Source organism: Cnephaeus nilssonii (genome assembly GCF_951640355.1).
Source record: "Cnephaeus nilssonii genome assembly, chromosome: 4".
NCBI classification, from domain to species: Eukaryota; Metazoa; Chordata; class Mammalia; order Chiroptera; family Vespertilionidae; genus Cnephaeus; species Cnephaeus nilssonii.
In genome coordinates, this window is record NC_137075.1 from 11,948,428 (window position 1) to 12,020,516 (window position 72,089).

At 41.5% G+C, this 72,089-nt stretch overlaps 1 pseudogene across 1 annotated transcript; it reads right to left on the reverse strand.

Annotated features, from left to right (window-relative positions):
• Positions 1–26,402: 26,402 nt before the first annotated feature.
• On the reverse strand, positions 26,403–27,726 carry LOC307097624 (splicing factor 3A subunit 2-like; annotated as a pseudogene). The gene has a single exon. The product of its transcript is annotated as a splicing factor 3A subunit 2-like (transcript).
• Positions 27,727–72,089: the final 44,363 nt, after the last annotated feature.

Sequence of the window (72,089 nt, forward strand, 5' to 3'; positions counted from 1 at the left end):
AGCCCCCAAATTAACACATGCTTCTATAGTCAATTAACTTAGAGCAAAGGAGGCAGAAATACACAGTCTCCTTAATAAATGAAGTTGAGAAAACTGGAAAGATAACTACAAATAAATTAAACTTGACCTCTTTCTAACAACATATGCAAAATGGATCAAAGATATAAGTGTAAGATATTCAACCATAAAACTCCTAGAAGAAAACATAGTAAAGTCTTTGACATCAGTCTTAGTAATATTTTTTGGATATGTCACCATAGGCAAGGTCAACAAATGCAAAAATAAACCAATGGGACTATATCAAACTAAAAAGCTTTTGCACAGTGAAGAAAACCATCAATAAAACAAAAAGACAATCTACTGAAATAAATTTGCAAGTGATATGTTCAATAAGGGGTTAATATCCAAATATATATAAAGAACTCATACAGCTCAACATAAAAAATCTGGTTGAAAAATGGGAGAGGACCTGAATTGTCATTTCTCCAAAGAAAACATGCACATGGCTAATAGACATTTGAAAAAATGCTCAACATCATCAATTATTAAGGAAATTCAAATCAAACCACAATGTTATATCAGCTCAAACCTATCAGAATGGTTATTATAAAAAATACAACAAAGAACAAGTCTTGGCAAAGATGCCAAAAAAGGGAAACCTTGTGCAGTGTTGATGGATTGTAGACTGGTGCATCCACTATCGAAAACAATATGAAGTCTCCTCAAAAAATTAAAAGTATAACCCAAATTGTAAAGGAAAAAGTAAATGTCATTTCTCCAAAGAAAACATACACATGGCTATTTATTTTTTGCATCAAAAAATAAAATACCTAAAAATACCTAGGATTTCCATTTATGAGTATTTATTTGAAGAAAATAAAAACACTAGTTCAAAAAGTTATATATACCCCTTTGTTCATTGCAGCATTATTTATAATAGTTAAGATATAACAGCCAACCTAGATGTCCAATAGTGAGTGAATGGACAAGGATGGGATATCCTATATAATAAAGAGCTAATATGCTAATTAGATTGAACAGCAGAAGGAACTTCTGGATTAAGCCGGGGTTGCGAGGGCCGAGGCAGCTGGGGCTGCAAAGGCCTACCCTTGCATGAATTTCGTGCATCAAGCCTCTAGTATATATAGTGGAATATTACTCAACCATAAAAAAATAATGAAATCTTTCCATTTGTAACAATATGGATGGACCTAGAGGATATTATGCTAAGTGAAATAAGTAAATCATAGAAAGACAAATACCGAAATACCATAGGATTTCATTTCTACATGGAATCTAAAAAAAAAACAACCACAAAATAAATGAACAAACAGAAAAAAATTCATAGATACAGAAAAAAAGGGAAGAATGGGTGAAAAAGATGAAGAGGAATTAAAGGTACAAGCTTCCAGTTATAAAATAAATAACTCACAGGGATATAATGTAAAGCATAGAGAAAATAGCCAATAATATTGTAATAACTTTGTATGGTGACAGATGGTTACTAGACTTTTTGTGGTGATCACATGTAAGGCACATAAATGTTGAATCACTATGTTGTACACCTGAAACTAATATAATATTGTATGTCAACTATACTTTAATAAAAAATGTTTGAAGTACACAAAATATCAAATGGAAAACAGATGAATGACAGTAAATTATTCTATCTATAGCCCTGAGTCGCCACATTGGAATCTAAATCTGAGACATTACAGGGAAAATTCTGTGCATGACTCATCAAAGGGCTGACTTACACCAAAATGAAATCCAGGTTAGGAATGTGTATAAAGACTGGAGAAATTCCCTAAAGCAGATTTTTCTCAACTAAATTTCCTTTGGCAATAAAGCCATAGAGAGTAATTATCAGTATTGTAGAATGTTAGGACTGGAAGGGATCTAAATATCCTAAGTCTGACTCCATAATTGACACTTAAATTTCCTCTCCAACATGACAACCTCTTCTCTGAGTAAACATAACAGAAGATGGACGAAGTCAGTGGCATGCTGGTAAATACTTACCAACTAGATCTCTAAAGGGAGGGAAGACTGTGACTTGTAGCATTTGCTAATTTCCAAGGTGTAAATACTCCCACCATGGCCTATTTAAGCTACTAACTTGACATCACCATTACATAGCATTTCTACCATATAGATACCATAGAAGTAAATAACCTAGGAGCATAGGTAATAGTAAAACACAGTAAAAGATTAGGAAGTGATAAATTTTGAATATTTTTACCTTTAAAAAAGAAAATCTGCTTAATTATAATGTTATTGCATTTAGTTTATAATAATGGCTATGCATAATAATCAGCTCTTATGAATCAGTACAAGCTAGCTCTGGCATACCATGAGAGCAACAAAAAACCTAGGAAAAAAAAACAAAACAAAAAACCTAGGACCACCATCCCCTCAGCAGCTCCTGATCTATGGTAGCTCTCCCATCTCAACATCCAAGCAGTCAGTACTCTTAAGCCAAGCCTGTCTTCTTTGCTTCACTCCCATTTCTCTGTAGTTTCTTCCAACAATAAACACCATTCACAAAAATAAAGTAGGAGATAAATAGATGAATATTAAAGAACCAGGAGAAATATAGATAGATATTTTTATAACCTTGAGGTAGGACAAAGTTCTTAAGCATATCAGGGAATCTATAAACCATGAAAAAATAGCTTTGATTTAATCATTTAAAGCTCTTATATAAGAAAATATTTCATTATTCAAAAATTCAATGAAAATCATAGAATGGGAGAAAATGTAAGTAACATATCTAGTGGGCATATTCTGTATAAAAGCTCTTTGAAATGAAAAGGAAGATAAGAAACCCAATTGAAAGATGAGTCAAGGATACGAACAGGTAATTTATAAAACCACAAATGTCAGTAAATATATGAACAGTTGCTTAAAGAAAACACAATAAAATAATTAGACACTTTTTTCATTTTAAGAAATTAGGAAATATTAACATGTTTGATAGCACCAGTGTTGTGGAGGGTATGAGAAAACAAGTATTCATACACTGTTGGTAGAAGTGTAAATCAGTGCAACCCGTTTGAAGAGAGAAGCAGCAATACCTAAAAAAAAAGAAAAATAAATGAAAATGCACATACCTCTAACCTGTTATGAATTTATTTATATTTTTTAAAGTGAGCTAAGATACATTTACAAAAATATTTTTCACAGCATAGTTGTAACTGAATAATATTAGAAACAGCAAATCTTCTCTAATAGATGACTAGTAGAAACCTATGTGTAGCCATACAGTGCTCAGGCATTAAACTAAAGATCTGCATGCACAAACATAAAGGCCCTCCAAGATACTTCATTACATGGGAAAAAGTGCCTAGAGTAGCGTTTAGAATTACTCCACTTGTGTAAATTTCAAAGGATATGTGTATATATGTTTGCTTAATTATTTCTTTTAAAGAAATAAAAGAAACTGTTTTAGGCATTACCTTTGGGTAAAGAGACTAGCTGTTAGAAAATAAAAGATGTTCACATTTTGTTTTTGATCTTTTTATACAGCACCTAAAAAATATCTGATTCATGCATCACCTTTATTTAAAGAATAAACTTTCCCACCCCAGAAATAAATGAGTATCTTAGTTTTGGCTCTCCAGGAACAGACCCTGAGACAAAGGTTTGAGTGTGAGGGTTCATTTGGGTGGTGAACCCAAGAAACATGAGTAGAGATGGAGGAAAGGGAAACAGGAAAGGAAAGAACATCAATCAAGAATGTGTTGTCAATCAAGTTATCACTAGGGGCAGCGGGAAACCAATTCAGTGTAAAACACGCACCTCAGAGTTAACCCACCAAGGGCTAAGGGGCTGAGGTGTGCATCCCGTGGGCCTCTGACTGAAGTGCGCTCTAGGGCATTCATTTCTTGAGTCATGCACAAACAGAGCAAGCTCTGCTGGTTGTGGGAAGCCTCAGGCACAGCATAGGGAACAGCCTGCATAGCATGGCAGGTGGAGTAATGTGGGTGGGATGCTAGGCACATCTGCTACAAAGACCAGAGCCATAATACCAGATGATAATAAATAAAGTATGCATATTTTATAGACCTAGAAAGTTCACATCTAGGACACTCTCTCCCTCCCTACTAACATACCTGGGCCCTGATCAACAGTTCAGGAAGACAGATATACTGCAGAATTGTTTATACTATACTAGAGGTCCAGTGCCCAGCTCCCCCGCTTTTGAAGGTCCGTGGCGGACGTGAGCTCACTGCCCCAGAGGCCCCTTCTGTACCGCAGATGCTGAGCTCGTGCCGCCGCTGGCGATGCGAGCTCAGCATCCTGCTGGCCCAATCGGCTACCCTGGCCACCCCGAGTCCCGCCCCCTGTGCCTCCCGCTGGCCCAATCGTGGGTGTAGCGGAGTGATGGTAATTCACATATTACCATTTTATTAGGTAGGATTAGAACCAAGATGGAAAACCAACATAAATGCCAATCAGTAGGGAACTGATTAAACATATCATGATGTACCCTATGTATGAAGCCAAGTAAAAGAATGAGGTAGATTTTATTACCTTTCATGAGAAAAATCTCTGAGATGTGTTATATAATATTAGGAGCTCACTTTGTGAAGAAAAACAAACAAGTAAAAACGCACACAAACTCCCAGTCCAATATATTTGCCTTAACGTATACACACATAAAAAGGTCAGAATAAATAAACAACAATTGCAGGAGTAAATGCATGTAAAGTATATATTATTGTATGTTTTAGTGTGTTATTATATGCTTTAATTTACTGTAATAACTCACATTATATTAAAAAGGGGGCTGGAAATAGTACCTACTTCACAGATTATTTCAGAGAATAACTGAGATAATACATGTAAAGAACCTAGCATAGCACATACATACAATCTTCAATAAATAATTGAATGATTGATGTCAAAGAAGATGGCTTTCCATAGCATGAAGCGTGAAGAAACAAACTATGGGTATAAAGTGAGTTGACATTCTCCTTCTCTTCCCACATCACTTTATTTTTAAATATGTTTTTATTGATTTGAGAGACAGGAAGGGAGAGGGAGGGAGTGGGAGAGAGAGATAGAAACATAAATGATGAGAATCGATCATCTGCCTTCTGCACACCCCCTACTGGGGATCTAGCCTGCAACCCAGGCATGTACCCTGACCATAAATTGAACTGAGACCTCTTGGTTCATGGGTTGATGCTCAACCACTGACCCACATTGGTTGGGCCCATATAATTTTATTCACCCATTTATTAGATGACTATCATTGAGGGTCTCCTACCAGCCAGGCATGGGAGATGAATCTGGAAGAGGACCAAGTCCTGCCTCACAAGCTCCCACTGCACTGGGGCAGACAGTGACCAAATAAACAAGGCAAGTGGTAAGAAGTGCTCTGGAGAAAAATGAAGCAGGTAAGGAAGATACGAATGGTGGGGCTAGGTTACTATTGCTTATAGGTGGTCTCTCATAAAGTGACGTTTGAGCAGAGACTTGAAGAAGTGAAACTAAGGAGCGAAACATGTAAGTATTTGAGAAATAAGCTTTCCAAGAGGGAAGAGAAACGGCAAAGGCCCTGAGGCAGGAGTGTGCTTGGCCAGGTTGAAGGAGAACCCAAAGGCCTGCAAGGCTGGAGCAGATGGGCAAAGGTTGGGAGGGGAGGTCTGACAGACAGCAGGTTCTAGAGCATGTGGGCCTGGGTGGACTATGGCAAGGCAGGAGAGTTTGACTGAGTAATATGTACAATGATGGGGGGGAGGGGTTTAAACTGGGCTTGATGTTTACCATCAACATGGTTGCAGTATAGAAAATGAATTAGGAGAGGGGAAGGTGGAGATGGATGAGGTTCTCCTTTACAATAGTATTAGAAAGAAGATAAGGGTATGGCAGTGAGTGTGGGAAGGAGGGAATTGAATGCTGTTAAAACAAGTTAAGTGGTGAAACCAGCAAACAGAACTGGGTAATTAATTAGATTGAAGTATGACGAAGAAAAGAAGTCAAGATTGAAGCTGTGATGAAATTGAAATTGCTCTATCATTCCACTTTGAGGAAGTCTTGAGGGAAAAGGCTGCCCAGGAAAGAGCATCCAGCCTCTTGCCCAGCCACATCTACCTGTCACATATTTGAATTCCCCATCTGCACCAAATTATTGTGTACCCAGAATGCCCTTGCCCTGCTTGGCTACCTAGAGAACTCCTTTTCATCTTTCAAAACCCATATCAGGCATCACCAAGTCTGGGTAGCTTAATGCTATGGTTCAAATGAATCGTTTACGCTTTTGCACCACTCTGTGCCTTGCACAGCTTTCCAACCGATGTTAAGTAGCACATGGTGTATTGCAAATAGTTTGTCGGTATGTCCTTAGGCCTGGAGGCTTACACATTGGGCCGAGAGCAGCTGGAGCTCTTGACTAATCACCTCCAGCTGTGAACAGCACATTCACTGACCCTAGAGTACCATCAAATATTGTCATTCTGTACATGCTATGCCCTATGTACAGGGGACGCACTATGCTAATTGTACAAGATGCAAAATTAGAACTATTTTAGTCTCAGTTTCACTGATGAAACAATAGATGAAACATTACAATAGAAAAAACATTATAAAGTAAGCTGCAAAATTTTCAAAAAGTGTTTATAATACCAGTTTTATACTCTCACCCAACAACCCACCTTCAGACTATAAAAGATGACAGAGAGACCAAGAAAAAGATTAAAGTTTACACTAGAGAAGATTTTTAGAGAAAGCTAAGGTGTGGGTCTCACCTGGAACTGGAAGAATGGGATGGCTTGCCCGACCTTAAACCAATGTATACAAGTTTTGAGGAAAATTGGGAGGGTTAACCTGTGTCCCCTGAAGCTCAGGGACACAATGAGCTGGCTGAGGAATGTAGAGGGGAGAGCCTGGCCTCAGCTGCTTTGATGGCAAAGAATGAACTGGTAACTGTCACCACCAGTAAATCAACAACCAACAAGTGCTGGTGAGGATGTGGAAAAAAAGGGGAACCCCAGAAGCCACTGTGGAAAACAATATGGAGTTTCCTCAAAAAATAAAAAATGGAACTGGCATTTGATCCAGAGATCCCACTTCTGGGAATACTAGTACTAGTATATCCTAAGAATCCCAAAACACCAATCAGAAAGAATATATGTATCCCTATGTTCATAGCAGCATTATCCTATACTAGAGGCCCGGTGCACGAAATTCGTGCACGGGGCTGGAGGAGGAGGTGTCCCTCAGCCCAGCCTGCACCCTCTCCAATCTGGGACCCCTCGAGGGATGTCCGATCCCAGTGGGAACGGGCCTAAAAAGGCAGTCAGACATCCCTCTCACAATCCAGGACTGCTGGCTCCCAACAGCACCCCTGCCTGCCAGCCAGATCACCCCCTAACCACTCCCCTGCCAGCCCGATTGCCCCTAACTGCCCTCCCCTGCCAGCCTAGTCACCCCTAACTGCCCTCCCCTGCCAGCCTGGTCACCCTTAACTGTCCTCCCCTTCAGGCCTGGTCCCTCCCAACTGCCCTCCCCTGCTGGCCTGATTGCCCACAACTGCCCTCCCCTGCCAGCCATCTTGTGTCCACATGGGGGCAGCTATCTTTGACCACATGGGGGAGGCCATCTTGTATGTTGTAGTGATGGTCAATTTGCATATTACTCTTTTATTGGATAGGATAATAAAGAGGTAATATGCAAATTGACCATCACTCCAACACACAAGATGGCCGTTCCCATGTGGACACAAGATGGCCACCACTAGATGGCCAGCAGGGGAGGACAGTTGGGGGGACCCAGGCCTGCAGGGGAGGGCAGTTGGGGAGGACCAGGCCTGCAGGGGAGGGCAGTTAGGGGCGACCAGGCTGGCAGGGGATGGCAGTTAGGGGTGACCAGGCTGTCAAGGGAGGGCAGTTAGGGACAATTGGGCCAGCAGGGGAGCAGTTAGGCGTTGATTAGGCTGGCAGAGGAGTGGTTAGGGGGTGATCAGGCTGGCAGGCAGAAGCGGTTAGGGGCAATTAGGCAGGCAGGCAGATGAGTGGTTGGGAGCCAGCAGTCCTGGATTGTGAGAGGGATGGCTGACTGTCCATTTAGGCCCAGAATCAGGCCTAAACGGGCAGTTGGACATCCCTCGAGGGGTCCCAGATTGGAGAGGGTGCAGGCTGGGCTGAGTGACCCCTCCTCCCCTGGCACAAATTTCATGCACTGGGCCTCTAGTTTATAATAACTAAGATCTGGAAACAGCTCAAGTGCCCATCAATAGAGGAGTGGACAAAAAAGCTCTGGTACATTTACACAATGGAATATTATGATGCTATAAAAAGGAAGGAACTCTTATCCTTTATAACAGCATGAATGAATCTGGAGATTATTATGCTCCAGACCAACTCTCAGCTCCAAACCCTAGGGACTGCCATGCTCCTGGATGGGCCCAACTTCCAAACTGGGATTCAATGTAGCCATAGAAGGAGACACATCAGAGCAGCAGGCTCAGTGTTATTCTTCATTTACCTATGGGCACTCCAGAGTCCAGACCTTTTTCAGCTTCTTTGCTTATTCCTAGATCTGCATTTTGTGTGTTCAACTCGGCTGCATTTCTCCTTTCTGACTTCTGAACTCCAGGTCTTACTTTCCCAGGCCTGCAGTACCTGCCTGATGCCAACTTTCCTGGGCTCTGCCTCTCCCATACTAGAGCCCTGACCCTGGCCTGCACACAACTCTGGCTCCACTGAGCTATAGAATCTGCTAACCCAATTTATGGTCCTGGATCTTTCTGACCATCCCTGTTGACTTGCAACCCAGTCCTTTCATGGACTTATTGGTCAAGAGATCTTAAAGTAATTGAGTTTTTATTAGAAAAGATGGGGACAAAGTTAGGGGGTGAGAAAAATCATTTAATTCCAATGGTGTTTCTGAGGAACTTGATCAGAAAACTCTGCAAGCAGTCTGTCTCAACCTAGCTAGGATGCACTGGGCATGACTAGCTTCACCATTATTTGGAGAGTCAGTGAAGACTACAGATGAAAAAATTGTCTAATAAAGTATGATTCATCTTGAGAAAACTCTGGAAGAAAACAAGAATAGAATTTTGTTGTTTAGTCTGACAGACAATTTGCTTTAAAATTATTAAAACCATTATAAATGAAAACCATACTCCATGAATCTTTGTGCTCTGTACATGAAATACTCTTAATTTCATAGATTGTTGGTAAGGGGGCAATTATCTCAGTGTGTGAATTAAATGACTTCCTTTTTGCCAGACAATGTGCAGGGAGAAGAGAGATCACCTCCCTAGGGAATAGTTGATGTGTTCTCCCACTGATATTCCTTCACTTTATCATTACTGAATACAAATCCAATCTCATGCCTTGCCAACTGCCAGGATTCCAACCCCCAACAGGACTTCTCTCTCCTCCTCCTCCTCCTCTTCCACCCCCATTCAGCCTCTGCTATTTCACAACTGAAACATATGACAGCACCCTACACAACATGACACAAACCAGCACTAAGAAGGTGCTCATGTCCCTTCAAATACTTTACTGGTGGACAAAGGCTTTCATTCCTCAAATATAGATAAAGCTTCACACCCTCTCTGCCAATTGGATTCACAGGTGTATTGACAAATTGATGCTCCCACCAGGCCCCTCCAGGCTTGAGCTGTGGTCCCAGTGACCATACAGATATTACCATTTCCTGTGATAGTCATGACATTCAAATAGCATAAGTGGCAGCAAATCCTTTTAGTGAGTAAGTTCAGATGAGAGAGAGCACAAGTTCTTCCAGAAACGTCCTCTACCCCTTCCGCATTTCAGCCAGAGCACATGGCTGGGGGCTCCATCACCTGTGCTAAGCAGGCCTAAGCTCTGAGGGCCCACTGAGCATTAGAAGGAGAAAATTTCCCCATAAATCTAACACCCCAAATTCTTCCTGGCCATTTCCTGTTCTTTCCCCATCTGACCTCGTTCAGGAGCAGGTGTGGAACATGTGGCACACCCTCCAGCCCACAGTCACAGGGGAAACGGCCTCACATTGACCCTTAGAAGGAAGACTCCAGAAAAGGCAACCATACTCCGATTTGGAAGGTTTTATAACACAAGCTTTCCACTAAAGAAGCAGGAATATTTAAAACATTAAGTGTTTTATATTTTCTAAGCAAGAATGGCTTTCAAACATTTCAAAGCAAAGGCAGTTTTCAAATATTTCAAAAATGTTAGATGATGAGTCCATCTCTATTCTATTTTCTCTCACTCTGAAAATATATGCACACATTACCCTTGCGGGGTGGGGGGTTGGGGGGGGGATACTTTTTAGGATGTAAATAACAAAGAAAAGAAAGTGTGTGACACCTGAAATTCTGGTTCTTAGAGGAGGTGCATATGTGGAACTCGTTCCTTTCACTTGGTGTTCTGGCTTTGGCCTTGTGATGTATCGTCTCATTCACCTTGCACACAGGCAGTGTCCTTTGCACATGGCAGGGCTGTGCTGGAGAAATAAAGGTAGTGAGGCATTGTAAATTCCATTGTAGAGGCTCTGTTGGCAACATGGTGACACCAAAAACGCAACAATAACAGTTAGTCTTTAACTCTATAAAGCAATGTGACCATTAGTTTCACCAGAAAATTCAAAAAATATTTTGCAAGTGAAAAGGGATTTCAAGCTGAAGTTTTAACATTGGAGTCCCGCAGTTGGTTTCAAATGTGCTATTGTTAAACTGGGCAGGCATGAGCGTTTCACCCTTCAGAGGGGGACAGTGGGTAGGAGAAAACATGAGGCTGGGGCGGTTCTAGTCCTGGCTCCTTCTAGTGAACTACCTATGTATGGTGGGCCAAGTATATTTATTTATTTATTTATTTATTTATATTGATCTTAGGCAGAGGAAAGGGGAGAGAGAGAAAAAAAAAACATTGATGTGAGAGACAAATATCGATTGGTTGCCTCCTGCATGTGCCCTGACTAGTGCCCCAAGGAAGGATCAAACCTGCAACCTGAGTATGTTTCCTGACTAGGAATCAAACCCACCACATTCAACTTTGTTGTTGTTTTTTGTTTTTGTTTTTCTCAAAATTTCTGAGGCCATTCAGGGTCTTTTTTGGTTCTATATAAATTTTTGGAATATTTGTTCTATATGTGTGAAATATATTGATATTTTAATAGTCATTGTATTAAATCTATAGATTGCTTTGAGTAGTATGGACATTTTAATAATATTTATTCTTCCAATCTATGAACACAGTATACGCTTCCACTTTGTATATTCCTCAATTTCTTTCTTCAGTATCTTATAATTTTCTTAGTACAGGTCTTTTACCTCCTTGGTTAAGTTTATTCCTATGTACCTTATTTTTTTTTGTTATAGTAGTAAATGGCATGGGATCTTAATTTGTCTTTCTGATAGTTCATTATTGGTGTATAAGAATTCCACCTATTTTTGAATAACAATTTTGTATCCTGCCACTTTGCCAATGGATCTTTATTTATTAGATCCATTAGCTTTTTGGTGGAGTCTTTAGGGTTTTCTATGTACAATATCAAATTATCTGTGAATAATGAGTTTTACTCCCTCCTTTCCAATTTGGATGCCTTTTATTTCTTTTTTCTTGTCTGATTGCTACTGCTAGGATTTCCAGTAATATGTTAAATAAGAGTAATGAAAGTGGACAATCCTGTCTTATTCCTGATGTTAAGGGAAACACTTTTAGTTTTTGCCCATTGAATATAATGTTGACTGTAGGTTTATTATATATAGCATTTATTATGTTGAGATATGATCCCTCTATTCCAACTTTGCTAGAATGTTTATCATAAATTGCTGCTGGATTTTATGAAATGCTTTTCTGCATCTATTGATATGATAATGTGATTTTTATCTTTCATTTTGTTTATATCATGTATCATGTTTATTGATTTGCAAATTTTGTATCAACCTTGCAGACCTGGAATAGAGTCTACTTGATCATGTGTATGATCTTTTTTAATGTATTGCTAAATCTGGTGCTATTATTTTGTTGAGGATTTTAGTATCTATGTTTACCAGCGATATTGGACTATAATTTTCTTTCATTGTAGTGTCTTAATCTGGTTTTGGAATTGGAAGTCTTCCTTCCTCTTTAATTTTTTGTAATGGTTTGAGAAGGATAAGTATTAGTTCTTCTTTGAGTATTTGGTAAAATTTGCCTGTGAAGCCATCCAGTTCAAGACTTTTGTTTCCTGGGAATTTTTGATACTGTTTCAATTTTATTAGTTATAATTGGTCTATTCAGGTTTTCTGATTCTTCCTGATTGAGTTTTGGAAGATTGCATGATTCTAGGAATTTGTCCATTTCATCCAGGATGTTCAATTTATTGGCATATAGTTGTTCATAGTATTTTCTTACAATCCTTTGTATTTCTTTGATGTCAGTTATTATTTAGAATATAAGTACATTTAAAATATTCAATATTGCCAAAACCAGTTTGGCTCAGTGGATAGAGCGTTGGCCTGCGGACTGAAGGGCCCCAGGTTCAATTCCGGTCAAGGGCATGTACCTTGGTTGCGGGCACATCCCCAGTAGGGGGTGTGCAAGAGGCAGCTGATCAATGTTTCTCTCTCATCGATGTTTCTAGCTCTCTATCCCTCTCTCTTCCTCTCTGTAAAAAATCAATAAAATATATATTTTAAAAAATTCAATATTTAATACCTGTTTATTTATATATTCTATTTTGCTTTAGTATTGACATTTTATACATATTATAAAATACCAAAAATAAATTATTTTAAATGAAAAAATTTAAATAAGATTTAAAAAATTTTATTAGTAAGAATCTTGATTTAACATGTGATTATAGCAAGATCAAAAACAATGTATGATGGTTTTGAGTTCATTATATTTTATTAGTTAGAATAAATGAAAATATGCTTTACAAAGAAATGTTGGTTCAAGTGGAAGTACTGTCTTTTTTTAACTATAATTACTAAATTATGATAGAGATTTCTTAATTCCATACACTAATTATCTCATTATTTCTTATGGGCTAGTATATGTCTGTTTTTCTGAATGTCAAACAGTTGTTGCAAGTTAATTGGGAGGTGTGACTTTTTTTGTATTTTTGACAAATATATTCAAAATATAATAAAATACTTCATTTGGAAAAGTTTAGGGCAGGTTAAAAATGCTTTTTCCAGGATTTTTATTTGTGCAGATATGAGTTTTTACATCTGTTTCTGCCAATAAAAACCACATAAATTAGAACATTTCCAAACATCCATTTTCAAATTACTAGTATTCTTTTTATTGCATGAATTTCATTCCAAAGTTATTACTTTTTTTGCTCATTTTAATGTCATTTCTTCCTCACCTTTATTTCAAATGAACATATTAAATATATGTAATTTTAAAAAAAATCTTTACTAGATTGTATATCACCATTTTTTTTTTACCACAGGGGGGAAAACAGCATATTTGGAACATTTGTATTTTTTAAAGTATAATGAATATTTAAAGTTTAGTAATGCTTTTTAAAAATGCTTTGCCATGAGATAACTTATAAATTCCTAAGGGCACAGATAATTTACATGGCAATTACCCATCTCATTAAGACTCTACTTCTATTTTGCTTTTAAGTAATCACAGTGATGACATCCTGTAACATTTTAACATTTTGTGGATTTTTAGTTCAGCTTTTTTGCTGTAATGACGTCCCTGTGACTGATGCATTAGGTGAATGTCATGGAAGGAACAGGTCTGTGCATTTTCCTTCAAGTCTTTTCTTTTTTAAAATCTGTCAAATTCACCACATCCAGAGCAGTTACACTTACATTTGACCTTGAATAATGTCAGTGTGAGCTGTGTGGGTCCACTTATATGCAAAGTTTTTTCAGAAAATATATACAGTACTCTACATAGTATTTTCTCTTCCTTCTGACTTTCTTAATAACATTTTCTTTTCTCTAGCTTACTGTATTGTAACAATACAGTACAAGATATAGATATAGATAGATATAGATATAGCTATAGCTATAGCTATAGCTATAGATATAGATATAGATATAGATATAGATATAGATAGATATATGACAAAAATATGTGTTAATCAACTGTTTGTCATTGGTAAAGCTTCCCATCAACAGTGGGCTATTGGTAGTTAAGTTTTTTGAGGGGTCAAATGTTATATTTGGATTTTTGACTATGTGGGTGGTTGGCATCCCGAACCCCCACGTTGTTTAAAGGTCAATCTCATTTCTTCTTATTAAAGGAACCATTAACTATTAAGAATGAATTTTTTTTTTTACATCTTTTCTTTGTGGCCCATAGAAAAACATTTCTGCACATAATTTATTGTTAAAACAGAATCAAGCAGCTCGGTTAGAGTCATGTTACAAGTATCTCAACTTTCATTCAACAATCATCCCACAGTTTGTAATTTTTATTAACACTTTGTGCTTTGTGTCTTCCAAAGGATTTTGTAACTTAAGAGAGTGTCTTAATTTTTCATCATTGCTGTATTTAAATTATTTCCTTGCCACAGTTTCTCCAAAAGTATATCTGCTATTAGATAAGAAATCTCAAAAGTGGCCTCTGTGTATAAACATTTGGTAAAATGTTTTAAAATCCTGAATTGAGAATCATACAACATTATACTTCAAACAAAACCAGAGGTTTGTTTTTTTAATAGTCTTAACTCTTCATTTCAAATAGCTTTCTAATCATGATAATTTTGTCCTATCATCTAGTACTATTACAAAAGAACACTATACACTTAGGTCAATGTTTATAGTTAATAATAAATGCAAACATCTATATTTTTAAAATAGGTTTTTATAAAGAAGTTTCTATTTGAGAGAATTTTAGATTTGCAGAGGCTGGTTAAAATAAAACAAATAATTCCCACGCGGTTATATATACAATGGAATATTGCAGCTATAAAAAAGAATGAAATCTTGCCATTTGCCACAACATGGATGGGCCTAAAGGATATTGTGCTAAGAAGAATAAGTCAGGGAAAGACAAGTACCATATGATTTCACTTATATGTGGAATCTAAAAACAAAAACAAAAACAAAAACAAAAAAAATAAATGATCAAAACAAAACAGAAACAAATAGGAGGGGGCTGGAGGATAGGTGAAAAAGAGAAGGGATTAAGAAATACAAATTGGTAGTTATAGAATAGTCATGGGGATGTAAAGTATTGCATAGGGAATATACTCGTAGTTAATAACATTGTAATAACTACATATGGTATCAGATGGGTACTAGACTCATTAGGGTGATCACTTCATAAGTTACATAAGTATTTAATCACTATGTTGTACACATGAAACTAATACAATATTGTATTTTATATACAATAATTACAACAGAAACTTAAAATTTTTAAAAATTATTTTTAAAAAAGAATTCTCATATACCTTTCACCCAGCTTTCCCTAATTTTATCTTTTGTAACCACAGTATATTTCTTAAAACTAAGAAATAAACATTAATAAATTTTTATTAACTACAGACTTTATTTTAATTTCTCCAGTTCCAATATTGTTCTTTTTCTGTTCCAGGATCCAATTCAGGATACCATGTTACAAAAATAGTCAATAGTCAGTACCACATAATAATTTTGTGAAAATTTGTTAAAACTAAATAATATTATTTGGCATTCCAGTTAACCAAGAACAAGTTAACTGCAGAATGTTACATGATGCTAAAAGCAGTGGTATCTTTGTAACTCTCTTTTGTGGAATTAGCACTTGCTTTTCTACTGTACTTGACATGAGGTAGTCTGGCTTATGGACTGAGCATGTTTAGTAAATATTAGGGATTCTTTATTTCTTCCTTATTTTTCCCTTTTTAAAGACAGAAATATGTATACATAGAAATTCTCAAATTTCCTTTCTTTAAGAAATGTCTCTGCCATAAAAAGAGGGTGAGTTGGTGTGTGTTCCTTAGTGTGCACACTTCCCATTTTGTAGAACACTGCTCTGTGTTATATTCATGCTAAGGTGGATGTACAGAAAATCTGCTTTTAACTCTTACTAATATTATTAAGGTCTAAGTCTTGTTCTCTACTGGTCAACTCATGTACTCCTGAATTATTGATAGGTTACTACCCTATATAATAAAAGCCTAATATGCAAATTGACCATCACTCCAACACACAAGATGGCTGCCCCCATGTGGTCAAAGATGGCCACCCCCATGTGGACACAAGATGGCCACCACAAGATGGCCAGCAGGGGAGGGCAGTTGGGGGGGATCAGACTGGAAGGGGAGGGCAGTTAGGGTCAACCAGGCTGGCAAGGGAGGGCAGTTGGGAAGGACCAGGCTGGTAGGGGAGGGCAGTTGGGAGGGACCAGGCCTGCAAGGGAGGGCAGTTGGGGGCAATCAGGCCTGCAGAAGACAGTTAGGGGTGACCAGGCTGGCAGGGGAGGGCAGTTAAGGGGTGACCAGGCCGGAAGGGGAGGGTAGTTAAGGGTGACCAGGCCTGCAGGGGAGGAGAGTTAGGGATGACCAGGACGTCAGGAGAGGGCAGTTAGGGGCAATCAGGCCAGCAGGGGAGGAGAGTTAGGGATGACCAGGACGTCAGGGGAGGGCAGTTAGGGGCAATCAGGCCAGCAGAGGAGCAGTTAGATGTCGATCAGGCTGGCAGAGGAGTGGTTAGGGGGTGATCAGGCTGGCAGGTACAAGTGGTTAGGGGCAATCAAGCAGGCGAGCGGTTGGGAGCCAGCAGTCCTGCATTGTGAGAGGGATGTCAACTGCCCCTAAATAGGCAGTTGGTCATTCCTTGAGGGGTCGCAGATTGGAGAGGGTGCAGGCTGGGCTGAGGGACACCCCCCCCCCCCCCCCGTGCATGAATTTCATGCACCAGGCCTCTAGTTATTGAATAAACCATTAAGGCAGTGAGCATACACAAATAAATTTCTCCAAGAAGCACTGCTTAAACCATCCCTCAACAAACTGGTAAAACTCATGTACCGGGTATTTCTTCCAGGGTGGTGTAAGAAAAACTTGGAGGCCAGAGGGCAGATAGCCCCAGCATCCTGTAAGTCACACCACAAAGTCTGCCTACCTCCCAAGATGGAGCTAACCCGTGTTTTTAACTATTGAAACTGGACATTACATACTTGATAGCTGTGTCATTCATTTATTGCAAGAACAAATAATGTCATGGATACTATCATGGGGCTCCCGGAGTCCCTTCAGGAAGGGGATACTTATTGCCCAGCAGCTGGAAATATGGTGAAAGAAGGCCCTTAGCCATCAACTCTTTTGAGGGATTGCCTCAGCTGAAGAACATGACCTCACCTAAGTCTGTCTCCTTCAGGGCCAGCATCCAGTGCCTGATCAATTGGGGGCATCAGGGCCTGTCCCCTCTTCCCATTTTTGAACAATTGTGAGGGGCCATTCCAGCTTCAGAACTTTCAGGGGGTTTGACTGAAGCCCTTTTGGGGAATCCATCAAAGATCAACTTCTCCCTCTGCCCAGTCCTGCTTCCTTCTCCTCCCCTGTACCAGAGCCCTCCCTAATAAATGTCCTGCACATTAATCTTGACTCAAAATTTGCTTCCCAGAAAACCAACCTGCCACATATGCAAATGGCTAAAAGTCAGTACAAAACAGAATGCACAGGAAAATAAGCATACCAGTTCCTGTGGATGCTTCCAAGGATGGTCTTGTGTGTGTGAATGTGTATATATCAAAATAGGTGTGCACATATCTGCACATTGTGGCCCTTTTCTTATAAATATTATAGCACCTTTTACTTTCAAATTTACATCATAATTAAAATTTTTAAATGTATTCTTACATATTGATACATAACGTTTTTAAATTACTGATTAATATTACTGTATATTGTATGAATATACCATAATAATAGCTACCATCTGGGTGCCAACTACTTGCTGGGCACTCTTGCAATCCTTTTATATTTCTACAACACATATTTATCAAGCACCTATTATGTGCCAGCACTGTTCTAGATGATGGTGATACTAGCAACTAGTATCTCACATTTCACTTCAACTTAAAAATTAGCTACTACTTTTATCCCTATTTTACAGATGAGAAAACTAAGGTTTAAGTAACTAGCCCAAGGTCCCATGACTAGTAAGTGGCAACTGGTCTCCAGTGCTTCTGTTCTAAACCCTCTAATAGTGTGCCTCCCATACTTCAACGTTTTCAGTCTCCTCTTGATGGGCAGTCCGGCTGTGTGTCATTGGTGGACATTATAAAGGGATACTGCAGTGGACATCCTTTTTCATGTATCTTTTGATGCTGCCTCTCCACTTTTAAAAAGGGCTGAGAAAGAGAGACTGGTGAGCTCATTTTTCCACAGGATACCTGGTAGTGGTCTTAGGACATTGCCCAGATCATTTTAAAAGGTCTTTTTCTTCAAAAATAGGGCATTAAGGAATCAAAAGACACTACATTCCATTCTTAATATGAAAATCTTAGGTTAAGCTTTTAAAATACTTCCATGCAGGCTCTGTGTGCTGGATGCATATTTGCAGATAGGGTAATACCTGGATTACCATCACCAGCGTCTCTGGTGGGAAGTGGAATGTTTTTATTGAAATTTCTCTTGTTTGTTTTTCAGGAAAAAAGAAAGAAAGAAAGCAGATCTACAATCTGGGTCTGGTTTTAATCAGAACATAATTTTTATGAGCCAAAGTAAGGCTAAAATTTTTTTAATCTGATATTTTTAAAGAAAAATACATGTTCAAAAATGATACGAACCAATCACCATTAGAGGAATGATGGAAAAAAGAAATCTCTTGCACAAAAGAGAAGCAGGAAATTCCAGAGACGTTTCAGAGGGAGGAGGGGGAAAACCAACATCTATATTGCTATTTATTAGGTTATTTCTTAGTAGAGTGCAATATCTGGTTTTGTTGAACAACCAAAATTCAGTTTAGAGGAATTTGCAGAGTTTGGAGTCCCTGAAGTGAGAACATAGTGATTTACTGAACATATTACAAGTACCCTATGTGTCCCCTGACTCATTGGCCCTTTAAATAAATATTTCATCCTCTTCAGAGAATCTTCCCGTTCTGGTTATTGATCCATCTTATATGAGATGATTTCATGTCGAAGTAATTTGTAATATCTCTGAAGATATTCTTCAAAGTTTCATATTTTCATTTAATGGCACAGTCCACTGATTGGGGTAAAAAGTAATTTGGCATGAATTCAGGGTTAGTTGTTGAGATTTAAAGCCATTTTCATAAAATGCTCTGCTGTAGTGGGAATGATAAAATCTCAGGCTTACAATAAAGCTGCAAAACTCTTAATGGATTCTAGGTAATATTGCTTTGTGTTCATATTCGGTGGAATATATTTTTCTGTGAACATGAAAGTGATCCAAATGTGTTAACTTTATTGTTTCCTGGAGTATCTATAATTTCAAAGTTAAACTAGTCTTCTTTTATATATATTTTTTCATGAATTTTAGCTTTTTTTAAAACAAACATAATGACTCAACCATGGAGACTAGAAACTGTTAAGAAAAAGCTAATAAACACATAAAGAAAGTCAAAGGTTTTATAGAAATGATATTTACCAAACAATATACAGTATAGTTCCCTTTCTACCAAAGCTTTTCATCTGAACTTTTTTTCTAAAGTGGCTTATGCAGTGTTTACTTGTGCCAGTTTCATAGCATGAATCAAATCATGAAGGTTAAATGAGTAAATGAAGCACCATTTTAAAATTCATTCTTGGATTATGCGTGTTTCTTCTCTTACTCCCATTGTGTTCTCATCTCTTTTCAGAGCAAGAAATTTAAATTTTTATGTGTCTAAAATAGTCATATGTCAGAATTCCCTAGGACTTAAAACTTCAACTGCTTTGGCTTACATACTGAAATTTCCTAAATCTACTGCAAAAACAAAACAAAACAAAAACACTAGATAAATTAAATTTCTAATATTGTCCTATAATTATTCTCCATTTACTTCTCAAAGCTATAAGTTATACATGTTTACTAGAATGAATACTAATGCCTTTTCTCCTGTTGCTTAAGTCCCTTTGTCTACAGAAAGTGGTGAGAGCTCATCCATTATCCTATATAATAAAGAGGTAATATACAAATAGACCATCACTCCAACACACAATATGGCCACCCCCATGTGGTCAAATATGGCTGCCACAAAATGGCCAGCAGGGGAGGGCAGTTGGGAGGGACCAGGCCTGCAAGGGAGGGCAGTTGGGGGCGACCAGGCCTGCAGGGGAGGAAAGTTGGGGGGGACCAGGCCTGCAGGGGAGGGAAGTTGGGAGGAACCAGGCTTGCAGGGGAGAGCAGTTGAGGGTGACCAGGCCTGCAGGGGAGAGCAGTTAGGGACGACCAGGCCAGCAGAGGAGGGCAGTTAGGGGTGACCAGGCTGGCATGGGATGGCAGTTAGGGGTAGCCAGGCCAGCAGGGGAGAGCAGTTGGGGACAACCAGGCCTGCAGGGGAGGACAGTTAGGGGTGACCAGGCCAGCAAGGGAGGGCAGTTGGGGGCAACCAGACCATCAGGGGTGAGCAGTTAGGGGCAATGGGGCTGGCAGGGGAGCAGTTAGGCATTGATCAGGCTGGCAGGGGAGTGTTTAGGGGGTGATCAGGCTGGCAGGCAGAATGTTAGGGGCAATAAGGCGGGTAGGCAAGCAGTTGGGAGCCAGCAGTCCCGGATTGTGAGAGGGATGTCCGACTGCCCGTTTAGGCCCAATCCCTGTGGGATCGGGTTTAAACTGGCAGTCAGATATCCCTCAAGGGGTCCCAAATTAGAGAGGGTGCAGGCTGAACTGAGGGACACACACCCTGCCCCCGTGCATGAATTTCATGCACTGGGACTCTAGTGTAAGTTATAGTCCTGTAATGGAATGAATACATACATCTACTTGAGCAAATAGATTGATAGGATAAAGGTCCACACATAATGTGGAAGTCCCATTTCATCTATATAGATGCTTACTATTAAAAACACACTGCCAGGAATACCAGGATTTAATGTTATGGTGATAGGGTACATAATAATATAAGAGGAAAAACTATAATATTTCAGCAGAGAAAGTTCTAGTTTAAATTATTCCTCTTACCTCTTAATTTTCTAGGGCCCAGAGGGGAAAGTCAAGCTATTATATCCTACTTGTCTGAGTAGATAAATATTACCTTGGATTGTTTAGGATAAAAATGGGGGTTTGATTTTTCCATCATTATTAGTCCAACCTCATCCTGCCACTTTATGGGGTTCCCCTACTTCAGTTTTCTGGCTCTGACCCCCAAGTTTTTCACTAGCCCCATTAGCTGCTTCTGTGAGGGAAGTGGAGTGGAAGAAAATTTCAGGGCAGCCCTGTTTAGAAAATAAGTGCAAAAATGTGAAGTTCATGGGAAAATAGTATCTGCCACTTTCCCCATAGGAACTCCACTGTTGAACCTACATACGTGTACTTGTTTAATACATAAATTGCCATACTTTAAGAGAAAATTTATTTCATTTTAAGACTTCCTTATACATTGCAGCTTATGAAAGATAACCTTCTGCAAATGATAGACAGCAATCTCACACACCTAAGTTATTTACAACATTTATATTATTAGTTTTTATGTATCAACTAGAGGCTCAGTGCACAAAATTCATGCACGGGGCGGGTGATCCCCTCAGTCCAGCCTGCACCCTCTCCAATCCAGAACCCCTCAGGGGATGTCCGACTTCCAGTTTAGGCCCGATCCCAGGGATTGGGCCTAAATTGAAAGTCGGACATCCCTCTCACAATCCTGGACTCCTGGCTTATAATTGCTCACCTGCCTGCCTGCCTGGTTGACCCTAACTGCCCCCCGCTGCCAGCCAGGTCACCCCCAACTGCCTCCCTGCTGGCCTAGTGGCCCCTCACTGCCCCCCACTGCCAGCCTAATTGCCCCCAACTGCCCCCCCTGCTGGCCTTGTCACCCCCAACTGCACCCCCTGCTGACCTGGTCACCCTTCACAGCATCTCCACTGGCCTGGTTGCCCCACGCAACCTGCTGTTCAGTCGTTTGGTTGCCGTTCACTAACCCTCCTGCCAGCCTGGTCGCCCCACGCAGCCTGCTTGTTCAGTTGTTTGGTCGTCCCTCACTAACCTTCCTACCAGTCTGGTCATAAGCAGCCATCTTGTGAGGGCATGACAGTCAATTTGCATATTACCTCTTTATTATATAAGATAATTTATTTAAACATTTTAAATACATGATAGGGAAAGTATAGGAAAGAGACTTGGAGAGAACAAAAGAACTGGTCATGATAATTGTTCTACTTAGAGAAATTTATTTTTAAAATTGGCTCATGTGATTGCAGAGACTGGCAAGTCCAAAATTTATAGAGCAAGCCAGAAAGCTGGAAATTCAGGAAAGAGTTGGAGTTGCAGTCTTGAATCCAAAACCCATAGGACAGCCTGACAGGATAGAAACTCAGGCAGGATTTCTATGTTAAAGTCTTGAAGCAGAATTCCTTCTTGTCCCAGACACCTTGGTTTTTTGCTTCAACTAATTGGATGAGGCCCACCCATATTATAAAGGGTACTCTCCCTTTAAAGTCAACTAATTGTAAATTATGGTCATATTTACAAAATGTCTTCACAGCAATATTTAGACTAATGTTTGACCAAACAACTCAGCACCATAATCTAACAATGTTGACACATAAAATTAACCCTCCCAGAACTATTATTTTCCCTGAATTATTAATGAGGAAAATGAGACTGGGTAACTTGCTCAAAGTCAAACCATGAGAATGAAGTCATATCAAATTTTAACCTGTGTAACCTCAATGTCAAAGCAGCCAGAGTATATTGCAAAAGAAAAGATTAGTGAACTTGAAAACATACCAATAGAAATTAAACAAAATGAAACACAGAGAGAAGAAAGACTGAAAATCATGAACCATATCTCTGAGCTGTGGACAACATCAAGTGGCTTAATATACGTGTAATTAGAGTTCGCAGTTAACTAGGAATTGAAGGAAATTCCCTCAAATTGATAAAAGTTATCAATGGAAAATGTATAGCTAACCTCATACTTATAATTAAGGACTTGAATATTTTCTCCTGAAGAAGTAAAACTGATTCTATGTGTTGATGGCATTATCATCTACATAGAAAAATCTTACGGAATCCACAAAAAAGCTATAAGGACTAATAAGTGACTTTAGGAAGATTGTAGAATATAAAATTGATATGCAAAAATTGGTTATCCTATATAATAAAAGCCTAATATGCTAAGTGTCCGACCGTTCATTCGACCATAGGACCAGTTGCAATGATGTGCACTGACCACCAGGGGGCAGATGCTCCGATCGGTAGGTTAGCTTGCTGCTGGGGTCCAGCCCATTGGGACTGGGCGAGATGGGCCGGACACACCTGGAGCCTTCCCATAGTCCCTCCCCAGCCCTGATCATGCACTGGTGGGGTCCGTTGGCCTGGCCTGTGCCCTCTTGCAATCTGGGATCCCTCAGGGGATGTCAGAAAGCCAGTTTTGGCCTGATCCCCACAGGCCAGACTGAGGGACCCCACTGGTGCACAAAGCCATATACAGGCCTCTAGTTTCTATATATTACCAGTGAACAATTAGCTATTGAATTTTTTAATTCCATTTAAAATGGAGTAAAAATGTGATATATATAGGAATAAGTTTAGAGAAATGTATAAAATCTTCACACTTAAAACTACCTAAATAAATGGAGTGATTTGCCAGTGTAATGACACCATATAGTTAATACGTCAGATTACCCCCAAATTAATCTATAGAAAAAAATCATTCCCAATCAAAATCCATTTTGTAATTTTTTTTTACAGAAACTGACAAGCTGATTTTAAAATACATATGGAAATGTAAAGAACTAGGAAAACCAAAACAAGTTCGAAAAATAGCAACAAAGATTTCACATTACCTTATTCAATATTTCTTATAGAACTTTAGCTAACGCCAGTGGTCTTGATCTGGCATCTAGGAGGGTTCAGGAACCTGGAGAAGGCGCTGTGCATAAATTAATCAAGAGTCCAGAGATGAAACATAATTTTGAAAGGCATTTTGGGGAGTCAGAGAAGACTTAACTAAAGGAACTAAGTTCTCCTTGTCTCAGGACCCCTTGCTTTTTATTAACACAATTTGTCCTAAGGCAAGGTGGAGATATACACATCAAAGGGTAGGGTTTGTATACACAATCCATTGTCAGATTGGAAGAATTGCCTATGGCTGTTCAGGTGTTTGGCCAGTAGGAGGCAATAACATGTAGATTGAAATGCCCTGAGCTGTCCACCAGCAAGCAATCATTTTATGCATCCTTTTCAGATATGGGGAAATGCCCTCAGCCATTCCCAGATGATTCAGCCCTGCTGACACACTGGAATTGGCTTCCGGCATTTAGCAATTAAGAGACTGTAATGGCATCATGATAGATAAATTGATCAGTGGAACAGAATAGTGTAATTAAGATAATATGATATTGGTATCAAGATAGACAATATTATCAAAAGAAACATCCAAAAATGGGTGTTGGATATTGTCAAATGCGTTTTCTGCATCTATTAATATGATCATGTGATTTTTGTCTTTCAATTTGTTTGTGTAATGTGTTGGGTTCATTGATTTGTGCATTTTGTACCAGCCTTGCATTCTTGGAATAAATCCTGCCTGGTCATGGTGTATAAACTTTTTAATGTATTGCTGGATCCTATTTGCTAAAATTTTGTTGAGGATTTTTGCATCTAGGTTCATCAGAGATATTGGCCCATAATTCTCTTTCATTATAGTGTCTTTATCTGGTTTTGGAATTAGGATAATGATGGCCTCATAAAAAGAGCTTGGACATGTTCCTTCCTCTTGGATTTTTGGGAGTAGTTTGAGAAATATAGGTGATAGTTCTTCTTTGAATGTTTAGTAAAACTTCCCTGTGGAGTCTTCCAGGCCAGGGCTTTTCTTTGCTGGGAGTTTTTTGATTACTATTTCTATTTCCTCAGTTGTTATTGGCCTATTCAGGTTTTTCTGATTCTTCCTGATTCAGACTTGGAGGAGTGTATTTGTCTAGAAATTTGTCTATTTCCTCCACATTGGCCAGCTTGTTGGTATATAGTATTTTCTTACAATCTTTTGTATTTCTGCAGTATCAGTTGTTACTTCACTGCTTTCTTTTCTGATTTTATTTATTTGGGTCCTCTCTGTTTCTTAATGATTCTTGCTAATGGTTCATCAATTTGTTCATCTTTTCAAAGAATAAGCTCTTGGTTTCATTGATTTTTTAATATTTTTTTACTCTCTATATCATTTATTTATGCTCTAATTTTTATTATTTTCTTTGTTTGGACATTTCTTGTCATTCTAATTATTTAAGTTGTTGGGTTAAATAGTTTCTTATTAATTTTTCTTGTTTTTTTCAAGTAGGCTTGTAAGTGCTATGAATTTCCCTCTCAGGACTGCTTTTGCTGTGTCTCATAGATTTGGGGTTGTTGTGTGTTCATTTTCATTTGCTACCAGGAATTTTTTTATTCCTTTCTTAACCTCATTTGTAATCCATTCATTGTTTAATAACATGCTATTTAGCCTCCATATGTTTGAATGTTTTTGAGTATTTTTCCTGTAGTTGATTTCTAATTTCATTCTCTTGTCATCTGAGAAGATGCTTGATATAATTTCATTCTTATTGAACTTATAGAGACTTGTTTTATGTCCTAACATGTGGTCTATATTTGAGAATCACCAATGTGCACTTGAGAGGAACATATATTCTGCAGCTTTGGGGTAAACTGTTCTATAAAGGTCAGTTAAATCCATCTGATCCAGTGTATCATTTAGAGTCGCTGTTTTCTTGTTAATTTTTGTCTGGAAGACCTATCCAGTGAAGTCAACAGGGTGTTAAAATCCCCTACTATGACTGTATTGCTGTTGATCTCTCTCTTAAAGTCATCTAGAAGTTTTTTGTTTTTGTTTTTTAATATACTTAGCTGCTCCAATATTCAGTGCATATATCTTTACGAGGGTTAAATCGTCTTTTGGATTGATTCCTTTAGTATTATGTAGTGACCTTTATTGTCTCTTGTGATGGCCTCCATTTTGAAGTCTATTTTGTCAGATAAGAGTATTGCTACCTCAACTTTTTTTTTTTTCATTTCCATTGGCATGGAAAATTTTTTTCCATCCCTTCATTCTCTTCTTGTGTGCATCTTTTGTTTAAAGGTGGGTCTCTTGTAGACAGAATATAATTGGGTCATGTTTTCTATCCATTCAGCTACCCCATATCTTTTGATTGAAGCATTTAATCCATTTACATTTAAGGTTATTATTGATAAGTATTTCTTTATTGCCATTGTCTTTTTTTTTTCCTTTTGTCTCTCTCTCTCTCTTTTTTTTATTAGGGACATGGCATAGCCCTTTACACAAACACCAAATTTTGATCAGGGAGAAAAGACAGGAAAGTAGACTTGCAATGAGAGGGGGTGGCTTTTCAGTTGGCTGGGGGAGAGGGTGGAATGTTTCTAGGGCCCTCAGAGGGTCTCATCATTGGGAACATGGCAGCCAGGGGATAGACCCTGGGATTGGAGGGATGAACTTCAGGAGATGGGGGGTGAACCCCATGAGCTGGAGGATGAATCCCTGGAGGAGGGGGGTGTACCTCAGGTGGCTGGGGGTGCATCCCTGGGGCTGGAGGGGTATACTCCTGGGGCCTAAGGGTGGACTGAAGAAGCTTATGGGTGTACCGCTGAGGCCTGGGGGTGGACTCCAACAGATGGGGGAGGGTGGACACTTGGGGCTGGAGGATGGATTCCTGGGGCTAGAGGGTGAATCCTGGGAGCAGAGGGATGAACCCCAGATGTTGGTGGGTGGACCACTGCTGCTGGGGGATGGACCCCAGGAACTGGAATATGGACCCCAGATGTTGGTAGGTGGACCACTGGTGCTGGAGGGTTGACTCCCGAAGCTGGGTGGGGGGCAGCTGGGGAGGGCCCTGGGGCCCTGAAGGTATAGGCCCACTGGGTGGCATGGGGGGCAGAGGCAGGCCTCCTGATGGGGGTGGAGGCAAAGACTCAAGCAGTGGTGACTGTGGGTGCAAACCATTCATCAGTGGGCATGGTGGCTGCTTCATCCCAGGAGGCCCAGCAGGGAGGCTTGGCTGGGCAGGAGGCTTTTCCATCTTAAAGTGGAACTGAAGGAAGAACTGCTTAGTTTCCTGGTTCCAGTGAGTCGAAAACTTGCCCTCGGCCTTATCAACCTCTCTGCTTGGCACCTTGAAGATAATGGTTTCGTAGGACTCAGCAGCTATCAGCAGGTACTGCCAGCACCTGTCTGGGGGCTCCATCCTCTGCTCATAGGCAGACATGAAGCGGTGGCATGGCATGATACTGTCAGCGATCTCAGGATAGTCGATCTGGAAGAGGAGGCTCTGCTGGCACATCTCTGTGTCCCTCTGCTTGGTCACTTTATAGCCTGGGCAGCCGATCTTCACAAACTTCTTCACTTCCACCTTGACCTTCTCCAGTGCTGGCTGGGAGGGGCCTCCTTAACCTCCTTGGCTGCTCGCTGGGCCAAGTTTGTCTGTGCTTTTTCCCCTGGGTGTGCGTGAGGTAGCTCTCCTCATTGTTGTGGAGTATCAGGCACAGCTTGCATTCATAGGAGCCCAGGTGGTTCTTCATGAAATAAGGGTCCTTGTTGATGTCGATGGTCTCCAGGGCCAGCTGCCAGAGGCACTCCCACCAGTCCCTGTTGCTCTCAGAAGAGGAAGCCATGCCTCCACTCCTGGTATTGCCCCTAGGGCGATGTTGGAAGTCCATGGTGAAGGGCTTGGGGGATACCTTCATCCGAGGCCACAATCCTGTCACCTTTTCACCTGCCACGGCCACTAGGACTTTGTCCTGCACACAAGTGTGTCCTCGCCATTTTAATTCTTTATTCCTATGTTTCTCTACATATAGTAGTATTTCTTCTTCTCATTACAGTAGTCCCTTTAGCATTTCTTGCAGCGCTGGTTTAGTGATGATAAATTTCTTTAGCTTTTTTTTGTTTTTGTTTTTTTGGTCTGGGGAGTCCTTTATTTCAGCATCTATTTTGAATGATAGCCTTGCTTGATATACGAATCTTGGTTTCAGATCCTTCCTTTTCATTACCTTGAATACTTCATGCCATTCCCTCTGGCCTGAAGAGTTTCTGATTAAAAATTAGCTGACAGCCTTATGAGAGCTCCTTTAGGTAACAAATTGCTTTTCTCTTGCTGCCTTTAAGATTCTCTTTTTTTTTCTTTAATTTTTGATATTTTAATTATGATGTATCTGGGCATGGGCCTATTTGGGATCTTCTTTCTTGGGACTCTCTGTGCCACCTGAACTTGTGTAAATTTTTCCTTCACCAGCTTAAGGAATATTTCTGACATTATTTCTTCAAACATGTTCTCTATCCCCTGCTCACTTTCTTCCCATTATGGTACTCCCATGATGCAAATATTGTTATGTTTCATGTTGACCCATAGCTTCCTTAAGTTGTCCTTCTGTTTTTTAATTGCTTTTTCTTTTTGGTTGTCTGATTGAGTTAATTTTTCTACCCTGTCTTCTAATTAATTGTTCTGATCCTTGGCTTCCCCTAATCTGATGTGTATTTCTTCCAATGTGTTCTTTATTAGTGCTATGTCACTCTTCATTTCTGACTGTTTTTTTTTCATAGTTTCTAGATACTTTCTCATGCTGTTTAGCATACTTGTAATCATTATTCTGAACTCTCTATATTTGATAAATTTCTTATCTCTATCTCATTTAGTTCTTTTTCTGGTGAATTCTCTTGTTCTTTCATTTTGGGCTTGTTTTTTTATCTCCCCATTTTGACTGCTTATTTGGGTTTGTGACTATGTAGATCTTCTATTAGGTAGATCTTCTATGCTTCCCAATCTCTAGTGCAGGACAATGTCAGATGCTGTTTGTGATGCCCTGCGTACCCTGTTTGGGTCTATCAGCAATCCACAGCTTGTGGCTACATCTGCTGGGTGCCTTTGAAAAGAACCAAGATATGCACCAAGGTTTGCTTGTTCCAGCCCCAGGTCCAGAAAATCAGGCAAAGAATCAAATCCTCTGGAGATCTGCTTCTGACTGTGTTCTGTCTGATTGTTATTCAGTCTTAGTTAGCCTCAAGCTATTGACCATAGGGTGGGGCAATTGCTTCCCCCTTTCAGGCAAAAGCTGCCTGGATGGTAAAGGTCTGATGGAGAAAATGACCTCTGCAGTTTGAGGGAATGACTCAGCACAGGAAACTGCCTTCCAAGCTCTAACCTCAATGCCCCCAATCCTGGATTCTGCTCACCCAGCTCTAGTCCACTCTGCCCTCCCGCTGCTAGAGGCCAAGGTGAGTGAGTGCACATGAAATTGTGTGCTTACCCTTTAAGAGGGTGCCTGTATTTCCAGCCATTTCTCCCTCACAGATAGCAGCAACCCTTCTGCTTTTCACAGCCAGATGTTGTGTGGGCACGTTTCTCAGTTCTAGTGCTCTGGGCTGAGAAGCCCAGATTGGGATTTAGGCTCCAGATTTCTCAGTGGGAACCCCCCCCCCCGCCCCACTGCTGAGATATCCCTCCAGAACTTCACCTGCTGTCTGTGGGAGCCAAGCCAGCCCTTATGCACCTCTGCACTTCCTACCAGTCTCTTTGTCTCCACTTTCAGTCCTTGGTTATAAAGGTTCTCTCCAGCTAGTCTTTAGTTGATTATTCAGGATGGCTTTTCTGTATTTTATTTGTAATTCCAGTTTCATCCTGGGAGAGTGTCAGTGTAGCTTCTACTTACACAGCCACCATTTTGGAACTCCCTGGACTTTTTTTTAAAAAAACATTAGAAACTGATATACTGAACAAAGGCTGCTGCCACACTTGGTAAGACATTTCAGATGCTGTTAATTTCTTAAGTTCAAGTTAGTAGTTCCAATGATTTAGCTCAATATACTTGTTAATGACCTAGAGGATGAAGTGAATGCAGTGTGGGAAAATTTGCTGATGACACAAAAGTGTTTAGTTTGTTAAGAGCTAAGGAGGATTGTGAAGAACTTAAGATGCATCCAATAAACCTGGATGACTGAACAAACACAAAGACAACTACATGTTACAGAGAAGAAAAAAGGTGATAGATAGTGAAATAAATAATTTAAGCTCTACATAATTTAAATAGTATACACTGATGGAATTAGAATTTATGTTCATCTCAAAGGAATAAGATGTTCTATAGGAATCAAATTAATGAAAATATTTCAGTAAATCATCTAATCTGCAATGGTCCTTAAAGAAAACCAAAAGAGTTTAGGTATATATTCAGAAGACAGAGAGACAGGAAAACATGGGTTGGAAAGGGCAGGTCACCTACCTAACAAGCTTTCTTTTTGCTGACTTTATCCTGCTATTTCCCCATCAGTTGCCTTCACCCTCATTCTTCACCCCACAACATGAAGAAGTAAGGTCTACACCATTAGTCCTTAAAGTGTTCCCCAGACCAAGCAGTAAAATTACCTGGCAACACATTAGAAATGTCAATTATTAGGCCCCATCCCAATACATGGTACTAAATCAGAAACTCTGGTGGTGGAACACTGCAATCTGCATTTTAACAAGGCTCCCAGGAGATTCTGATTCATGCTAAAGTTTGTGAACCAGTGGCCTAAACCAGTTATGATAATTCCATTCCCCTTTGCCAATGATCATATTAATAAGAATTGACTCCCTTAAGGCCAATGAGATACAAGTGAAATCCGCTGGGGGGTTCTAAGAAAGGTCTTTCTCTCTGATAAAAAGGAGAAAGGCATTGCAGCATTTGGCCATAGTTGAATGAGGATGTGATATCTGGAGCTGCAGTAGCCAACTTGTGACTATTAGGAGGTACATCCGAGGACTACAGAGCCAAAAGACCATGTGTTTGTGCTACTAATTTAACCAACCTTGGCAACACTCTACATCTAGGACTTCGGGTATGTGAGTAAGTAAATCCCATTTTGATAAGGTATGTTATTCCTTGAATCTGAAAGTATCCCAAAAGCACAACTTTTCCTTCTCCATTATGGTGCAGATGAGGCAAATCTGAACAGATAAATATTCAGAAATAGTGAGACAAAAATCTGGAACACAGATTTTCTTACCCTGCTCACATGAACACATGAGAGCCATATTCCCTAATCTTCAAGCAAGTGTATTTTTAAGCCTCATTGTTATTATATGTGTTAATATAATACATATTTACTTTCCTCACAGTTATTTGTGAAGCATTGTTAGTAATAGAGCTATGATGAACATAAAAAGTCCCTCCTGGGGCCAGCACACAATCCATCCAGCATAGGGCTCCCTGTGACTAAAGTATACATTGTAAAGGAAGGTCAAAGTTGTGGTAGTTCTTTACCTCAAACTTGTCAAGTTAAAGTTGAAGCAATGCACTTTTGTTTCCCCTAAAAGCCCAGCATGAACTGACCATTTATGAATCTACTCAACTCTTAATGTTGCTAATTATATTATGGATTAAGAGATCACATAGGAGAGGCAAACCTCCTCTCTAGGATCACTTTCATGAAAAATAAAGTGCCAAGACAGAGGAATAGTAAGAGATATGCACAGAGAGCAGGTAAAAGGTACTTCCTGTTGACTGTGTCTTGATATCCTAGCCACATGCATTGCTTGGGACGGTATACAAAGTCACCAAAAAAAGAGGGCAGAGAATGGGATGATCAAACAAATGAACACATTCTTTTCTGTGCACCATCTCAGCTTAACTTTAGAATAGCCCCCAAATGATTAACTTCAAAAGCAGATGGGTTTTTCATCATAGGTCAGTAAACTGGGCTTTATGGGACTGACAGCAGGCATTGTTCCAAAATCAACTGTCCTCCACTGAGAATTCCCTGTCAGCTGTCAAAGAAGACTGGCTCTATAGAATTCAGTCCTCAAAGAGTGCGAAAGGGGAGAGAAGATCTCTCTGAGACAAAATGCAGACTTTGCAGGATTTGGGGGTTTAAGTACAATACCTTTCAGAGCCATTAAGGAAGCCAGCAGCATCTGGATCCCAGATGTCCAAGCAGGTCTCCCTCTGAGAAGAGGCTGTCCTAGTTTGCCCTGGAGCTCAGAGCAGGTCACTAGAGAAGATACCCAGGCAATCAACCAGGAAGGTAGAAGGGCTGGCTCCTGAGCACAGTTAGAGGCCAGGCTTCTTTATCCCAGCTGGAGCCATGAGATTAAGGTTTCTTTGTTTCCATTTTCTCCCCTTGAAAGATGAGACTATTCCTGTCTCATATTGGAGTGAAGATAAAATAGTACAGGTGATGGGAAAGAGACATTTGGTCATATAATTTATAAAATCCCTGTGGCAAGAGACACTGTTATGTACTTACCAAAATCTATTTCCCAGACTCCTTTACAGCTAGGTGGGGCCATGTGACTGAGTTCTGGCCAATGGAATGTAGGCAGAAGTCACAGGTATCACGTCCAAACATGGCACATAAAAACCTACTTTAGCCATTTTGAACAATCTCTCTCCTCCTTCTATAGGACATGAGGAACCATGAGATGGAAGAAGTTCATATTCCTGAACACTGAAGTTACCTGCATAGCAGGAATAGCCAAATGAGATTTTGCTTGAATGAAAAATAAAATTTCTATTGTGCTAAACCACTCTGGAGTTCAGCAGTTAGCATTACTTCCCTTACTTAATAGAGGTTCTGATCATTTTGTAGGTCAGTGATTTTCAACCTGTCTGCTGCATGCAAGAGGCATACAAAACAAGCAATACCTGGCTATTTAGCCAAGGGCACTGTCTCTTTTCCTTTGGATTGTCAAATGAAAAAAAATGTCAATAGCCAATACAACTATAACTATTTGGTGTGAATGAATCAAAATTATATCAATTTTTTTTGTCAGATCAGCAAAAATTATATTTTTTAGTGTGACGCAGAATTTTAGTAATCAGTTTATGTGTGCTGTGAGATGGCAAAGGTTTAAAATCACTGTCCTAGATAAATCAACTGAGAGGGTAACTGGAGGGAGAAACCAAGATGGCGGCATAGGTGAACACCTAAACTGCTGCCTCACACAACAATTTCAAAACTACAGCTAAAAGACAGAATGGACATCATCCAGAACCATAGGAAAGCTGGCTGAGTGGAAATTCTACAACTAGAAGGAAAGAGAGGGGCACACAGAGATTCAGAGGAGCTGCAAAAGACTGAGGTATGGAGACACGCGCTAGGAGAGGACGGGCAGCTGAGTGCCTGGCTGGTTTTCTCTAGCGGGAGAGAGACAGAAGCTCCTGACTGCACTGAACTCCAGTTCCGACTGCACTGAACCCCAGTTTCAGGTGAGACCCTGGGGACCCAGACTCATAAGGGGGGAGTCTGGACTGTTGGGAAAAGGGAGGAGCACACGGAAACTCAGGGGAGCCTCAAAAGGCAGAGGTCAGGAGGTGTGTGCACAAGTGCGCGCAGAGAGGTCTGCAGCGATTACCGAGGGACACGGAGACTCAGGGGCCTCATAGGGCAGGGCTGATGGGAACCCAAGGCGGTCTGCTCAGCCCTGAGACTCCGCCCCATCCAAGCTGAGCACAGAGGCTTTTGCAATTTTACAAGTCTTGTTTCATAAGGCTGTCTCCAGCACAGAAGCTCTCCCAGCATAGACACAGCTGATCCTCACAGCCAATTGGCCTGAAAGTCAATTCCTCCCAGTGATACCAACAACAATCAAGACTTAACTACAACAAGGCTGTACACACAGTCCACAAAGGGGTGCACCAAGAGTGTCCACCTCAGGTAACTGGGGAGGCTGAGCCACTGGGCCCTATAGGACACCTAGCACACAAAGCCACTCTATCAACTCAGGGAAGCAGCGAAAATGCAGAGACAAAGAAACAGACCACAAACGAAAGAAATGGAGGAAAACAAATGACTGGATATAGAGTTCAAAACCACAATATAAGGTTTTTTCAAGAATTTCCTAGAAAAGGCCAATAAATTTAGCAAGACCCTCAAGGATATGAAAAAGGACCATGAAATTAAGCATACACTTACTGAAATAAAAAATATTATACAGAGACCTAACTGCAGACTAGAGGATCGCAAGAATCAAGTCAAAGATTTTAAATACAAAGAAGCAAAAAACACTCAACAGGAAAAGAAAAAAGAAAAAAGAATCCAAAACTTTGAAGATAGTTTAAGGAGCCTCTGGGACAACTTCAAGCATACCAATATCAGAATTATGGGCATGCCAGAAGAAGAGAGAGAGCAAGATACTGAAAACCTATTTGAAGAAATAATGACTGAAAACTTCCCCCACCTGGTGAAAGAAATAGACTTACAAGTCCAGGAAGTGCACAGAACCCCAAACGAAAGGAATCCAAAGAGGACCACACCAAGACACATCATAATTAAAATGCCAAGAGCAAAAGACAAAGAGAGAATATTAAAATCAGCAAGAGAAAAACAGTTAATTACCTACAAGGGAGCACCCATACGATTGTCAGCTGATTTCTCAACAGCAACTATGCAGGCCAGATGGGAGTGGCAAGAAATATTCAAAGTGATGATTAGTAAGAACCTACAACCAAGATTACTCTACCCAGCAAAGCTATCATTCAGAATTGAAGGTCAGATAAAGAGCTTCACAGATAAGAAAAAGCTAAAGGAGTTCATCACCACCAAACCAGTATTATATGAAATGCTGAAAGGTACTCTTTAGAAGAGGAAGAAGAAGAAAAAGGTAATGATAAAAATTATGAACAACAAATACATATCTATCAACAAGTGAATCTAAAAATCAAGTAAATAGAAAATCTGATGAATAGAATAAACTGATGAATATAATAGAATCAGGGGCATAGAAAGGGAGCGGACTGACAATTCTCAGGGGGAAAGGGGTGTGGGGGGTGTGGGAAGAGACTGGACAAAAATAGTACACCTATGGATGAGGACAGTGCGGGAGAGGTAAGGGCAGAGGGTAGGGTGGGAACTGGGTGGAGGGGAGCTATGGGGGGAAAAAGAGGAACAATTGTAATAATCTGAATAATAAAGATTTATTAAATTTAAAAAAAAAGGGTAACTGAAACCTGGGGAGGGGAGGCGAGGATGGCAAATACATTTAGAGAGATAACTCACAGTGTTCAGGAAACACATGCATCTTCAGTTCAACTTCCCTTATCAATGCTGTTATGCTCTTGATGAAACCACTGGGAGGTCACCTGGTTGCCCTCATCTCCAGCTGGCTGCTAGTGTCTAAACAGATAGCCAAGGAGGCATTTAACAAATCTTAGGGAATCTCAGGGTCTGAAAGAAATTAACGCAGGCTAATCACCACCAACTATGTCTTTCTTTTTTAGAAGACAACAGTGGTAAACACAACCCACACCATCTCTCAGAAGCTGCAGTGTTTGCTGCCATTGAATTCATCTATAGTGGATTATTGACAAGTAGGGAGCATTGGTGAATGAATGCCAGGTTAATATCAATATTAATTGGTTTGGTAATTAACCTGCAAGATTTTAAATGTATAAATGTGTTTAATATGAGGTCAACTCTATAAAAATCTTATTACAAAAATTTCAATCATTTTAGATAAATATTTTAATGTAAATATTCTGCCAGATGTTTTTTATGCATGAATAGCCAGATGTGAATGAATTCATTTCTGATGCTCAAATATTACCTCACTTTTTGGTTATTTTTTATTGTAGCAAAATATACATTACATACATTTATCATTTTAATAATATTAAATGTATAATTATATTAATTATATTTACAAGATTGTGCAACCATCATCACTATTTTACAAAACTTTTTCAACATTTCAAATGGAAATTCTCTAACCATTAAGCAATAATTCCCATTTCTCACTTCCCCCAGTCCCTGGTAACCTCTAATATGTTTTCTGTCTCTATTAGTTTGCCTATTCTAGATATTTCATGTAAGTGGAATCATAAAATTTGTCCTCTTGTGTCTGGCTTATTTTACTTAGCATAATGTTTTCAAAGTCCATCCAGTTTAACATGTATTAGAACTTCATTCCTTTTTATGGGTGCATAATATTTCATTATATGTATATACCACATTTTATTTATCCATTCATCTACTTATAAACATTGAACTGCTTCCACCTTTTGACTACTGTGAATAATGCTGCTATTAACATGGGTATAAAAGAATCTGAGTCCCTACCTTTGATTCCTTTGGGTATATACCTAAGAGTGGAATTGCTGGACTAGAGAGCAATTCTCTATTTAGCTTTTTTAGAAAGTGCCAAACTGTTTTCCAGAGTGACTCTGTAGATTTTTAAAACCCAGTTTAAGCAAAAGAAAGAAAGAAAGAAAGAAAGAAAGAAAGAAAGAAAGAAAGAAAGAAAGAAAGAAAGAAAGAAAGAAAGAAAGAAAGAAAGAAAGGAAGAAAGGAAGAAAGGAAGAAAGGAAGAAAGGAAGAAAGGAAGAAAGGAAGAAAGGAAGAAAGGAAGAAAGGAAGAAAGGAAGGAAGAAAGGAAGGAAGAAAGAAAGAAAGAAAGAAAGAAAGAAAGAAAGAAAGAAAGAAAGAAAGAAAGAAAGAAAGAAAGAAAGAAAGAAAGAAAGAGGCTCTTATTATACCATGGGAATGCCTGAGTGATTAGATAGCCAGGTAGATCTGAAGACCTTGTTAGCACAGAATACATTTTCTGGCCCCTAGCTCTCTCCCATGGGCAATCTTATTAAAGGGTCACATCTAAGTGACTCCTACTGAGAAGATAGTGAGGCTGCTACTCAGAGTCTCTTGCTTGCATTGACTCCTTCTAAGGCCCTGGGAAAGACTCATATAATGTGGGGTGTTTTTGTTTGTATTTTTCAATTCAAAAGTAAAATATTTTAACCAAAATCAGTTAAGGCCAATGCCTCTTTCCACTCCAACTTTCATTCTACACACTTCCCCTTGTGCTGGGTGGCATCAGAATGCACATGGGCATTTGGGGAATATGGCTAAGGGGAAGTTGAGTTGGGGATACATTTAATGTTGGTTTAGAAGGCTATATTTATGGAGGTTGTGGTTTCTCTTGAGCATAACTAAGTGACTACTAGTCATCCCAATATAGGAATATTTGTGGGGAATACCACTCACTGAGGAAACTCATCAACACAATGAGCCAGAGGAGATATGAAAAGGTCCTAGACTACCCAGCAAAAAAAATAAGATTTGAAATGTACAGAGCCACAAACTAGTCTGTGGTAAATTCTTCCAAACAAGTGTGTAAAGTCACAAATAAAAACCTCACATTTTATCAATGCTGAACCAAAATGGAAGCCCTCTCCTGTCAGAATTTCTACTTGATAACAAAACATGTACAATCATAAGTGCATCACACATTTTGTTCTTTTTAAATTAAACTTTCACAAAATGAAAATGATCAAAATTCCTGTATATTTAGGGCAATTCTCATGGTGTTATAAATAGAGAGGGAGGACATTTTTACCAGTTTGTATATGAAATGGACTGGAAAGAGGCTTTTCCAAGTTTGACAATAATCAAAGAAATTTACCAGGTAATACCAATACTGCTTGAGAAGATGAGCAAACTTTTCTAAACTATTTATAACTAGAGGCCAAGAGCATGAAATTCATGCACTGGGGGGGGGGGGGAGGGCGGGGAATTGGTGTCCCTTAGCCCAGTCTGCACCCTCTCCAATCTGGGGCCCCTTGAGGGATGTCTGACTGATGGTTTAGGCCCAATCCTTGTGTGATCAGGCCTAAACCGGCAGTTGAACATCCCTCTCACAATCCGGGACTGCTGGCTCCCAACTGCTTGCCTGCCTGCCTGATTGCCCCTAACCGCTTCTGCCTGCCAGCCTGATCACCTCCTAACCACTGCCCTGCAATCCTGATTAACACCTAACTGCTCCACTTCTGCCCCAATCGCCCCCAACTGCCTTCCCCTGCTGGCCTGATCTCACTTCCAACTGCCCTCCCCTGCAGGCCTGATCTTGCCGCCAACTGCCCTCCTTAGCCGGCCAATTTGGTTCTGATTGGTCGGTTTCTATGCCAGTCAGCGTCCAAAGCTCCGCCTCCTAGGCAGCCATTGGCTCCTCACAGTTGACCCAGATTTGGTTCTGATTGGTCGGTTTCTATGCCAGTCATCGTCTCTGGGCCTATCAACGGGGCCTGATCAGAAAGGCAGGACTGATCAGCAGCCCTGGTGGAGGCCTGGAAAGAAATGGAAGCACGGCTGCTGAGCAGGCCCAGAGCTAAAGAGAGAGGCAAGTGATGATCAATATATCAGACCCTGCTTCTCTCTTCGGGCCTCTCTCTGGGCCTGATTCACAGCCCCCTCAGCAGTAAGTGGTGGGTCACCGTGCCTGCAGCCATAGCAGTCAGCACTGGGTTGCCCAACCCAGTGCTGACTGCAAGTCTGACTTCCAGTTGGTCAAGCCTCCCAGTTATTTCGGACCCAAGGTTTTTATATATTAGGATAATAAAAGCATAATATGCTAATTAGACCAGACAGCTGAACGACCTTCTGGATGTCATTCTGGACATCCTTCCAGATGAAGCTGTGGCAGCAGGGGCTGAGACAGAGTGGTTAGGGGCGATCAGGCAGGCAGGCAAGTGGTTAGGTGTAATCAGGCAGGCAGGCAGGTGAGCGTTAGGAACCAGCAGTCCCGGATTGCGAGAGGGATGTCTGACTGCCAAATTAGGCCTAAACTGGCAGTCGGACTCCCCTCCCCTGCAAGCATTTTGTGCACCAGGCCTCTAGTCAATTATAAAAGCCATATTTTAATCAGTCATGCTAGAAGAAATAACTGAATTCTCTCATTATAGAAAATATTATGAAGTTACTGTTTCACAAAGAGATGTTTAAAAAGTATTCAGGCAACAAAATAGGGGGTAAAGTGTCAGAGAGTGGCATCAGGCAGTTAATAAAGTATGTTATTTTCTGGATATTTGATGTTGGTAGCATTTGTCAGGTTTTTCACATTGTGTGATTTATTATTCGAAATAAAAATTCACTTCCATAAAAATATACCTGTAATTTTGGATTATTTTTCATAAAAATAATCATTGCAAGATTGTCTAAGCAACAGTTCCTACAAAACTTGAATCTGCATCTACCTCCATGCAGCATTTTGCCACCACTGACCCATTTCATGCATCCCATACTCTGGTTTGTCAGGGTCCCTGTCCTAAGAACAGTGCCCTACACTACATGAGCTTTCAATAAGCCACATTTCTTCTCATGCCCCTCATTCCACATTCACCCACTACCTCTGGGACCTCTTTACCTCCCAGCAGACTACATCTCCCCTGTGAGTTCCTCCTGCTTGCTTTTCTTTAGAGGCCTCCCATGAAGGGCTCAATATTGGCCCCAAAAGATATCTAGATCTGAATCCCTGGAACTGTTACCTTTATGGTGAAAAAGGATTTTTTAATTATTTTTTATAATCCATTGTTTTATTAACTGTACTATGATAAATTCAAGTTGTATAGTCAAGAGACAGCAAGTATATTAGTGTGTTTTTTTTAAATTTTTTTAATTGTTTAAAGTATTACATATATTATTACATATATCTACATTTTTTTCCCCATTGACCTTCCCCCAGCCTCCCCTACCCCCTGTCTCATGCCCTCATCCCACCCCCCCACCCCCAGTGTCTTGTGTCCATTGGTGTGCTTATATGCATGCATACAAGTCCTTTGGTTGATCTATTTTCCTCCCTTCCCAACACTCCCCAGACTTCCCACTGTAATTTGACTGTCTGTTCGGTGCTTTACTGCCTCTGTATCTGTCTTTTTATTCATCAGATTATAATGTTCTTTATTTTCCATAAATGAGTGAGATCATGTGGTATTTTTCTTTCATTGCCTGGTTATTTCACTTAACATAATGCTCTCCAGGTCCATCCATGCTGCTGCAAATGGTAAGAATTCCTTCTTTTTTATAGCAGCGTAGTATTCCATTGTGTAGATGTACCATAGTTTTTTAATCCACTCATCTGCTGATGGGCATTTAGGCTGTTTCCAAATCTTAGCTATGGTGAATTGTGCTACTATGAACATAGGGGTCCATATATCCTTTCTGATTGGTGTTTCTACTTTATTGGGATATATTCCTAGAAGTGAGATTACTGGGTCAAATGGGAGCTCCATTTTTAGTTTTTTGAGGAAACTCCATACTGTTCTCCACAGTGGCTGCACCAGTCTGCATTCCCACCAGCAGGGCACGAGGGTACCTTTTTCTCCGCATCCTTGCCAGCACTTGTCGTTTGTTGATTTGTTGATGATTACCATTCTGACAGGTGTGAGATGGTACCGCATTGTCGTTTTGATTTACATCTCTCAGATAATTAGTGACTTTGAGCATGTTTTCATAAGTCTCTTGGCCTTCTTTCTATCTTCTTTCGAAAAGATTCTATTTAGGTCCGTTGCCCATTTTTTTATTGGATCATTTATCTTCCTTTTATTAAGTTGTGTAAGTTCCCTGTAGATGTTGGAGATTAAACCTTTATCAGTGATAACATTTGCAAATATGTTCTCCCATACAGTGGGCTTTCTTGTTGTTGTGTTGATGGTTTCTTTTGCTGTGAAAAAGCTTTTTATTTTGATGTAGTCCCATTTGTTTATTTTCTCTTTAGCTTTCATTGCCCTAGGAGCGGTATCAGTGAAGAAATTGCTTCGGCATATGTCTGAGATTTCTCTGCCTGTGGATTCCTCTAGTATTTTTATGGTTTCCCTTCTTATGTTTAAGTCCTGTATCCATTTTGAGTTGATTTTTGTGGATGGTGTAAGTTGGTGATCTAGTTTCATTTTTTTGCATGTCTCTGTCCAATTTTCCTAACACCATTTATTGAAGACACTGTCTTGACACAATTGTATATTCATGCCTCCTTTGTCAAATATTAATTGAGCATAGTGGTTTGGGTCGATATCTGGATTCTCTATTCTATTCCATTGGTCTATATGTCTGTTCTTGTGCCAGTAACAGGCTGTTTTGAGAACAGTGGCTTTGTAATACAGCTTGAAATCTGGTATTGAGATCCCACCTACTTTGTTCTTCTTTCTCAGGATTGCTGTGGCTATTCGGGGTCTTTTTTTATTCCAGATGAATTTTTGGAGAGTTCTTTATAGGTCTGTGAAATAGGCCGTTGGTATTTTAATGGGGAGTGCATTGAATCTATAGATTGCTTTGGGTAGTATGGATATTCTAATGATGTTGATTCTACCAATCCATGAACATGGTATCTTCTTCCATCTGTTTACGTCTTCCTCTATCTCTTTTTTTCAGTGTCCTGTAGTTTTCCGCGTATGGTCTTGTACCTCCTTAGTTAAGTTTATTCCTAGGTATCTTAATTTTTTTGGTGCGATGGTAAATGGGATTGCTTTTTTAGTCTCTCTTTCTGTAAGTTCACTATTGGTGTGTAGAAATACCATAGATTTCTTGGCATTAATTTTGTATCCTGCTACATTGCCGAATTCATTTATTAAGTCTATTAGTTTTTTGATGGAGCCTTTCGAGTTTTTTATGTACAATATCATGTCATCTGCAAATAAGGACAGCTTTACTTCTTCTTTTCCAATTTGGATGCCTTTTATTTCTTCTTCTTGTCTAATTGCAATGGCTAATACTTCCAGTACTATGTCACACAGGAGTGGTGATAATGGACATCCCTGCCTTGCTCCTGTTTTTAGGGGAAATGGTTTTAGTTTTTGCCCATTGAGTATGATGTTAGCTGTGGGTTTATCATATATAGCTTTTATTATGTTGAGGTATGATCCTTCTATTCTCACCTTGTTGAGAGTTTTTATCAAGAAAGGGTGTTGGATTTTGTCAAATGCTTTTTCTGCATCAATTGATATGACTATGTGATTTTTATCTCTCAATTTGTTTATGTGATGTATCACATTTATTGATTTGTGGATATTGTACCATCCTTGCATTCCTGGGATAAATCCTACTTGGTCATGGTGTATGATCTTTCTGATGTACTGCTGGATCCGATTTGCTAGAATTTTGTTGAGGATTTTGGCATCTATATTCATGAGGGATATTGGCTTGTAATTCTCTTTCATTGTGTTGTCTTTATGTGGTTTTGGTATTAGGGTGATGCTGGCTTCATAGAAGGAGCTTGGAAGTGTTCCTTCCTCTTGAATTTTTTGGAATAGTCTGAGGAGGATAGGTTTTAGTCCTTCCTGGAATGTTTGGTAAAACTCCCCCGTGAAGACATCTGGCCCCGAGCTTTTGTTTGCCGGAAGCTTTTTGATGACTGCTTCAATTTCTTCCATAGTTACTGGCCTGTTGAGCTGTTTAGATTCTTCCTGATTGAGTTTTGGATGGTTTTATTTGTCTAGGAATATGTCCATTTCCTCCAAGTTGTCCAGTTTGTTGGAATAGAGTTGTTCGTAGTATTTTTTAACAATCCATTTATTTCAGTGGTGTCTGTTGTTATTTTACTCCTTTCATTTCTGATTTTGTTTATTTGGGTCCTCTCTCTTTGCTTCTTGGTGAGCCTGGCTAGAGGTTCATCAATCTTGTTTATTCTTTCAAAGACCCAGCTCTTGGTTTTGTTGATGTTTTATATTGTTTCTTTGGTCTCTATGTCATTTATCTCCGCTCTGATCTTTATTATTTCCTCCCTTCTGCTTACACTGGGCTTTTCTTGTTGCTCTTTTTCTTACTCTTTGAGTTGTAGGGTTAGGTAATTTATTACCATTGTTTCTTGTTTTTTGCAGTAGTCTTGTAGAGCTATTAACTTCCCTCTCAAGACTGCTTTCGCTGTGTCCCATAGATTTTGGATTGTTGTGTTTTTATTGTCATTTGTTGCCATGATGTTTTTTATTTCTTCTTTGATCTCTCTGGTAACCCAGTCATTGTTTAATAGCATGCTGTTTAGTCTCCATGTGTTTGATTTTTTTGGATTGTTTTTATTGTAGTTGATTTCCAGTTTTATGCCACTGTGATCTGAGAAGATGCTTGATATGATTTCTATCTTCTTGAATTTGAAGAGACTTTGCCTATGACCCAACATATGGTCTATCTTTGAAAATGACCCATGTGCATTTGAGAAGAATGTATATTCTGTGGCTTTGGGGTGAAATGTTCTGAAGATGTCAATTAATTTCATCTGCTCTAGTGAGTCATTTATGATTAATGTTTCTTTGCTGATTTTTTGTTTAGAAGATTTGTCCAATGGTGGTAGTGGGGTATTAAAATCTCCCACTGTGATTGTATTGCTGTCAATCTCTCCCTTGATATCCTCCAGGAGTTTTTTTAATGTATTTGGGTGCTCTTGTATTGGGTGTGTATATGTTTACCAGAGTTATTCCTTCTTGTTGGATTGCTCCCTTTAGTATTATGAAGTGGCCTTCCTTATCTCTTATTATGTCCTTCCCTTTGAGATCTAATTTGTCAGATATAAATATTGCTACCCCAGCTTTTTTTTTTCATTTCCATTCACCTGAAAAACCTTCTTCCATCCCTTCACCTTCAGTCTGTGTGTGTCTTTTTTTTCTTAGGATGGTTTCTTGGAGACAGCAGATATATTGGTCGTGTTTTCTTATTTAATCCGTTACCCTATGTCTTTTTATTGGGGCATTTAATCCATTTACATTTAAAGTTATTATTGATAGGTATTTATTTGTCACCATTTTTATTCTTTATCCCTGTGTTCCTTCTTTGCTTTCTATTTTTTTTTTTTTTACAGCAGACCCTTTAGCATTTCTTGCATTGCTGGTTTGGTGGTAATAAATTCCCGTAGTCCTTTTGTCTGTGAATCTCCTTCTTTCACCTTCAATTTTGATTGATAGCCTTGCTGGTTATAGTATTCTTGGATTCAGACCCTTCCTTTGCATGACTTTGTATATTTCATTCCATTCCCTCTGGCCTGATGAGTATCTGTTGAGAAATCAGTCCCTAGTCTGATGGGGGTTCCTTTGTATGTAACTTTCTGTCTCTCTTTGGCCGCTTTTAAGATTCTTACTTTGTCGTTGGTGTTTGCCAATTTAATTATAATGTGCCTTGGTATTGTTCTTTTGGGGTTCATTTTGCTTGGGACTCTGTGAGCTTCTTGGATTTGTGTGGGTTTTTTCTTCCCTATATCAGTGGAGTTTTCTGTCATTATTTCTTCAAACAGGTTTTCTATTCCTTGCTCAGTTTCCTCTCCTTCTGGAAACCCTATTATGCGGATGTTGTTTTGTTTCATGTTGTCCCAAAGTTCCCTTAGGCTCTCCTCCTGCTTTTATTTTTTTTTTTCTAGAAGCTGCTCTACTTGGGTATTTTTTCCCATCTTGTCTTCTAGCTCACTGATGCGGTCCTCTGCTTCTTCTAGTATACTGTTGATGCTTTCTATTGAGTTCTTTACAGCAGCAATGTCATTTTTCATCTCTTCTTGGTTCTTTTTCATTTCCTCTTGTTTCTTACTCATATTGTCAAGTTTGTCTTCCATTCTTTTCAGCCACCTTATGACCATTTCTCTGAATTCTTTCTCTGACAGGTTGCTTGCCTCCATTTCATTTACTTCATTTTCTGGTGATGCCTGCTTTTCTTTCATATTTGGGCTGTTTCTTTGTCTCCCCATGGTCTCTCTTCTCTGGGTGTCTGGTTATGTAGTTCTCTCTCTACTGCGTTGATTTAAAGGCACAATATACAACACAACCAGGTACAATGCACAAGGCACTGAACAGAAATGTATTCACGATATTAATAACCTCAAATAAAGGTGTCTACCAGAGAAAGGCAAATTAGAGTATAGGAGAGAAAGAAGAAGAGAAAAAGAAAAAAAAGAAAGGAATTAAAAAATGAAATTGGGAAAAGGAAAAAAAAAGTAAGAGAGAAAAGAAAGCGATAAGAAAGAAGAGGGGAACAAACTATATATGTGGGGAGAAAACTCCCATAGAACAGCCACTAATTCCAACAAATGCCAGCAACAAGTACCTGGAGATAATTACAAACTACAAACAACAACTAATATCAAGTGAGGCGAGGGAAAACAGAAGCAAAAAACAAACAAAAATAACACAAACAAAAAAAAGAATAAGCAAAACAATCTCACAAACAAGCATAAAAAATCGATATAATCAACAATCAAGCAAACAAAAACAAAAGGACAGAGAGAAAAACAATTTTTTGGATAGTGAAGACAGAGAAGAGAGAGGTGTGTATGGACTTGGAGCTGGGGATTGGAAATTCGATATATAAGTAGGGTGAAATTTTAACAAGGGATAAAAAGAAAGAATAGGGAAAATCTAAAGCAGGAGAAGAGTAAGAGAAACAGGACAATAAAAGGGGAAAAGTTAGGAAGAGAGTGATGGCATAAAGGTAAAGTTGAGATAGAGTAAAATGATGCTAAAGGAAAGATGAAAATAGAATGTAGAACACTAATCCCAAAGTAAAATAAAGAGAAAATATAATGACACTTTTTTTTAAAAAAAAGGTAAAATAGTAATAATAATACTGATCGAAAATAAAAATGTAATAATTAAAAAGGTAAAATCAAGTGAGAAAAAAAGAAAAAAAAATAGTTTCTTAAGTAAAAGATGGAAAAAAAATGTGCAGTAGTGAAGGTCATTCACTTCCTCTACTGTTCTGTTTGGCATGCCTGTTTCCTAGTCAGGACAGTATTGCAGTCCCCTGCATTCCACTGCTCCTCAGTGTTGTAAGCCAGTCCTGATTTTTAAGCAGGCAGTGTGTCTTAATTTCTTGTGTTCATTTATTTGTGTTTACACAAGAGTAAATTTGTGATTCAACCCCTGGGTGGCAGTGTTTCTGGATTGACCTCCCGGTCTATAGGTCCTCTCTATCCAGTGCTTAGCTCCTGTTTTCCCTGTGGCACTCAATACCGGTTTGTGGGAGTGGGTTGCCCCAGAGCTGGTTCACTGATGGTTATTCCCCGCTCTGATCTCCAGGTTCCAGAAAAACAACTTTCCCCTGCAGTCTCCTAGGATGTCCCCAATTGGGTGATCCTATGTATTGGGCTTAGTAATCAGAAGCAAGGATTTAAAGAGGAAAAAGAGTCAGCATAAGTGTGCGAACTCCAGGGCTGCTCACAAATCTGTGCAATCTTTTCTTCCCCCTTGGGTCTAAGCAGCCAGCACACATTAAAAATTTTTAGGCTGCCCTTTTGCGTCAGATCAAAATGGGTTGCTTTTTAGAGTTCCGTTTTGTTAGCAGCTCTGAGGACCCCCTTTCACATTCAAGGATCATGCCAGCCCCAACAGCCAGGGATTTTTCTAGGCGCAGACTTCCCCCGGTCTCTAGCTCCCGCAGTGCACGTGTTTCTCTCTTCTGCTGGGACCAGAGACCTCACCTTCTCCCAGGCGAAATCTGACCTTTCTGTGGTGGAGTGTAGAGCTCCTCTGAATCCGCGTGTTTGTGCCAATTGGGGACCGGTGTTCTAGGGTTCGCAGCTGTTCGGTGGGTGCCGTAGTTGTAGATTTTCAGGCTTCCAATAACATCCACTTTCCCCTTCAAGATGGCACGGTCTCCACGTCCAAGTCGGTCACTCCGGGAGGGAACCCAGCAGCAGTGGGGGCTTCCTGGTCAGGGGAGCCCCGTCCAGCAGTTCCCCACCATCTTCTGGAGTATAGCTGTCCCTCAACTCACCAACAAACACTCCCTGTGTGACTCTCAGCTGTTCTTTCTATCTGCTCCGTGACAAGGCTCGGGACACTTCTGTCTATTCCACCGCCATTTTTTCTATCTGTGTCTGAAAAAGGATTTTACAGATAGAAGTAAGTTAAGAATCTTGAGATGGGAGATTATCCTGAATTATTCCAGTGGGGCCTAAATTTATATATATAAAAGCCTAAGCAACCATAGCAACCAAATGGATGACCGAACAGGCTGCATGGGGTGACTAGGCTGGCAGGGGGGTTAGTGAGGGGTGACCAAACGACTGAGCAGCAGGCTGCGTGGGGCGACCAGGCCCACGGGGGGGGGGGGGGGGGAATTGGGGGCAACCAGGCTGGCAGGGGGGCAATTTGGGGTGACCAGGCTGGCATGGGGGCAGTAAGGGGCAACAAGGCTGGTCGGGGGGCAATTAGGGGCAACCAGGCCAGTGGGTGTGGCAGTTGGGGGCAACCAGGCTGGCAGGGGGGCAGTAAAGGGTGACCAGGCTGGCAGGGGGGGGGGCAGTTAGGGGTGATCAGGCAGACAGGCAGGTGAGCAGTTAGGAGCCAGTGATCCCGGATTGTGAAAGGGATGTCCCGGATTGGAGAGGGTGCAGGCTGGGCTGAGGGGACCCCCTCCCTGTGCATGAATTTCATGCACTGGGCCTCTAGTATTTTTATAAGAGGGAGAAGAAAGAGATGTGACACAGAAAGAAGAGGAGAAGGTGAGACGATGAGGAGGGAGAGATTGGAGTGATGCTGCCATGCGCCAAGGAATGCCAGCATCCACCAGAAGATGGAAAAGGCAAGGAAATGGGTTCTCTCCTCAAGCCTGTGGAGGGACTCTGGGGCCTGCTGACACCTTGGTTTTGGCCCTGTGAAACTGATTTTGGATTTCTGGCCTCCAGGGCTATGAGAGAAGATATATGTGTTTTAAACCACCTGGTTTATAGTAAGTTGTTACAGTAGCCACAGGAAATATATGCCTCCCAGCCCCTGGTCTATTCTGAAAGATCAACCCCCCCCCCAACCCAATTCAGACAACTCCTGGTTCTAATATTCTGGTCACAAGGCCCCTTTTTGTGTGAGACCCTTCAACTGCTTCCTCTTCATCCTTTTACTATGTTCTTTTCATCCTACAAAGGATTTGAAGCCCTCTGTGAAAGCTCATGAAACCGTGCCACTTATGCCCTTTGGCCAGTCTGGTGGCCAGATCATCTTCAAAATGGTTTCCTGCAGTGGAACCCTAATGTGTCAGGAAACAAAGTCTCTCTCTTGCTTGAACGTTCCTCTGGTCTGACTCTCTTCCTTCTTTAAGGGGTCTCTTCTGTGGGATCTGTGTACTTCCCCAATCACTTAGCAACAAATAGATAGAACAACAACAAAAAAAACCCTTTTTAAATGTGCCTCCTCTTAAGAATACTAACTTCTTAGGGAAGAATAGGTTGTATCTACTCCCACCTCATTTTCCTACCTTGTCTTTTTTTCCAGAGGGAAATGTTGATTATTTATTCTGGAAGGTGCTGGAAGAAAAGACTCCTCATCTTTTAGTCAAGTTAGTCTCCAAATATCTATTGAATGGCTATGTGGAGGGAGGTAGACTAAGAGCTGAAGACAGCTGAGACATGGCTCCTACCCTCAAGAAGCATAGAGTCTCAACTGAGGTGAGTGGAAGCAACAAAATACACACATTAACACTTACAACAAAAGTCAGAATGTGTAAAATGCCATGGCAAAGAGTGATGAGGGTGCAAAGCAGGGAGGCATTACATTACGGCAGGAGTCAAGAAAGCATAGTGAGTAGAACACACATGATGGGCCTGGAGGGGTGAATTTCCCTGGGGCTTGGTGTAAGCCAGGGCACAAATGTAGGAAAGCCTAGGCTATAAGGAGATGAAGTTGGAAAGGAAATTTTGGACTATATTTTAGAGCAAGGATCAGCAAAATTTTATAGCAAGCTTTTCTATAAAGGGCCAAATAGTACTTTAGGCTTTGCAAGCCATGTAGTCTCTGTCACAATGACTCAACTCTGCCATTTACAAACAATATGTAAATGAATGGTTATGGCTGTGTTCCAATAAAACTTTATTTACATAAACAGGCGCAGAACAGAACACCCAGCTAAGGATACTATAGGCCACAAGAAGCCTATAGTGAGCAGAAAGATATTATAAAATCTAATCTAATAATAGAGGAATATGCAAATTTCTCCATTACAGCATCACGGGTCACGACCGGATCAGCAGGCTGTGTCCCCGCCCTCTGCTCAGGCAGCTGTAAGGCCTGGCATAGGATAGGATGCAATAGGAGTGGAAGAAAACTGCATGCAGAAGGGGGAGGAGACCACGGGGGATGGAGCAGGTGCGCCCGGCAAGGGGCGGGGTGCAGGCGGCGTGGAGTGGGGAGCCCTGCACAGATGCAGGAGGAGGGCAGTGGCAGCCGTTGGCTGAGAGGCACCCACAGGTCCGGGACAGAGTGGAGGATGATCCAAGGCCTTCTGGGTGGAGGTGCTCCTGCTTCGCAGCAGCAGCGCCCGGGGCCATGTGGACCTTGGCCACCCTCACTGGGCCGGTGTCCTGGGCAGGGAATGGGAGCAGAACAGTGGTGGGGAGGCTGGGGAAGGGGGGGCAGCGAACACCTGGCCGGGGCTGAGCCCTGGGCTGGGGTTAACGCGCCCCCCCCCCCCCCCCCCCCGCAACGGAAGCTTTAAGAAGGGAAGAACTTTAGAAAGGAATCAGTAGAGAGCAGAGTTAAAGAAGGAAAGAGGATGTGTGAGTGTACTGTAGGAGCTATAATGAAAATCAAGTACAGTTGTGTACTGGGGACAGATTTTAAAAGTAGGAGTCAGAAAAGAAAAAAAGATAAATGATAGTGAATAATTAGGCAAGTAGATAGATATTAAAACAGTGGAAGTAAGTAGGGAAGAATGTGGATGAGAGAGAAAGAGGGAGGGAAGAAAAGTTTTAAAGGGGAGCTGGTAGAGCTTAAAAGGAGAATGAGAAGAAGGAAGAAATGGGGGAGGGAGCAAAGAGGTCCGATAGAGGAAGTGAAGAAAAAAAATTAAGGTGGGAAGGAAGGAAAAGGGGAGGGAGAAGAGGGGTAAAGATAAAGGAAAGAAGAAATGTGGGGAGGGAGGAAGAGTAGGAGAAAGATGGGAAGAAGGATGATGGAACAGAAGTAGGAAATAAGGAGGAAAGAAAAGTTTATAAATGATGAGTCAGTAGGAAACAGTGTTACATAAAGGAGAAAAATTGTGTGATAGGGAGAAGCTAATAAGGAAGTCAAATACAATTGTGTGTGAAGGGGATAAGATTTTAAAAAAAGGTAATAGGGCGACCAGGCCAGCAGGGGAGGGCAGTTAGGGGTGACTAGGCCAGCAGGGGAGGGCAGTTAGGGGGATCAGGCCAGCAGGGGAGGGCAATTAGGGGGATCAGGCCAGCAGGGCAGGGCAGTTAGGGGGATCAGGCAGGCAGGCAGAGTGGTTAGGGCAAGCAGGCAGGTAAGCGGTTAGGAGCCAGAGGTCCTGGATTTCGAGAGGGATGTCCAACTGCTGGGCCTAAACTGGCAGTTGGACATCCCCCAAGAGCTCCCAGATTGGAGAAGGTTCAGGTCGGGCTGAGGAACAGCTCCTGTCCCCCCACCCCACCGTGCACGAATTTCGTGCACTGGGCCTCTAGTCCTACCTAATAAAAGAGTAATATGCAAATTAACCATCACCCCGCTACATGCACAAGCCATGCCCACCAGGCACGCCCATCAGCCAATCAGAGCAAGTATGCAAATAAACCCAACCAAGATGGCTACAGCCACAGAGAGCAGGAGGGAGGCTTGGGTTTCCCTGGTAACAAAGGAAGCCAAGCTTTCCGCATGCCGTTGCAGGCCTAAGCTTCCACTCAAGGCTACAAAGTTTCAATTATAGAAGGTAAACAAATCCAAACAGAAATGGCAGCAGCCACGGAGCTGGAAAGAGCAGGAGGCTAGGGTTGCCCCCTGCTTTCCACACACCCTGGCTGGCCCAGGCCTCCGCATAAGGCTACAAAGTTTCAATTATAAAAGATATACACAAATCCCAACAGAAACGGCTGCCGGCCACGGAGCAAGCAGGAGGCTTGGCTCCACTCCAGGCTACAAAGTTTCAATTGTAGAAGGTAAATAAATTCCAGATACCAGGGCCTCTGCTTGGGTTGCCAGGGGGCATGGCTGGCCTGCATACCACCACAGGCCCCTCGCTCAGGTCGCCCCACACCCCAAGGGAACCCCCAACCTGATCCAGGACACCCTTCAGGGCAAATCAGCTGGCCCCCACCCATGCACCAGGCCTCTATCCTATCTAATAAAAGAGTAATATGCAGATTGACCATCACTCCAACACACAATATGGATGCCCCCATGTGGTCAAAGATCCTGCCCCCATGTGGACACAAGATGGCCATCACAAGATGGCCAGCAGGGGAGGACAGTTGGGAGGCACCAGTCCTGCAAGGGAGGGCAGTTGGAGGCAATCAAGCCTACAGGGGAGGGCAGTTAGGGGTGACCAGGCCAGCAAAGGAGGGAAGTTGGGGGCAAACAGGCTGGCAGGGGAGCAGTTAGACATCAATCAGGCTGGCATGAGAGTGGTTAGGGGGTGATCAGGCTGGCAGGCAGAAGAGGTTAGGGGCAATCAGGAAGGCAGGCAGGCAAGCAGTTGGGAGCCAGCCGTCCTGGATTGTGAGAGGCATGTCCGACTGCCTGTTTAGGCCCTATCCCACTGGGATTGGGCCTAAACAGGCAGTCGGACATCCCTCGAGGGGTCCCAGATTGGAGAGGGTGCAGGCTGGGCTGAGGGACACACCCTCCCCCCGCCCCATGCACGAATGTTGTGCACCGGGCCTCTAGTGTTATAATAATTACTTTTCCAAAGCTATGTATTTGGAAAAGTAATTTGACCATAGGATACTAGAATTAAAGAAAGCTGAAAGACTGTTATAGTGTTTCGGATAAGAAGCTTGTATTAGGGTATTGAGAGCAGAAATGAGAATGCCAAAGGTACAGGCATGGCATCTTAGTGGACGTGGACAGAAACGGAGAGAGCCTAGTGAAAAATGGCTTTCACTTTGGGGCCAGGGGGCTAGGACTCAAGGGAATGCTATTGAGCAACATAATGAGGAGGATTTGGGGGCTGAATGTGCCTGGGGATGGTCTCTGCACTGGGGCTGAGTGGTTCGGCAGCTGGTGTGAGGCGGCTGAGCCTCCTTTGTTTGTGCCTGAGGCCATTTGGGGCACAGCTGACCCAAGGCTACAGGGTGACCCTTGAGGCTTTGAGCAGACAGCACCTGACACTCCCTGAGTCAGCCAAGCCTGGGCTCTGAGCAAGTGAGGAGGAGGATCCCTGAGCTGCTAGACATCTCGGAGGACAGCCAACGCAGAGCAAAACTAGTCCTGCCAGAGGCAGGGTGAGGCCGTGCCAAGTGACCATGGAAGCTGCGTGTGTGGGCCAAATTGCTTTCTAATTACATTGCACTCCAGACAAGACAAAATTGTGTCTCTTGAAAAGCATGTATGCAGAGTCAGGGTAAGTCTAGCGAGGGCAGGCCTGGTGGAAACTGGAGCAAGGAGTCATGTTACAGAGTTCATTGCCATCCTGGAAGGAAGAGCAGGGAGGAGGCAGGAGAGGCTGTGTGCCACTCAGCAGAATGCTACATGCACGCGGTGAAGAATCGAACACATTTAAATGGAGTAGGTGATTCTGAAAGAAAATGTGCCATTTCACTACGAATATCTCATCATTCTCTCTGGAACTTAATATAACACCCTCCTGGAAAAATCATATAAAGATTGTGGGTTTTTTTGCCTGAGTTCTATAGCAGACATTCTCCCTGCTGCTCTGCCTGCTGAGACAATTTAGTTGAAAAGGAGCCACCTTTGAATTTGCTACATTTATGTTTGACAAAGAGGCCGTTTACTCACTAGTTATACACTTTCTTACTGAGATGCAAATGTTAAGGTTTGGCAGATATTGGAAATGCTATTTTGATATGTTATGTATTTTCTTGGGACTCTATTTTAGAACTGCAGCAATAAGAGAAATATTCCTAACTTAGAAATATAAATATAATGCTACCTTTTGGGGTTATTTATTCCCTGGCAATTAATCAGGAAATGTTAGGAAATATGTTCAGAGAAGTTTCAAACAGGGTTCTAGTCAAGTGAGTATTCTTTGCATTTTCTTTTCATATGTTACATGATTTTTGAAAAAGATGAAATAGGAAAGGAATTAAAAGGCACTCTTAAGCTCAGCTCATAAATATGAATGTGACTGTCAATTTTTAAAAGAAATTAAATTGCTTTAATTATACTAAAATAAATGCTGACAGTGAAACCAAATATTGTTCATTATATTAATACACACAGTATTTTAAATACAACTGGTGACTCCAGGACTTTTTGGAAACTCTCATAGTTTTTTTTCAAGATGAAGGACCAACTAGCTGTTATCCAGTCTCCTCAACCTGGTCCCAGGTATTCCAGACCAAGAGCATCCCCTGTCATTTCAATGGTTGAGTTTCCATTGTACTTGCCATGCCATATGCTCTGGTTTTATTTTTCGGGGGGGTGGGGGGAGGGATAATTAAGAAGCAATTATAAGAAAAGTTATGCATGGGCCCTTTATGTTTCCTTCCCAGCAGTGCCACCAAGCAGAACAGACAGTGCAAGGCTGGCTGTGCTAAGGCAGTAGAGAAGAGTAGTCCCTGGGAAGGGAGTTAGTTTGATTTTTGCACAGGGCTCTTTCGGATAAAAAGTTCCTCTTCCTGGGCTGTGTTAAATGTCAGTTTGGCCTTTGGAGGATCTGATGGAAAGGCCCAGGTGGCTGGGTCAGGAGAAGATTCCACTTTATTATCAGTTCTTCTGGTTTGGAATCCCAGGTTGGCTGGGCCTGTGGATTCTTACCTGCACGTGATGCAGCATGAGCAAAGACTTGGAAAACACCGTGCTGAGTCCCTGTGCCTATAATCAGGTGAATGAGGAGTGGATCTCAGACCAAGTCAGCTCCTCCTGGCTCTACTAGGGGGTCAGTGTAGACCAAGATGAACTAGACACAAACTCAGTTTTTTGTGCTATTGGCCTTAGTGATGAGAGAAAGGTAGCTTTCTTCCCACCGAAAGTCCTCACACACAGACCCGCTCTGATGATTACAGGGGAATTATCAACTGATAGACCAGGTAAGTCATGGAGAAGGTGAGGTTGTCTTCATTTTCCCTGAATGTCCATTTTTATGCAGTTCTAGACACCCTCCTCCTTTCTCAGGGACCCAGGGACCTCCTGCTCTCAACCAACCTTCCCATCCTCACCAACTGCCTAAAAAGCTTAACCTTCAGTAAGAATCCTTATGAGTCCATGAAATCTTAGTGGGAAATTTTCATTGAGCATCTCCTGTCATATTGGCACAGAGTCCTTAGCTCAGATGATAGAATTAAAGATTTAGTTTCCTGTTTAAGGATTTCAGGCAGCAAACTGCAGAAGAGGGCATACAAGAAACATCTTTTTATACGGATAGCACCCCAAGTTTGGCCCCACTATATCTATGCCCTGAGCACACATAGTTGGCAATATTTGGAGAAGCAAGATAGAAATAGGCTGATTCTTAGAAAAGAAGTTTGTATGTGAAAACCAGTTTATCTGTGTTAATTTTGGTCAATTGCATGGTTTGGACCACAGTATACTGTATGGCCTTCAGAAATAGCAGACAATGGAGAGAATTGCAGTTACCCTCAGCAGAGGTGAGGTATCTATTTTACTGTGGATCATAGTCACCTCCAAATAAACTCTGCATGATTTCCCTCTCCAGCTTGTTCTGGTTTGGCCTACTTTCCCTACCCCCAATTGACAAGGCCCTGTGGCTGTAGCCTGAGAAAGGAAGTGACCTGCTGTGATGAGAGGTTTTCCCTGGTGACATCCATCCAGCTGGCCACAGTTGGGGCTCATCTGGGGCCTATACATGCAGAATATCAGAAGGTGCCAAGAGCAGCAAAGATAAAATCTTTGGACAGAATCCCATCATCCCCAAGGGCAAGGAGGCAGGGCTGAGCGACAGATCTGAGCCCCGCCCTTGCTTCTAATATCTTTGGTCCATGGAACCCAAATGAGACTCAGGGACGGCCCTGTTGAATAGACAAGAAGAGAAAAAAAGAAGAGACAAGTGAAGGTCACAGCTGAAAAACTTTGGATATTTTTACAAATCAGACTGAAGCAGCTATCTCAGCTGCCAGAGCACCCGATAGATCAGCTGCCAGTGGTTCTGAGGCAGGAGGTCACTCCTGCCAGAGAACTCCACCATGATGGATGAGTGACAGCTTTTATCTGTTTGGTCCCACACACTCCAGACATTATCATTATTTTCTTCTAATTGGTCTTGATGCCAAGCTGAGGGTCATAATGAAATTAGAAAAAGCAACTCTGAAGAGAAAGAAGGAAACCAACTTGAAGTTTGGCATTTGATGAAATACCTGCCCTAATTGGATGCAGAGCTCCGGATCTGGTCTCGTCTAATCTCCCCACAATGGCTATGCAGCTGGAAGGGAGATATCCCATCTGATACCCACATGGGCTCCCCTAGAAAAAACACTGAAGATTGAACCTAGTGACCTCAGAGAGGTGGCTTTCCACTGGCATCTCAAACTGTCTACTATTTGATTCACTTCAAGAAACACATGATCTTCTCGCCTCTGGAAGGAGAAATATTTCATGTGGCTGAAAAAGTGCAAAAAAAATTTCTGTTCATTTAGAAAACTAGGCTGTGCTTTCTAATGTTTATTGTTAACTGAAGTCAGGATAATAGCCTGCTCTGGTCGAAGGACAGCCCTGGGCTGCCCAGCTATGCTTGCTGACACTCTTCAACCAGTTCCGTTGTCAGAGGGGCCTCCTCTAACTTATTCTACAAGCTGAGCTGCCTGCTTTTCAGTTGCACATTCTCAGTCTCCATGATGGTACCTGGACCATTTGTTGTATATTCGACTCTCTGCCTGTGCATTAAAAACAAACAAACAAACAAACAAAAACTCACCACCTTGCCCTCAGTTAGTGTTATGCTGTACAAAACAAAGACTGAGAAAGTTGGAGGAGTAGAAGATTAAACTTTAAACTGTCACAACAGATGTTTTTGCACTTATTTTCCCCCAGGAGGACATGAATGCAAATTGTTCATTTGAGCAATTTCCATGGCTTTTGGATGGCCCCTATCCTCTTGCTGTGAAATGTGCATAGCTCCTCAACCAAATTGTCTGGGATGGTGCCTAAGTTTGCATATTTCAAATAAGAGGACTGCATGAAAATGTGTGGGAATCAGCGACTCACTCCATACCACTCACAACTGACTTGAGTCCTTAGGGAGTGAGATGCTTAAGGCTCAGCAGTTCTGACACCCCAAAAGGTGGAAGAATATCTGATACACTTATAAAAAGTAGATACATCTTTATAAAATGCTTTGAAATTTTAAGTTGAGCATCTTCCTTATGCAGGTGTAGTAGGGTTCAAAATTTCAAAGCCTCCATGTCCACACAATTCGTGCTCAGGCCAGCTCCTGGTATCAAAAAAGGGGAGGAGCCCTAGCCAGTTGGCTCAGTGGATAGAGCATCGACCTGTGGACTGAAGGGTCCCAGGTTCGATTCTGGTCAAGGGCACATGCTGGGGTTGCAGGCTCGATCCTCAGTAGGGGCGTGCAGGAGGCAGCCAATCAATGATTCTCTCTCATCATTGATGTTTCTATTTTTCTCTCTCTCCCTCTCCCTTCCTCTCTGAAATCAATAAAAATATATTAAAAAAGAAAGAAAGGGGAAGAATTCTAATTAGGTTTCCCTCTCCTCGGCATTGAACTGCCTTTTGCAGCTGAATGCCGGCGTTTACTCCCTCAGCACGTTTGGTTTCCCTGGAACTCCAAGGCAAGCAGAAAACTCCGGAAACCCAAACCATGAAACCTACAGAGTTCCCAGAGGAAACTGGACCACCTGGAACCTTTCTAAAACCAGGGATAACTGACCAAATTACAAGTCAGGAAAATGGTCTTTAGTGAATGAGCATTTCTGAGGTCTTGGAATGTTTTCACTTGACTGAGTACATTTGAACGCAAGTTTTTGGTTTTGCATGTGGATTGGAAAAAATATGTGGTGAAATTTTCTCCTCAGGAGAACAGAACAAGAGGACAGTGACCGTCCTGAGTGCTTCAGGGAAGACTGGGGTGGCAGGGTCAGGGTCCTGCACCCTACTCACCTTCCAGCTGCTTCCAGGGTGACTCTCTCTCTCTTTGCAGCCACTGCAACAGGACAGCCACGTCACCAGTGTTCACCCCTGGGCTGGCCCTGCAGAAGTTCAATCACACAGACTGCTGGTGTCAAGGACTTTCAATTTAACTAGTAAAGTTTTCATGTTCTTCTCAAGTGGATAAAAAGTCATGATTTCCTCTGCTTCTAATTAAAGACACATGGTCAGAGGATGTCCTACTCCTTCATTTTACCGCCCTGTAAAAAGTGTGGCCTCATGGCATCCCAATTTGCCTATTGCAGGTTTGCTGGGCGGTTTTAAACAGGTCACCTGATCTCTCTGCAACATGAGAGTAATATGCACCTCATTGTTTGGTGTCCTGTCCTATTTCACTGTTTGGTGATATTGAGTGGTAATAAAAATGCTTTAGAAGCAAAGTCTTGGGTTGTTAAAATGCCCATCCATCACCATAAGCAAATTTATTCCATAGCACTTCAGGTCTTTAGAACTAAATTTTATAACTGCAAAAAGTCTCTGTGAAATAAAAGGGTCAAATAATAGCCTGATCCAAACAGTGAGTAGTTAGCCTTCTGGTTGTTTTCTACTTAGGAAGTTTTAACTGCAGAAGTTCCAGGAGAGCACAGACTAGTACCACGTTTCTATGCTACTAAAAAGAAAACTATTAGTTTGTTATATTGGCCACTTTGTGCCTTGTCCCCTGAAAATATGCATCAACTCAAGTCATAGCTCTTGTACAGCAGTTACAATTAATGACAGGCCAATCTTACTATGAATCAAGTGAATTAGAGTTTAATTAATGTAACGTGTTTTCAGATCAAATGGCTGGATGATAGACTCTAGCCTTTATTGAGCTTTTACTCTATTCCAGACATTCTACCAAGCCAGTTCTTGTGTGTTAGCTCATTAAACCCACACAAATCCGTGGGAAGGTAACTCAGTTCCTCCATCTTAGAGAAGAAATTGAGATTAAACATTGCTTCAAAGTGACAGAACTAGAATATGAACCTGGACAGTCTGACTTCAGGCTACAGTATTAACCTCATGCTATGCTGCCTCCAGGCTTCCTATGTAGTCTGATGGAGGCGCAGGTGTAGTATGGTTCAATGACTGACTCCCTGGCCATTCACTGACTTGGAATCCAGTAGTTGGTCAGGAAATACTAATTCCCTCTCCCACCCTTTTACATCAGCCTTATCTTATAGCCATAGAACAGGCCGTGTTCTGAGGAAAGACTCTTCTCAGAGTCAGGAAAGAGGAAGAGGACAACATATTTGAGAAGTTCTTTGCCTCTAACTTGCATGAGGATTTTTTTTAAAAGGACAGAGTCTTGTTATGTATACCTCAATAAAGCTGGAAAAAATAAAGTGCATTGCTTAAGGTAAACTGAAAGAAAAAGTAAAAGGGTAGAGGCTTTCAATATTTCTAATTGTGTAAGTTCCAAAGTGTTGATGATAGCTGCATTAGGTATTTCAGGAACGATTTTTCTCAGAGTCTAAAAAAGCAGTCATCTCCCTTAATGTGACTCACCATACGCAAAACACTTGGAAGTAGTGTGCCCACCTGCTAATAGAAGCCTCCTGAGTGGTTCCCTGGGGACCCAGGGATGACTATGTTGTGATATCTTCCTGGGAGTGGCTTTCCTCTTTTTTTTCTTCTGGAAGGAGGTCAGAAGCATTGAATCAGTATTGAAAATTATTATCATTCCAAACCCTTGGACCCAAGTAACCCTGAAATGAAACTGTTCCAACCTTCAGTGGCCAGGCTCAACTGCCGTAAGGTCAGAGGGAGGCAATGTTGGCAGGAAGGGGTGAGAAAAGGGACTCATGCTGTAGTCACACCCCCAAGCTTAGCCAGGTTCTTTGCAAATGACCACTGATAAGGTGTTGCCCTGGGTTTTGTTCATCATTCATGGGGTGCATTTGGCTCTATCAGAGTAAAGTGTTTTTCAAGGTCTTGCTTGTGGTTGTGCATACCCAGAAGACACTGAAACCGTGAGCTGGCCACACCTATGAGAACGATCCCAAATCCCAGTTTCCACTAAAGATGAAAGCAAAGTTTGTTCAGGGGCTGTGGTGTGTGTGTGTGTGTGTGTGTGTGTGTGTGTGTGTGTGTATGTGTGTGTGTGTGTGTGTGTGTGTTTTAAACTGGTTAGCACGTTCAGAGTCCTTGGGAGGATTTCTGCTCTGAGCTCTGGCCTTCCAGGCAGCACACAGCCCCTCCACCACATCCTGCCTCTCCACTTCCTCCTCCCCTTTCCCAGCTCCAGAAGCCAAGCTGGAAGTCTCTCACGACCCTGTGGCTTGGCTGGGAGGAAGCCTGAACTGGATACAGCTGGCTGTCCCCGGGCCTGGTAAGAGTGTTTATCCCTGAGTCTGTGCTTCTTTGCTCACCTATTTTTAGACTTCTGCTGCAGACCTTTCTGAGGGCTCAGACATAAGTCTCCTTTGGGGCTGGGCCACGCCAGAAAGGAGACATATTCTGAGGGTCTGTTGAGCACCTGAACAGGAATCCAGACTGCAGTTAAATGTGGTTTGCTTTAACGGCAAGAGGAAGAGAAATCAACACCCTTAACCAACTCCCTGCCTGTCTCCCAAGAACAAAAGTCTGTGTTTTCTCCTCCACCTTAGCAACAAGCCATGGAGGGTGGCTGAGGACATGTGACCTCACCGAAGAGGCACAGTGATGAAAGTCACACTCAGGACCAGCCTCGTAGACCACTCAAGCCATGCTTAAGTACAGAGCTGTCTCCTCACCCTGCCCTCCCACCACATACCCTGTCATGAAGGCAAACCTGCACTGACCCACCAACTCACTGGTCTCCAGGGCTTGGCACCTATTGCTCTACAGAACTGTCCTTTCTTATCTGTTCTTCATCCTTCAAGACCCAGATCAAATGCCACCATAGCCTTCACCTCAGAACAATTGATGTGTGGCTGTTGCACTCACCTGGCTGGGCCAAGTTGAGGACAGGAGCCATGTCTATTCACTTGATACCGCAGGTGCGCCAGATAGCACATGTGTGAGAGGGGGTGGCGGACATGGCAGAGATATGTGGAAAATGTGGTCTAGGTAGGTAATACCACATAACAGGTGTTCAGCAAAAGTTGAGTGAATAAATGGACAGATGACTTACAGCAAAAAGATGCTATCATTTAAAGTCAAGAACCAGTAAATAGCCACAACTAGAAAAACGATAAGTAGCTAATTTATGTTTCTAATTTTACTTGTACTTATAAAGTTTATTAGTTTAAGAAAGTCTTTATGAATTGTCTCCATTTTCCAATTCAAGAGACTTATAGTACCTCAACCTGGGTTGATTGTGTCAAATGGCATATGTGCAAAATTAAAACATAATGGTAAAATATTGAATACATCTTCTCTGACTTGTCATCCATATTGGCCATATTCAGGCAGAATATCACATCCAAAATAATCATATTTAAATAATAGAAAACTTTTTAAAAGAACCAAAATGCACAATCTGGCAAGGGCCTTTACCTGAGACAAATCTTTGTCAGTCACTCAGGCAACGTTCTTGCCGGTGTTTATACAGATCTCTAGAGAATAGTCATGCTTTCTCCTGAACGGGGCCGAACAGGAGGGGTCTGGACTGGGAGGAAGGCAGCTGGGAGAGCAGCTTAAATAGAGTGAGCCGGAGAGGCAGTGGCAGGCAGGGCTGTGCCCTCTTGGAGGTGGGTTTTCAGGCCTTTAACTATCCTTTCGCGCCCTCTCACTCTGGTGGGCACTCGATAAAAAGAACTTGCCCCATCTCACCCCTCCACCTTCAATTTGAATTTTCTGTGTTGTCAGAGCTGCAATTTCTCTGGGCATTGTTTTGAATTCTTCCTCTCTGTCTCTCCTCTTTGGGTGGCTGAGTCCTCCTGCCCATCTCCTCTTTTTGGATTTGACACTTTCCTAAGTGCTACTTTTCTGGGGGCTTTATCAACTTCACACATCTCAGCCCATAGAACAATAATATGCTCAGCCCAGGACCCAGGAATCTGCCATCTATGACTTGCATGCCTTAAACTCCGTTTGACTAAGAAAGGGTATCAGGCAGGCATGAGGTGAAATCACAGAGCCAACACCAGAAGCAGGCTTTTAGAGCCAAGTTTAGAGATCAGGTGACCAGGTAAGTTCAGGGGGGGGGCGGGGAGGCAGGAGGCAGGTATCCCAAAACAGCCCAGGACAAAGTGCAGTAGAATGACACCTGTCCAGAGTTGGCATAGGAATAGGTGGCCAGAGCAGGCCTGACCCTATGACTGGGATCAGCCTCTTGGGTACTGGCAGATACTGGCAGCCATGAGCCCAGTGGTACTGCTGGCTCAGGTCAGGCACAGTTAGCCTTCAGGTGATTCTCTGCCTTGGGTGAAGAGGGGCTCATAGTTATGCTGCCCCACAAAAGGAAGCTGAATTCCACAGAGTTCTGGAAAGATCATTAGACCAGTGGTTCAAAACCTTAGGAGTTTTGTCCAATTCCACATACCAAGGCCTCACTCTAGACCTGGCAAACCAGAACCTCAGGAAAATGTGGGGTGGGGTGGGCAGGCATATCTGACTTTAGAATTGGGCCCAGGGGACTTGAATACAACAACTTGCCACTCCCTGCCTCAAGGTGGACACCATCTCCGTTGTGCAATATTCAGGCCTCAGATCATATCTATTTACCTTGAACTTAGCAGTTCCTTTCACATAATAGACCTAAAATAATTTTTGTTGATTGGTCAAGTGAATGAATATGTAACTAAATGAATAAACACTTCCAGTGACTGAAAGAATTGTTGACTACATCAACAATACAGGGAAAGAAGAGAGTTTCCCATAATGGATTTTAACAGTGGTTGTGAACAAGCCTTCCGGTTACTCATTCATAACAACAGCTAACTTTGACAACACTAAGGCATATTTTATCCACTACTGTGGCTCGACAACATGTGGTATTACTATATGAAATGAGGATTTGTATTAATATCATAGATGAGTGTAAAATGAAAGAAGGCACTCCACATAACTCACAATTAATTATATAATCTGAGGCTTAATTCTGGTTTTGGAAACAATGGGAACCATAATTACATGTCTAAAGCCCAAAATGGAATCCCACAAGTGTTTGACAAGTAGAACATAGGATGATGGAGTAGTTTACCCTTAAGCTTGACCACAGGGCAACCCTCGTGAGTCACGATTTCAGGCCTTGGCAGGATTTCTCATTATCCTCCATTCTTCATAGTGAGTATATTGAGCTCTGGACCACTTGATGGATGTGATTCTGTGAATTCAGGCTGGCCTGCGGTCTTCATGGATCTGACCTGTATGTAGAATAGACATGCAAATTAGCATGGGCCTTGGGCCAGGAAAAATTAATCCAGGCCTAAAAGGAATCAAGTAAAAGATGTCAAAGGGCAAATGAGGGAAATATGACTGGGAACAGCAAGGCTCTATTTTTCATTTCTTTAGCTCCCCACCTTGTGATTTTTTTCTTTTGTCACTAGAAAACTTGCCAATGTAGAAAGAGCTGGTGGAAATCTTTCCAAATATTTATGGGATGACAAAAGAAGTTCACATTGAAAGTTGAATTAAGGAATTCAGAGAGGGCTTCTCTGCCATCAGATCGGAAGTGGGCCTCTAGGCAAGTGCTTGGTCTTGATCTCAGCACCCTATTGTACCTGGATGGCACCTGCCATATTGGGTTGTTTCATTCACTTGTTTTATGGTGTTTGTCTGCCTCCCCCATTGGACTGTAAGTTCCTTGAGGCTAAGAATTGTGTCCATCTTATCAACCTCTGCTTCCCTATATAGCATAGGCATTCAACAAATACTCATTAACTAGTGAATGATGATCCTAACACAGCCTTCCTGATGTAACAGCAGGCCACACAATTGTCAGAGGTCCTTGGCTCTCCCATCCTCCCCTGTTCTGGCCCAGGATGCCTTGAATACTCATTAGCATTTCCTTTATACCTCCTGTCAAGCTGCATGGTAAACCACTATCCTGAGAAATGGACACAGAATGTGGAGCAGCACAGGCAAACATGAGAAGGGACCTTGTCAAAGGATGGGCTGGATCCAGAAAGCAAAAAGTCAAGGAAGAGCCAGGCTCTCAGTCCCAGGTCTGGGAGCACAGGGAGGCTGCAGGTAAGGCAACGTGGAGGACAAAGAATCAGCCAAAGGCCAAGATTATAGAGATGGAGACCTGGGCACTGAGGCCCCCTATTTCACAGAAGATCTCATTTATATGCCTTCTGTAGGGGCAGAGCTGATAATAATAGCAATAATAACTAATATTTCTTGAACTCTGCCTAGGTTTACTATGTAGAGTATCCTTCTCATAGGAGGAATTGACCCATATTAAGGATTGATAATTGTCAGAGGTTAGAGGTCAGAGAAATGAGGATTTGATGGCCAGGATGGTATAATCGCTAGAATGGCCCAATTGTCTGTAAATGCATCCTTCTCCCATGAGATTTGATTGTGCTCAACAACACACAAGGCAATGTGTGTAATAATGCACAAGGAATAATTACAGAATGGCAATCAAAACACCACTTTATCATTATCTCCCAATTGCCCCTAATGGAGTACTCCTGGTTAAGCTGCACTGGAGCCTGTGATTTAGACTTAGGGACAAACAGACTTCCTAATCCACCATGAAGACCTCTTCCACCCCACAAAAATAAATAAATAAATAAACAAACAAATAAATAAATAAGTAATAGCAAATTAAGAATATAGGGAGAGAAATAGCTCATGAGGGAAGGCTTGCCCTGTGGAGCACACTCTGGCCTAACTGACCAAGCCAGCAGTGTCCTGGATGACGCTGGTCAGAAGGGAGACATCCTGCTACACACTCATCGAATGAGGGTGGACTCTTAAGTCTCCCCATTCTATCAGCAGCTCTTCCTTGGAAGATAAGGTATTGGACAAAGAAATGGCAAAACCAGGACACAAGTGAACAGGCAGAAGGATAAAGACACTGAAAGAAAATCATGCCTCCCCTAGAGCAGTAGTAGTAATAATAATAATGACAATGAATGTTTAGATGTTATCATTTCCAGAATGCTTTTAAATGTATTGTTTACCCTTTATAACCATGAGGTTAGGTAGCTGTTATTCGCCTTGGAATAAGCAGATTGCTTAAGTGACTTACCCAAAACCATAAGCCTAGTAAATAGCGAAGACAGAACTCAGTATCAAGAGGGCAAGTCCACCACACTGCTAAGTTAATCTAGCTGGAGGACAATCTAGCTGGGAAACATCCCAGCCAAGCCTTCTCTTTCTAATCACTGGTCCTTCAAAGATCCTACTGCCAGCACACTTTCTCTTTCTTGCTGACTCCCAGTGGAATGAATTCTTTATCTGGCTATACCTTCCTAATTTATAATTTACATAAGTTAAAAAATTTCCAATGACCCATTAATTCCCAAACATAGAGGTTAGTCACTAGTCCAGGATTTATGGCAAAAGGCATCATCAAACATGTTTCTAACTTACTGTATAAATAGCATGGTCTACATGCTGGACTAGGCAGATAAATGAAAGAGACCTAATAATATGGTTGAAAGATGTCATTTCAAATTATTGAGAAAATTTGAAAAACATGGATTGAGAAAAAACATGGATTATATAATAAATGAGATAAAATAACTGGCTGGTTAAAAGAAAATTCAGTTGGCTCTTTACCTTACTTCTTGCCATCAACATATAAATGCATCAAATATTTAAATATAAAAAACAAAGCAAGAAATGTACTGGATAAAAGCATAAATAAATATTTTTATAATGTTGGAATGAGGAAGGGTTTTCACACCAAGGTTATATACAGCATGTAATTTTAAATTTCAAATAGCAAAAAAATCACAAATAATATTTAAAGAGAAATAATGAACTTGGAAAAATTATTTGCAGAGTATATTATAGACAAAGAGTTTACTATAGACTCTATCATGAAACTACTAGACCTAATAAATGAATTCGACAATGTAGCAGGATACAAAATTAATACCCAGAAATCTATGGCTTATTTATACACCAATAATTAACTCACAGAAAGAGAAATGAAAAAAACAATCCCATTTACCATTGTACCAAAAAAATTAAGATACCTAGGAATAAACTTAACTAAGGACGTAAAAGACCTGTACTCGGAAAGCTACAGAACATTGAAAAAAGAGGTAGAGGAAGACATAAACAAATGGAAGAACACACCATATTCATTGATTGGTAGAATCAACATTATTAAAATGTCCGTACTACGCAAGCAATCTACAGATTCAATGCTATCCCCATTAAAATAACAACGGCATGTTTCAAAGATCTAGAACAAACTCTACAAAAATTCATCTGGAATAAAAAAAGACCCCAAATAGCCACAGCAATCCTGAGAAAGAAGAACAAAGTTGGAGGGATCACAATACCAGAAATCAAGCTATATTACCAAGCTACGGTTCTCAGAACTGCCTGGTACTGGCATAAGAACAGACATATAGATCAATGGAACAGAATAGAAAACCCAGAAATCGACCCAAGCCATTATGCTCAATTAATATTTGACAAAGGAGGCAAGAGCATTCAATGGAGTCAAGACAATCTCTTCAAAAAATGGTGCTGGGAAATTTGGTCAGATACATGCAAAAAAACGAAACTAGATCACCAACTTACACCATACATAAGAACAAACTCAAAATGGCTAAAGGACTTAAATGTAAGACGGGAAACCATAAAAATCCTACAAGACTCCATATGCAGCAAAATAGCAGACATATGCCATAGCAATATCTTTACAGACACAGCTCCTAGGGCAATTGAGACTAAGGAGAAAATAAACAAATGGGACTACATCAAAATAAAAAGCTTCTGCACAGCAAAAGAAACTATCAACAAAACAATAAGAAAACTCACTGCATGGGAGAACATATTTGCCAATGTTATCACCGATAAGGGTTTAATCTCCAACATTTACAGAGAACTCATACAACTTAACAAAAGGAAGATAAACAACCCAATCAAAAAACAGGCAACAGACCTAAATAGATACTTTTCGAAAGAGGACATAAGGAAGGCCAAGAGACATATGAAAACATGTTCAAGACACTAATCATCTGAGAGATGGAAATCAAAACAATGAGATACCATCTCACACCTGTCAGAATGGCTATCATCAAGAAATCAACAAATGACAAGTGCTGGCGAGGATGTGGAGAAACAGGAACCTTCTTGCACTGCTGGTGTAGACTGGTAGAATGCAGACTGGTGCAGCCACTGTGGAAGACAGTATGGTGTTTCCTCAAAAAGTTAAAAATGGAACTCCCATTTGACCCAGAAATTCCACTACTAGACTATATCCTAAGAAACCAGAAACACCAATCAGAAAGGATATATGCACCCCTGTGTTCATAGCAGCACAATTTACAATAGCTAAGATTTGGAAATAGCCTAAGTGTCCATCAGCAGATGAGTGGGTTAAGAAACTGAGGTACATCTACACAATGGAATACTATGCCGCTACAAAAAAGAAGGAACTTTTACCATTTGCAACAGCATGGATGGAACTGGAGAGCATTATGCTAAGTGAAATAAGCCAGTCAGAGAAAGATAAACATCACATGATCTCATTCATATGTGAGATATAATGATCAACATAATTTGATGAACAAGAATAGATCCAGAGACAAATGGCAGGGCGGGGGGGCGGGGTTTAGAGAGCAAGCCAGGGATTTGTATGCATACATATTAGCATAACCAATGGACATAGACACTGGCCATGGCCATGGGGACTTGCCTGGGGTAGGAATGGCTGGGGGGTGGGGGGAGAGTCAATTGGGGAAAAAGGAGACATGTAAAACTTTATACAATAAATAAATAAATAAATAAATAAATAAATAAATAAATAAATGGAAATAGAAGAAGTGAGAGTAAAAATAAAAGAGTTTACTATACACAGAGCCCCTACAATCAATAAAAGGAAACAAAAGCCCAATAAAAATGCAAAAGGATACATATAGACTGTTCACAAAAGAAAAAATACTGAACATGTGAAAATACACACCACTCTTAATAAGTATAGTAATAAATATAACAATAATTAAAGTGTGTGTATTTGCCTATCAAACACAAAGAATAAAGAGATTGAGAAAACAGTGTTGGCAGTGTGTTGGGAAATTAGTATTCTTATGCACTGGTAGTTGAAATACAAATTCACATGACTTTTGGAAGAAAGTTTGCTAATATATACCCAAATTTAATATATACACACTTACTTTTAGCCTAAGAATTCCAATTCAAAGAATTTATTTATTTTTATTTTGGTAAAATAGATATACCATGAAGTTTACCATTTTAACAATTTTCAGGTGTACAGGTTAATGACATTAAGTACATTCGGATTCTTGTGCAAGCATCTCAACCATTCAGCTCCAGAATTTTTGTATCTTCCCCAGTTAAAGCTCTGTATCCATTAACACTGGGGAGTTTCTTTCCCCTCAGCTCTGACAACGATGTTCTAGTTTCTGTCTCTAGGAATTTGACTACTTAAATAATTTATTTTAAGGAGAGAATTTTACAAGAGAAACAACATATATGCACAAAAGATGTATTATTAAAAAAATATTTCCTGAGGACCTACTATGTGCTAGGTAATAAATAAGATAGACCAGGTTATTGGTCTTATGTAGAAGTTGTGATCAATGAAGGTAGATCAGAAACAAGCACATAATCAATAAAGAATTAGGTTTTGATAAGTACTATGAATAAAATAAACAGATTCATATCATAGTATTTAGGGGTTACTTTAGATAGGGCAGCAAGAAAAGGTCTCTCAGGTACAACTCATACTAGCAAATGAATTTGCAAATTTTAAACACCTCAGCAACATCCTGCTAAGGTAGAGTCCACCTGGCCAGATGTCAGCGCATGACAGTTCCCTGTAGACTTTAAGAGACTTTCTCAGAACTAACTCCATTAATCCAGCGTGCCTTCTGTACAGTATATTCCCACAGAGAAAGTGTTTCAACATTTTGGCGCAGAAAATAATTTAGCAGGGGTACATGCCAATGCTGCTTTATTCTGAGACGAAATGGGTAGATGACAATTTCAAGTCCAACTCTTCCTAAAACTGAAATAGCAGCAGGACAGTCAAGAGGCTGATCTGAATCTTCTTTCTGTGGTTTTACTTTTGTTCTGGCAAGCTGAGTGACACTGGAAAAAAGTTACAGTTTCTGCATGGGAAATATATTCTTCGCTCTTTCTGGACTAACTGACATATTGTAGAGCAGGCATGAGTCAGGGGCAATGGATTGCTTGTGATGGAGCTGAAATACATGGAACAATTTAAATAGCATCAAGGGCCTGGCCTACCCTTAGCCCAGGCAGGAAATTCAAGGGAAATATAACACTTTGCTGTTAAGTAATGCCATTGGAATAAAAGCAAGTTGGGGTTGACTTTTGGCTCTCACTTGGAATTTGTTTCATTTGCTTCCAGAAATAACTTTTTCACCTTCCCTAAAGTTCTGAACTTACATTTCAAAAGTTTTTGTAGCTGTATAAATAGCATGTATACATTCTGGCCTTGAATTAAAGCTGTATGTCATAGATTATGCTGAAAAACAAATTCAGGACCTCCACTTTAACTCTGGTACTCTAGGGCAGCAACTTTGTATAATATAAAGGGTAGTCACAGGTTAGAGACCTCACTATCACTTATTACCTGTGTCATCTTGGGTAGATTATTTGACTTCTGGGCCTCTAAAACGGGAATAACAACAATACCCACTCAGAGGGTTTTTTTGGGAGGATAAACGGCAAGAATACGAAAAGCATGGTGCTAGCCCAGCTTGAAATAAGGCTTTTTGCTTTTTCCCTCTTTCTTGGGCTTCAGAGAATATCTATTCACTCTCTGGGTGTTCTACAGGTAATTCTGCATCAGAGAAGAGCTGCAGGAGATGTCCTGTAGGGTTCTCTTCCAGGTCAGGGAGGCTGCGATTCAGGGAGCTATGCCTACGAACATTTTGCTGCAGGAACTTAAGAGCCATGGCAAGGTGTAAGGAACTCAACTCACAAGAGCACACAGGCTGTGCTTATGTGTGAACTTGAACCTTCTATAACAAAGGAATGTCATGCCATATTGGGGGGCGGGGGGGAAGGCTTTTCACTGCTAGAAATGAAAATGTACATATTTTAGACTAGTGTATCATATTTTATAGGTTCATGTAGACCCAGGGGCCAAATGAAAATGAACCAAGATCTTAGGCATTAAGTTACATTTAATTTTACCTTCCCCCCCCCCTCTGCGATTTTGACAGGCGTGATTAAAAATGAACCTGGACCTTTGACCTACCCATTTGGGTTTTTAGTTTCCTGGGTTTCTTTTCTTTTTTCATTTTTTTTTCCCCTTGCCACCTGCAAACCTCTGCTGATTGTCTTGTAGATCCTTGGTCAGCTGCTTTTAACAGCTAAACATTAAAGCCACGGAGAGCATAAACAGGAAGCTGGTGTTTAGGTGGGAGTTCCTAGGAATTTTATACTACTGACCACAGAGGCCAACAGAGAAAGGAAATAGGAAAAACAGTGCAAATACCTGGGTGACTAATAACTTTGCCCAACTCAGCTGGCTTTTCTAAACATTTAATGGGAAGTCCCTTCCAGGGGAAACACGCTGAAATTTTTTCTGGACCCCGCGTGGCATCGAAGGACCCTATAGAAGTTTGTAGGGCACGTAGTTGGTTTTGTTCACCGACTACGGGGCAGGAAGACTGTTTCTCCAAGTGATCCGCCCCATTTGCATGCGTGGCGCAGACATTTCGCCGAGCACCAGGGCTCCCAGACCTCCGATTTGTAAAGGATTGTCTAGGCCACCTCTTTCCTCGTTCACATGGAAAGCGCCTAAGAGGATTTAGAATCAAGTGGGCACATTTGCTCGGCCTTGTTCTTAAGAGGCAGCTGGAGCCCGGCCGCCCGGCTGGCGCAGAAAACCGCGGGTCCCAGGGGGCACATTGTCCTCCGAGAGGCCGCCACGGGGCTCCATTGTGCGGGAGGCAGGCCTTTCTCTCCGGCCCTCTGTCTCCCACAGCCCGCCGCTCCCCCCTCCTCCCCCCACCCCCCCCTCAATCCCCTCGCAGACTTCTCTCTGGCTGCCGGATCCCTTAGCTGCCACATTTCCCATGGAGAGGCGCAGGCCGGTCCGCCTGACCATCTGCACGCGGAGATTGACAGCAGCCCCGGGAAGGTCAGTGCCTCAACGATTTCTGTCTGAACAGCAGGCCACCCAGGCCTCCCGAGTAACACAAGGACATCTGCTCCCCTTAATTTAGAACACTGGTTCCAATTTCACCGGAGCCCCACACTAGGCGCCGTCCTCTGGTTCCAGGGGGGAGGGGACGGGGAGGTGCCCAGCAGACGCGCCGCCTGCACCCAGCTCCCCATTCAATGAGAACAGCTGAGTCTGGTGTGAGGGAAGGGCGGGGGGGGGGGGGGGGGGGTGCTGTAGCGCCCGGTCACTCACGTGACCCGGGTGACGTATGCGGGGCGGGGCAGTAGAAGGGGCACGCCCTTCCCAGAGCATCTGCTACGGAGACGGGCCTGCTGAAGAAAGGGCTGCGCTGGCCCAGGGTAGGACCTGGAGCTAGCTGGCGTGGGATCCCGCTCTGCAAAGAAGAGTTGGATCGCCCTGCGGCCCTCTCTTCGGTCTCTCGGACGGATTTCTGGTTCTCCAGCTCTTGCTGGAAGCAACAAGCGGATGGCAGGAAAGTTTACGGCAACCCGGGTGAGGAATCCTGCTCTGCCCTCCTCTGCAGGGGTCTGTGCCGGCAGTTTTAAAGCTGGCCTGCAGTGGGCAAGGCTAAAATCTTGCCTGGACAGTTGATATCAAAACTCATCTTGCCTTTTCTGATTCATATTTGGACAAAAGGATGAAAGAATTGCATTTCTGTTGAGTTCCCACCACTAGATCATAAGCTCCTAGAACACAGATGCTGCATCTTATTCATCATTGTTTCTCAATGTTTGGAGACTAAACGAATGTGTGTGGAGAGGGCTGGGGTGGGGCTGGGGGTGGGGAGGGCTTGTGAAGACTGTGTCTAACTCATTTTAAATGTGACAGAAAACAATGCATTGCCTAGAATGAATGGACACATATTCCAGATATGGGTTCACATTTCCTGTCCTTAGGGTCTTGGCTATCACCATGATCCAAGACGTACACAGTGTTAAGTCCACTGTCCTGGGATCCTATATAACATCTCCCTAAGGAGTTATTGGGCACATGACCAGGGACTCCACTGGTTCTATCTCATTCTATACCATCTAGGCAGAGCAGAAATAAGACAGACCTGCTGAAAGCTTAGCTGATGTACTAGATCAAAGGTGTTACTTTGTGAGGATGAAGCACTGTTCTCCAGGAGGGTGGGCACACTTATATCAAAGACCTTTATATGGCGCTGTGTTCCCAGTGGGTAGAAAACACAAATCCAGGAACCAAGGCGTAGAGGCAGGAGCAGTCTTGTCAACCATCACTCCCATTTGAAGAATTTGGGCTTCCCATCCTCATGACACTGAGCTCTGTGGGTTTTGAGATCCTGGTTCCTAAAAGGGGAATAGTTCTGACAGGGGACACAGCCATCTCCGCATTGCACTACAAGTGTGACTGATCCCTGGGTACCTTTAGCTCCTTGCACCAAAAGGCAAGAAGGGATAATTTAACCTGGTCATCAGGAAAAGGGAGGGCTACTGTTATACACAAGGATGAAAGGAAGAACATAGAACCCAGGGATCTACTTAGGCTCCTCTGGGTACACCCTTCCCCTGCTTTGGAAAAAAAATAGACTAGCCCTAGCTGGTTTAGCTCAGTGGATAGAGTGTTGACCTGTGGGCTGAAGGGTCCTGGGTTGGATTCTGGTCAAGGGTACATGCTCAGGTTGCGGGCTCGATCCCCAATAGGGGCATGCAGGAAGCAGCCAATCAATGGTTCTCATCATTGATGTTTCTTTCTATTTCTCTATCCCTCTCCCTTCCTCTCTGAAATCAATAAAAATATATTTTTAAAAAATAGACTAGAACCTGAGAGGACCCATGGCCAGGGGTTCAGATCAGTCAGACACGAGGGACTTTTCTCACCACCAGAAAAGCCACTGAAACCAGAAGAGGCAGTTGTTGAGAGGGAGGAAACTCTTCAATGGATAACATAGGAGGGAGAAGATGAGTATCAGTTGTCATCCTGAAATCATCTGTAGCATTCGGTTCTGTAATTTGTCCCACTAACCATCCTCCTGTAAGTTCTCACTAGGAATAGATGCTCTCTGGTAACTTGGAGGAGCTTTTCCCAGAACGTATAAGAAGAGCATCCAAGTGTT